Below are 68,350 nucleotides of genomic sequence, written 5' to 3'. Positions count from 1 at the left end.
ACAGAATATTTGTACTAGTTATGTGCCTTGTAGAAGCGTCCACGCAGACACAGTAACCCAAACATTAATAGCTTTGAACAAACAAGACATGGGCCTATATGCGGCAATATGCCTAATCTCAGAGCCTAATTTATATTAGGGACTTTGGATGGGCCTACTAGCTTAATTATGCCTGCTAGCTCGACAACAGCCTGCGAGCGGGCTATCATTAATGTTCTTTTTGTTTACCTTTTAATATCACAAAAAAGCACAGCTTAAAATTACCTTTATGATCACAAATCCATTGTACATTGATACTATGGTACCTCATTCTATTCACGAAGTCCCATTCGTTTTGGGATGAAGCAATTATATTATTATATTATTGAGTTTGAGGAAACCGTATAACGTTGTTTACTCTTCGACACAAAGCCAGAGTGACTGGACGAATAATACGGCTAACCGTGGACTTATCTAATCCGGCAACTGAATCTCCTGTCACCTGTTGGAAACTTCCCGATGCCAGGAATCTCAATGTAATTAACACCTGTCGATTTGCTGAGACGGCATAATTTCGGTTTGTCATGGGAGCTATGTCGTTTTCCAAAAGACGTGTTATATACTCAATGGTTCGTCTACCAAAACGATATCGTTGTCGTAGCTCGTGATCATTGTAATAATGCAAAATATTATCTATTTCACGCCTAAAATTTCTCTCAGCGTGTATATTAACTCGTGGAAGAACATAAAAAGGGATGCCAGGTACTCTGTACATCGCTATTTTGTAAAAAAAAGTAAGAATATAGAGAATTTATCCGCCGTATAGCAACTTAAACGGTCTCGAGAGACCGTTTAAGTTTATACAGTGGATAGGCAAAATTTAATCGCTGGATAGCGCTAAATGGGCTACGAACAACGGGATTTTTCAAGCGTTTAAATTTTATACGATGGATAGCGAGTTAAACGGTGGTTAGCAACTTAAACGCCGTACGAACAACCGGCCCTTTGAGCTAAACACCACCGTCTGATTTTATGACAGGTACATCCATCAAACGATTTACGTGAGCCGAAGCGATTTGATAATTTTGACCATACCTCTTCTTTAATAGCCGTGTTGCTTCGACGTATCCTTGACTGGGTTCCATGGAAAGACAGCTCTTCCTAATTCTTGTTCGTGACCTGCCATATATTGTACAAGATAGTACAGCCGCGCACTTGGATTCTTGGTCTTTGCCTCCACTAGATGCTCGAAGGCACGAACGAAATCACTGCAGCTAGTCGGGTCGCCATCACGATCTGCAACGTGGGTAATGTTAATGCAATAACACCTTGTTGTTGCTGCTCAATCAATTGCCGCAGCACGGTATTTTGACGATCTTGTGTTTCCACCAGGATTTGAAATTCGTAATATTCCTGCAAACACTCCTTTCGCGATTCTTGGATGCACACAAATACACAAATGCCTATAATGCAGCTAAACTATAGTTGCTAGAATGGACCAAGGACAAGGCTTGATAGACCGCTTTGTGCTATATAGCTGTATATACCGAATGCTCTTGTTGATCAACAAAGAAGGATACGACGACGCGATCGAACAACTGAAGCCTCATTTGGGTTCAACGATTTCAATTCGGGTTGCGAAGAGCTCGCAGACTACTCAAGTATTCTTGAAAAAAAACTCTGCCGATTCTGTTCCTGGTCCTATTCTTTGCTCTGCGAATTCCCCATTTACGAAGAGAAATATAATATGCCGATCCATAAATCGATCACAAACCGTATTAAAGACTTCCTACTGGTGCAACAATTCATCACGCCAGAACAATATAGTAGATAAACATCTATGCAATTCATTTACAAATTTAAACTCACGCATAAGACTAGGGATAGGGCCTATAGAACATCACACATATACACGTTATGATCAGGGTTAAGCCTTTTATTAAGTTTAAGCTAAACTTGCTTCGAACAAGCGGCCCCTGATCTTTATTGCATGCATTGTAACAGTCATACAACGTATTATTTTTCATCGTAACCCTATTTTCTAAAATTTCAATCATATCAAATAGTTTAAGTAGTATTAAAGTATTTTAGCCAATATTTTCCCACCTGTGTTTTTAATTGATAATGACGATACAATCTTCTTAAAAACACGCTTATTGACTATGTTTCGTTTTCAAAACACAATTATAGTTAGGGTTTGGTTTATGGGTTCGAACTACACAATTTATAAAGGGATTACACAGATTATGACATGCCGCAAACCAACATAAACATAAATCTATACATAAATAACAGCTGATGATACTAATCAACACAACAGGATAAAAAACGACTTACTTTGGTTAGCGCACACCAACTTGAATAGAATAAATTACTGCAGTTTGTTTAGCGTCCTCGCTCTGTCCGATCTAATAATATACTGACACCCGAAACCCCTAACTAAAGTCCTTATTAATGCATGCATTACGTCACCATGGCAATAGCACCATGTCCATATCTAACTACGTGTTTCAAACCTACACCTAAGTCAACTGACAGAGAAAAATTGTGAGTTCGCATGGATAGGAAAATGGCAAGAGTCGTTTGAAAATCTGAAGCAATCGCTGACTACAACGCCAATATTGTTTTGTCCTAACATATTGATTGGTTACAGATGCACCTGACTGTGCGATTGGCGCCGTCGTGTCACAGAACCGAGATAGAGAAGGAAAAGTGAAAACCTATCCAGCTAAACATTGAGTCGATCGAAGAGGAATTACTGCGCATCAAGTAGGAGTTGCAGAATTGCAGAAGAAGGTAACAGGTACATCCTCATTGCTATGCATGTACTTTACCAAATGGCCGGAGGCCTACTCATTTCCGAACATGGAGGCGGAAACAGTGGAAAAAGTATTGTTGTCAATTGGTATCTCGATTTGGAGTGGCGAGTTGCATTCCGTTCAGGGAAGAGACCTAGAGTCGCGGGTATTTTCTGAGATGTGGCAGCTCCTGGGAATAAAGAAAACCAGAACAACACCTTTTCACGCCTAGTCGGACGGAATGGTGGACGGAATGTTACAATCGTGCATTAGAACCACAGAGAAGAGATTTACAGAGAATGAAATGATCATTTAAACCCAACAAAACAAACAATTTACCGTTAATCTCCAAAACTTTAGTCCAAAAATGAAGATAATCCGGCCCAGTTAAGATAATCCAGCTCGTGGACACTCGTTTCAAAATTAAATCGCCTCATCAAGTCAAGCCTCTGTCCATATCTCTTCTGTGTTACAACATTGGCTGGCAATTTTTGTTGATGAAAACCGGAGAGTCGTTTGCAAACGTGGGATTTGCTATATTAAAATATTTTTATCGCTTCCCTTCATATCTAAAAGATACCTTGTCATGACGAGCTCTGTTTTCTGTGTTCTAGATCTCGTACAAAAACAACTCAGACACAGAGGTTGAATAATTTTGGCAATGTGCGTAATTGTCTAACGCACATGCCGATTTATTAATTTTTACTTAACAACAAATTAATTATTAATCAACAAACAATAAATTCAATTACTAAACAATTTGCACAGAAAAGGTGGGGCTAATTTAAACGCCCTACCGAATATACTAATATACCTTTACATTAAGCTCGCGTGAGAAAACGGGGAGGAGGGCGGGTTCAAATTTGATCTGTAATGACCTTGTCGAAGCGAGGAGCAGAATGAATTGGCAGCACATTCTGCTCTTTATCTATACTGACCCTCATCTCCGCTTTCCCACACGTTACCTATATGTCATCAGAATTCCAGGGAAATTACCTGCGCATCAAACTAAAGTATTTAATCTACTTTATTAAAAAGTCTCAAGTGCAGGAAGCAATAAATTCTTTATTGGTATGCCAATAATTCCTTTATCGCTTCCCTTCATATCTAAAAGATACCTTGTCATGACGAGCTCTGTTTTCTGTGTTCTAGATCTCGTACAAAAACAACTCAGACACAGAGTTGGAATAATTTTGGCAATGTGCGTAATTGTCTAACGCACATGCCGATTTATTAATTTTTACTTAACAACAAATTAATTATTAATCAACAAACAATAAATTCAATTACTAAACAATTTGCACAGAAAAGGTGGGGCTAATTTAAACGCCACAAGGCTCCTTGGGTAAAGGAGACAAACCCCACCCCGTCATGACAAGTATCCACAGACAGACTTGTAAAATCAGCAAAACAAATAATATATAAAACATGCATATAAGAAACCCACATATAAGAATCGCAGCAAGGAAAAGGTACAGATCTCCAACCAGTCGTGCCCCTGCATTGACCGGCCGAGTATCTGCAACCTGAGTCGCCAATATGAAAATAGTGATATGAGGTAGAGGAGCGCTAGCTTTACCCCTGTATCAGCATTGCGCCCGATTACCAATGAGTCTCATCGTAGTTATCGTAGTTGCAACTAATATGGGATATAACGAAATAAGTACGAACTAAGAAGTGTGCAGCCAAGGTCAACCCCCGCCAGGCACGGCAATAAATGACTCATGTCGACATATGATGCGAAATAGGTCGCGAAGATAAGTTTGGACTACGAATGTACTTGCGGAATGCGTCGGATTTCCACCTACCCATTACTCTGATTTGAGCGTCAGAAAAACCGCATTCCGCAGCGAAAGTAGCTGCACCAATTCGAAAACTGTGCCCCTTATACTTAGTAGGGTCAAGACCACATGCACGAAAAATCAAAGCCAAATGCTCAGTAAATAGTCTGCGTGTTACTGCGCGCCCATCGAGAGTGCGAAAAAGTGGGCCATCGGATAAACCGCGACGCGCAAAATAGTCGAGTAATGTCTGCACAGGGCAAATATCGGAACGGCGGTGAAGTGTAAGAGAAACACGAGGTTGATTGTAGGAATGTTTAAAGTTCGCAAAATTGATTTTCAAACCGGAAATATTGCCCAAATTATCAACAAGCTGAACCACTTGAGATAATTGAAGCACGCCGGGAGACCGTGGGCAAGTCGTTATTTCACCAACCCGCAAAAAGGCAAAAAAGGCTGTCGTACACATTGCCCTAAATAAAAGTGCGCGATATTCACTAGATGCAACGAGAGAAGTCTGTTGTAAAATTGTGCGGAGGACAGAAATAGTGATTGGAAGGCGTGCATCAACACCGGAGCCAAGCTTACCATATCCTTTCAACATTTCGAGAACCCAAAATACCTTTGTAGGGTCATGCACGCCGTTAAACGGTGACAATAACCTAATGCAGAAACATATGTATTCGCGGTCGAGGCTGCATAATTGCGCTGAAACATGAATGCGATAAATAAACCCAAGTCTGAAGGCGATATGGGCAGTTTGACTGAAGCAGATTGAAAAACTGCAGAAGAAAACTGATTGTAGAGTTTCCATGCCCTGCGATAGGTAGGGATTGACGAAGGCTGCAAACTAGATTGAATTAACCGCGAGGTAATAGCGGCCAATTGTGTGGGAGAAGGTGAGGCGGTATGACTGTCGGTGTTGGCCGAACGCCCACCGGAGCTAGCCGTTTGAACTTCGAAACCTGCAAGCGAGATAAGGAGTCAGCCAAAACATTTGTAACCCCCGCTACATGGCGAGCGCGAAAGAGAATATTAAATTGCAAACAAGCCAGCACCAGGCGTCGAACAAACACCATAACAGTCACATCACGAGAAGTAGCCTTATTTATAATATCAACCAATGCCGCATTATCGGTGAAAAAAGTTATACGCTGGTTACGCATCTGGTCTCCCCACAGAAGAACGCTTAATACGATTGGGTAGAATTCCAAAATCGTTATGTTAAAAGTTTTCCAATTGTCGGGCCAGGCACCGTAACACCACTCAAAACCAAAAAGCGCGCCATAGCCGAAGCTAGCCGCAGAATCAGTGTACAGGTTAAGGCTAGCAGAGTCATGCCACATGTCATTGAGAAAAAACGATCGGCCATTAAAATTGGCTAAAAACGACTGCCAAATTTCGAGATCAGCCTTTACCGATTTAGTTAGGCGAATGAAATGATGAGCACACCGTACGCCCTTAGTTAAATCAATAAGACGTCGGAGAAAGGCCCGCCCAGGGACAACGACTGAACAAGCAAAATTGAGCAAACCGGTTAAAGATTGTATCTCGCGTAATGTGACCTTTTTGCGACAAAGAAAAGCCGATATCAACTGCTTGCATTTGTCAGTTTTATCCAAAGGTAAGCGGGCTTCCATGCACAAAGTATCTAATTCAATGCCGGCAAAGGAAAGAACGTTGTGTGGGCCGATTGTTTTTTCTGGAGCGATTGGCACGCCTACGTGTTCACAGAGAGACAAAAAGCGAACAAGGTCAATGCGACATTGGTGATAAGTAGGTGCGGCCATTAGATAATCATCGAGAATGTGGATTAGATGCGCGATTGACAAGTGTGTCTTAGCAACCCATTCGATAGCAGTGCTAAACATCTCGAAAGTGCGACATGACGACGCACACCCCATAGGCATAACTCGATCATAATAATATTTGCCTTGCCAAAAAATACCCAAGAGATCGTAATCGGCAGGGCGTATGGGAATAATACGAAATGCGCTTTTGATATCTGTCTTCGCAAGAAAACAACCGCGCCCAAGCTGCTTGATCATAGAAACTGCATCATCGACACGAGCATAGTTCACAGAGGTATGCTCGGGAGCAATCCCATCGTTAACAGAAGCACCGTTCGGAAATGACAAATGGTGAATCAAACGGTACTCCCCTGGAGTTTTCTTAGGAACAACGCCTAGCGGAGAGACTCGAAAATTGGGAAAAGGGGGATTGTCAAAGGGCCCAGCAATGCGATTCGCCGCTAATTCTTTCGAAAGTTTAGCACTAACGATTTCCGGGTTCTGCAGGGCCGAAACAAGATTTGTTGCAAAAAACGATATACGAATGCCTTCAAAATGAAGGGGAAAACCAAATTGAAAACCATTATATAACATAGATGTCAATCGCACATCATATCCACATAGTAGAGGGGAGAGTTCATTAATTTGTACTGGTGTTGGCAGGACGGGACTTGGATGCTGCAGGGGTTGACTGCGAATTTGAGCGTGAGGGACGAAAATTACATCGGAGTGCGGAGTGGACTACACCACATTTAAAGCATTGATGTTTAAAATTACAGCCCGGACAATCGCCGCCCCGATGGAACTTGCGACAAAATCCCCTGGGAACAAATAGGGCAGGAACTGACGCTGGTGAATTAGACCCATGATTACGCGTAGGTAGCTGGGTTTTAGTGAAGCGTGAATGATTGAAATTTTGCGCCCTTATCCACAGTTCCCAGTGAGTGTCGCTCCACGGTGCATCGGCTGGGTTAGTTTGACGCAAAAGACGAAATTGAGCGTCGTAAAAACGCCAGTCACCCCCGCGAGCAGCCAAATCGCGAACAACTTCGCCGTATTTCATCAAAGCGGGGGCCTCCATGGGGAATTTAGTTGTGTACACCCCGACAAAAATTTGAAACGCTGAAGTCCATGGCTCGATATTAGGGATGGACTTCACTCTGTGTGTTGGTTCCAAAGATAAAAGCGGAACATTGGAGCCTTCTTGAGGCCCCACCGACAGCTGATAACGAGTATCACAAGCCCCAGAACCAAGCAATAGGCTGAAATCTAAAAATTCATTGGCCCAAATTTTCGACTTCAATTTGGCACTAACGTTTGCTCCGATAGGCAAACTGATGGAATTAAATTTGGAGCTTGGCGTTGGGGACCGCGATACCGGCACTAAATAAGGCTCACCTGATATATTGAGTAAAGCAGACGCCACCGGCCCCTGCATCGTGGCGTCTGCCGTACCCAACACACCCGAAGCAACCACTGGCAATTCACGCGTCTCCGTCGAGAACTCGGGCGGTGTAGATGGGATGGTGTGTGACTGGAGGTTGGCCATGACCGCCTGCGTTGTTTCCGAAATTATTCGGGCAAGAGTAGTTTCTGAGAGGGTAAAATGGTTGGTAGACCCCGCAGAGGTGTTGTCTGTTGTTGGTGCAGTAGTTGGCGCGGACAATGGCTGCGGCAAGGTATTCACCGATGTACTGGGAGCCGTGAGTGGACCGGAGCGGGACGATCGTCGCGGTCGGCCGGGTCGGGTTGGTTGCGTTCGCCTCTTCACTCGTTTACTCGCTCTGGTAGTGGTAGCAGGCATAATTCCGTATAGCAAGAACTAAGGAATAAACAAAGAGCAGAGCAAGAGAATAATCATGGCATACAACGAGGGTAGCCGCATTTGATTATCCCGTGATGCTGCAAATACTGAAAATTATCGGGCAATCTGAAAACAACATGCCGCACCATCCCACAATATATTGACTTCAACTGTGGGCATCCGGAAACGTAAAACGCCCTACCCACTAAGACATGCATTTTTTCCTACACAGAACGAACGAGCGATATATGCATAAAACTACATCAGCACGACAAACATCACAAACCACACAACGCATATATAACAAGTAAAATCATGAACTCGTCCTGCGCAGCAAAAAACCCATTGTTGAAATCTCAACGTGGGCATCTGTAAACAGTCATGTTGCTCTAGCCCATATTGAGTGAATCAAACGTATGATAAACGACAAATAAAAATGCGGAGTATGCGTAGTAAGAGATATACAGAAAAACATATACACACATATATAATATAATATATGCATAATATATACACGATAAATGAACTACAACAGTGCCAGAGCTTTCAAAATAGCCCCGCGATAGCTCCTATACAAACAATATTGCCCTTGTGTGTTACAATGAACGCCGTCCGTGGATAACAGAACACGGGCGGGATTGAAAAATTCCCGATGTTCCCATAGAAAAATACCCTGCTCCTCTGCAAGAACCACGGACAAATACTGGCGCAAAAGAGCGGCCTTGGTGTTAAAAACACTATCAGATTCCGCGTTTTGGCGATGTTGCGGTCAATCACCTGGCACACCCCAATGACGCGAACGTGAAATTCGTCGCGAAGTTGGCGAGCGAGCTCTTCAAGCCTCGATCCTACTACCTCAGGGGCATGTGTAGTTAGATCATTTGTGCCCAACTCGAGAATTATAATGTCAGGTTTGGCAGATCGGACAGAAGAAAGATCGAATTGAATCACTTTTTCAACTGTCCGGCCACCTGTACCCAGCATAGTGACATAACCCGATTCGGGAATATGGAAATTTTGGGATGCACGGGAATCGAAATTAGCCTTTAAATCATCCCGTAAGCGACGGACAAAAGAATGACCCAAAATTAAAATATTGGGAAAGCCAAAAGACATTCTAAATTATTTCAACAAATGTATGACACCTCTTTGAATTTATCCGTCAATTTCGTAAAAATTATTTTGATTGGGAAAGTATTTATTTTTAAAGGTAATCTGTTTACTGAGAAGGGGTAAATATTTCAATCTTACAAAATGTTGGCCATTTCATATGACCGGAAAATCAAGCACCGGAAATAAAAAAACGGATGTGAAATGGTAGCCACATTAGAGCTATACAAACTCCTTTACATGTCCTAGACTGACAACATTCTGCTTCATTATGTGATTTAAATTAATTATAATTTTTCATGCTTTAAAACATTAACAAATGCAGCTAAATATAAAATTACAGAAGTCATTACAATTACAAACAATTACAATTAGTTGACAACTAGCAATGCAATCATTATTTAAGAATTAAAAAACGAGTCGCGTGCCTTTATGGTGTAATAATGCACGATGGGGGAATGTTGGGAGAATACGAGAGAAGCTTGTAAAACACGAGGCGTAGCCGAGTGTTTTACAAGCTTCTCGAGTATTCTTCCAACATTTCCCCGAGTGCATTATTACACCATAAAGGCACGCGACGAGCTTTTTTAATTCTTTTATTATATAAGAAGAAATTATAGGGCAACAACAAAATTTATTTATTTGATCAATAATGGAATTCTCTTTACATGTTATTTAAGATGTTGCTTAGCAACAAAAACTTCAAAAGCCAGAAGCGTGCATTATGGCCTCACAATGCACGCGCGGTAGCCAATCAAATTGCTCGTTATATCATACTTATATTATAAAAGTTATTAATAGACCTTTCTTATAATGACGTCAAACGCGGTCTGATGATACACGGAATTTGATTGGCTCCACATAACTATCGAGCTAATCAAACTTCGTGTAAGATCAGACTTTCCGCGTTTAACGTCATTATGAAAAAGGTCTATTGCTGGTTTATGATCAAGTTTTGCACATGCTACCCTTTCTAAATAGTTCGCTTCAATATTTCATATTGAGCTTCCTGACTTCTTCTCACAATTGACCTTGAATTAGCTTGAATTATATCATTACAATAATTCAGAACTAACACTGTATTATACATTATAAGAGTCATAATATTAAATTGTTACTTGGAGCTTTATGATATTGCGTTCCCAAGCGATTAAGATGTTACAAGTCTATGCAATATTTGCATGCAAGTCTTTGGCGCCCCTATATTGATTCTATCGCTGATACCAGTTTATTTGTTATACAGAGGAATTCGGCGAAAATTTTGTAATGTTTTTGTGACATTCGCATGCATGTAGAAATCTGCTGCAATTTTTTGGCGGTCGCATATAAACTTTAGTTGATTCCTATCGATCATTATTCAATCTCATAAACGTTAATTGTTTTTCGTCAATCCTTAGTTTTTATTCGAAAAGTGCTATCATGCATGTGGTAAATTATTAAGCCTGCACAAGAACTACAAGCAGGTTTAAAATTGAAACAATCTGGGCACCGAGGAAAAACATCAGATTATCAAACAAAGTCGAAAAATCTCGCAATGTGCTTTTCTCGAAAAGTTGTCATGGAAACAAATTTAGCGCATGCAATGTTGTGCGAATGCGCTTTAGGTATCGCTTCTTGTTTTGCGCTAATCTTCATTCTTTTTCCTTTTGCGAGTTGATTACAAATTTAATTTTAAATTAGACTGTCAATACGAAATGTGTACAAGCGCAGCTGGCTGCAATATATATATGTACATTTTTCATTTAACTAAGAACTAAGAACGCTAAACTCTAAAAAGGTTCTAAATCATTTGCCTAAAGCTCTAGCACAAGTATTCGTCCACGACGGGAACGCTGTGAACGAAAGGACGTTTCTACAGTTGATCATGAATAATATCAATTTTGTACAAGTTTGGCTAAACAAAGAACATATGTAAAAAGTCTGGTTTATAAAACTCTTCCCTTGACATAGCTCAACGTTAATCTTCTAATAATTCATCAAAACTTTTGTTAATCTGTATCTGGGATTCTGTTAGTCTTCATTGACGAAACAGTCTCTCAGCGCTTCGTCAGCATAAGGTCTTTTATCAATCTTGTGATTAATCAGCCACGACACAAACTTTCGAGCTTTACGATCACCAAGTTTCTTCAAATTCACAGACTTTCCTTTCAAAATATTTTTCATTCGATCTAACCTGCATCCGAAAGGGTGTTCACCTTTAGTTAAAACGTAGAAAGCAATCATACCCGCGACATGAACATCCGATTTCTTTTTGAAGGGACCTTTTTCTTTTTTCTCTCCTGCTTCTATTACTTCAGGTGGTATCCATCCTTCAGAACCTTTAGCATATGTTTCAACTGTTGTCTCGCCTTCCTTCAGAATGCGGCTTAGTCCAAAGTCTGCCAATTTCATGTGACCATCCATACCAACCAGGATGTTTGATGGTTTTAGATCTCTGTGCAATATTCCTTTATCATGAAGAAATTCAAGTCCGGATAGAATTTCTTTGATCAACCGTGGACCGTGGTCTTTTAGCTGCTCAATAGTCTCCGAATCAACAAATTCTCTCAAGGTTTCTTCACAAAGATCTACAATAAGATACATGAATGTCCCGTCGTTGTGAAAATGTCGATAGCTGACTATAAATGGAGAGTTTTCTGTTCTCATTAGACGCATGATTTCCTTTTCGTTTTCAGCTACTTTATAACACTTTTGCACCAGCATTGTCTTAACAGCAACTTCACTTCCATCCTTCATGATACCAACATAGACACATGAATAACCACCATCGCCAATTCTGAATTGCCCTTCGGCGACAAAAGCTTCTATCGGAATTTCAGTCTATGGAAGAAAAAACATAGATTCTTATAGATTCACATCGGCGGATCAAACACCACAATCGCACATACACACACACACATACATACATAAACAATTTATCTAATGATGCATTTCTCATCACCACTAAATTGATGTTCTTCCTGAGAAGCGTCAAAGGGATAAAACATATTTACAAAAAAACTTTGAATAGAAGGTTTCTTGGAAGGTCTCTGATAATATGTATTGATGAAACTAAGCTTCAAGATGCCTTTTAAAAGCACTTAAAGTAGTTTATAGCTTTGCATCTGTAGAGAGCGAATTCCATGTTACAGCTCCACTATATACTTAAAAGTTTTTTTAAGATATTCGCTCTTAGGTTTAGGGATTATCAAATCAGTTTTCCTATTTCATAATTGATAGTTGTTTTGAATATCATTCATTCGAATAAAGGACGCCCTTAGGTTGGGAGCATTGTGGTTATTTAATACTTTAAACATTAGAATAGATTTAGTTTTCTTATGTCTTTCTTCAATATTTTTCCAAGACAGAGCCTGGATTATATCAGAGGAACGAGTTTCATAAGATGCCTGAAACAACTCTTGCAGCTCTGTTTTAAAGCTTTTGGAGTTTATCTCTCAACACATTGCCACATTTATCCCACAGTGGAGTGCAATAATCAAAATACGGATGGTTTATCTCTCCTCATTACTCCGATTCCGGATCCAATCTTGGCACAAATGTGCTCAATATGTTTTTCCCAATTTAGCTTCTCGTCAAGTTGAACCCCCAAACACCCAAAGGAGGAGAAGCGAGTAATAGGTATATTATTAATCATCACTTGTGCATCATCAATTTTGTTTTTAAGATTATAATTTGAGCCGATAAACATTAATTTCGTTTTCCTGGGGTGGAGTTGTAATTTATCTTTAGAGAGCCATTTTCATATGTTCACAAGATCCTGATTAAGTTTCTAGTTCGTTAAAGTTTCCCGACGATGCATATATTTGGGTATCGTCAGCATATAAACCGGGTGTAGTAGCCTTAAGACAGTCAGGCAACATCGGTTATTATCATCACTTGTGTTACTATCGGTTTTCAAAATGGCGGATTCGCCAATAAAAATTCATGTTATACATAATATACACTAATAATGTGTTACGGTGTGCTAAAACCGCTGTTTCTTTTTTTGAGACACGATGTAAAACACGTGATGACTGACATTCTATATTTTTATAATAAATTTATACTGATATAAAATAGACGGAGAAGTGACCCATTTTATCCAAAGCGATTTTTACTATTTCCAGACTAATATGTATTTAAGCCTTGATCGCTATATCGGTTAATAAACAGTGTTACTAATCATATTCATTCAAAGAACCTCATATACCGTATGTTTAAATCAAATTTCAAGTATTACCTTCTCTAACTGGTTGGAATTCGTTGTAACAAGCACCTGAATTTTCTCACGATGTTTTGTCGACCTTTTAAGAATACTTGCAATTTCATCATGACCAAGGTGGATGCTCAATTCAAGAGGGCTTAAATTTTTTCCATTACCTTTCCATAAAGTGACGTTCTTTTTTAACAGAAGAGTGACCAAATCAACTGAATTCTTCACAATTGCTATCTCCAAAATACTAGAGCCAAGAGTAGTATTTTTGAGAGTTGAATCAGCAACCCGTTCCACACAATACGTTATCATTTCTATTCCATCAGTCTCGAGAGCAGCGCGTAAAATTGTTCCTTCGCTACTACTTACATCAGCACCATTTTCAACAAGATATTTTACTATTTCCAGGCTATCTTCAATAACAGCAAAATGCAGCACAGTCATCCCGTTCGTTTTTTTCCTATTCACATCAGCGCCCTTTTCCACAAGATATTTTACTATTTCCAGACTATCTTCAGAAAAAGCAAAGTGCAGCACAGTCTCCCCGTCAGTATCCTTGCCATTTACATCAGCCCCCTTTTCCACAAGATATTTTACTATTTCCAGCCTACCTCCAGTGACAGCAGAGTGCAGCACAGTCCTCCCGTTTGTTTTTTTCCCATTTACATCAGCGTCCTTTTGGACGAGATATTTTACTATTTCCAGCCTATCTTCAGTAACAGCAGAGTGCAGCACAGTCCACCCGTCAGTGTCCTTTCCATTTACATCAGCGCCCTTTTCAACAAGATATTTTACTATTTCCAGACTATCTTCAGAAACAGCAAAGTGCAGCACAGTCCCCCCGTCAGTATTCTTGCCATTTACATCAGCCCCCTTTTCAACAAGATATTTTAGTATTTCCAGCCTATCTTCAGTAACAGCAAAGTGCAGCACAGTCCACCCGTCAATATCCTTGCTATTTACATCAGCCCCCTTTTCAATAAGATATTTTACTAATTCCAGCCTTTTTTCGATTACAGCAGAGTGCAGCACAGTCCACCCGTTTTTCTTTTTCCCATTCACATCAGCGCCCTTTTCCACAAGATATTTTACTATTTCCAGCCTACTTCCAAAGACAGCAGAGTGCAGCACAGTACTCCCGTTTGTTTTTTTCCCATTGACATCAGCGCCCTTTTCTACAAGATATTTTACTATTTTCGGACTATCTTTAGAAACAGCTAATTTCAGCACAGTCCACCCGTCAATATCCTTGCCATTTACATCAGCCCCCTTTTCCACAAGATATTTTACTATTTCCAGCCTACCTTCAGTGACGGCAGAGTGCAGCACAGTCCTCCCGTTTGTTTTTTTCCTATTTGCATCAGCGCCCTTTTGGACAAGATATTTTACTATCTCCAGCCTATCTTCAGTAACAGCAGAGTGGAGCACAGTCCACTCATTAGTGTTCTTGCCATGAATATCAGCGCCCTTTTCAACAAGATATTTCACCATATCAGGAGAACCTTCAGTAACTACTGTTCCTTGATATTCCTGTCTTAGTCCATCCTGAAATTGAAGTTTCTTTTCCTCTTTACGCACGTTTGTACTTTCACTTAGGTCTTTCTTCGCATCAGTGCCTATACAGGGTATATAACAAAATACTTCTGTTATGTGCATTCTGATTGGGGAGCCGTTAGATCGTACCGGCCTACTCAAACAGCAAAACGTACAAGCGATCTAAATATGAAGCAAAAACGCTTTGTTAATAACTTTTAATTTACTGCTATATTCTCTGCGAAATAATCACAATATTAGTTCAGAATGATCCTAAACATTTATGGCTTCACACCTTCAGAAACATGCAAAACTTAAGTTATTTTCAAATCAGCGGGCCCTGCATTGTAATGATCCAATTGAAATCGATAGTAAAATCAGCTGAGAGGAACAGCTATTGTACACTAGCGGTCAAAAAGAACTATTTAGATGCAAATTCAAAAAAAAGAAGCGAATATGGGAGAGGGCTTCATAGGCATTTTTTATAATTATTTTATTCCAAGCAATATTTTAATAATGTAATGCAACCTGCCACACTTCCAAGATAATCAAACAATAATTTCAGGAAGAGGGAGCGACAGAAATGGATTGGCCTGCACAGTCAAAAGACCTTTATTCTATTCAAAATCTGTGGGACAATGCCAAGGGGATAGTGCAAGAAAGGAATTCATTCATAAAGCGTCCATGATTTATGCGTTGCTGTAAAGACTGTCCATAGGATGAATTTCTTTTGACCGCTCAAGATTACCACCTTAACGGAAAGTATGCCACGCCGGTGTAAGGCCGTCATCAATCATAAGGCCAAAGGAGGATGAACAAAATATTTTAATATTTCATATTGCTTAGCATGTAAGCTAGTCTATATTTACTCGTATACATTGTTAGAGGGACAGTTACGTTCAATTGAGAGGATTGTAACTTGTTCTGAGCAGTTCTTTTTGACGGTAAATTTTCCGTTTTTCAGGATATTTTGCAGAATTTGGCAAATTTTCGTGTTCCGAGGGATGGCTAAAACTTGTCTGGTATACCTAGGGTAAGTTTGTTTTTTCATTAACAAAATTATGTTACCGTGGGCCGGGGTGGTTCCTATCCACACATATTGAAAGAGCTTACGCGCCAAAAAGTTATTATTCATTAAATGTTATTATTACTTTTTCATATTTCGAACTCCGTGTTTTAGTTATCCACCTAAAAGCTTAAATACATTTCGTTAATACCCCAGGGATATGAATATGGTATTGTTTGTACTGAAATTTGTGCATGCACGCATCTTTCCCCCCGCTTTTAAAATAAACTGCCTCGATAGCAATGGAGACAGCCCAGTTTACACCCCCAAAAAGAGCTTTTTTAGTAACTGAACACCATCGTATAACAACGGCAATATAAAAGCAGTTCTTCAAGTGTTTCGGGAGCAATTTCCGGATGTTCGCTGCCCATCGAGCAGAACCGTTTTGAGAAATGTGCAAAAGTACAATCAACACGGCCCGAGTCATAACCTGAACAAAGGCAGATCTGGACGTCAACGAGCAGCCAGGACTGAAGAAAACATCCAGGCCGCTCGAGATCTCTTAAATGACAACCAGCCATCCAGCCTGACGGGAAAATAATACGTGCACGTCGCAATGGTCTTGGTTTGTCTTCTGCGACATTCAACAGAATAACGCGATTGGATTTACACTTTCATCCATATCAGATGATCAGGCGGCATCCGCTACCGGCTGGCGATTACCAGCGCAGGCGACAGTTTTGTAACTGCCTTCCGGCCCAAAACGGACATTTTCTGGAAAACGTTATTATTGGGTGACGAGGCTGGATTTTCCCTTAATGTGATGATTAACACACACAATGTGAAACATTACGCTCCTCGCGGTCAACCACCATTGGACTTTCAGTTTGAGCGTAACGAAGATCGGCATAAGATAACTGTTTGGGTGGGTTTGATGGGTTACGTTTGCATCATCGGTCCCTTCTTTTTCGAAGCGAACGTCGACGGTGATGGTTTGGCCCAAACCGTAACGGGCGATTCCAAAGGCTTTGGTGGGTACAGGAAGGCGCTCCACCACACAGAAGACAACTTGTCTCGGATCGGACCATACAAAAAGTCTCTTTTGTCAACCCGAAGCGTAATTCGTAATGCTGCCGAACTTAGTAAATATGTATGGTCGCTAAAAGACTCTGATGTACAACACTCAATTAATCCAATGGAAAATTTAAAACGATGTAAACCGTATTCTAGTATAACTAAGCGATGTAATTTATGCTTGTATGAGAAGTTTATAACTATTTGTTATCCTGAGCTTTGTACACTTAACAGAAAGAACGAACTAGTATCAAACTGTAGACACAGAAAAAGACACTTATTGTATAGCAAATGACGGCAATCCGATACGTTACCGACCGCACAACGAATTATCACAACAGGCCTGAATTAAGCATATAATATTTCATAGCGCTCATAAACGCGATCAGTTGTTACCTGACGAGTGTGGTAAGCTTTGCTTGCCATACGAAACAAATTTGTCGTAATAAAGTTTTAATGAAATAAACCAGTTGGTCATTCTTGTTTTATATATATATATATATATATATATATATATATATATATATATATATATATATATATATATATATATATATAACAAGAATGACCAACTGGTTTATTTCATTAAAACTTTATTACGACAAATTTGTTTCGTATGGCAAGCAAAGCTTACCACACTCGTCAGGTAACAACTGATCGCGTTTATGAGCGCTATGAAATATTATATGCTTAATATATATATATATATATATATATATATATATATTATATATATATATATATATATATATATATATATATATGTATATGTATATATATATATATATATATATATATATATATATATATATATATATATATATATATATACATATATAGATATATATATATTTATATTTAATCTTAAAATATTTTCATCGCTTAAAATATTTAATCTTAATCTATATATCATATATATATATATATATATATATATATATATATATATATATATATATATATATATATATATATATCCAAATAATTGACTGTAACAAAAAGATCACAGAACTTGACAATGGTTGGAGAGCGCTCAATACCATTACTGGCAGAGCGATAATATATATTTATTGAAAGACTAGCTTAGCTACTCGGAGTTTCACGCTATAAAGCGATCATCAGGCTAATGGCAGGTCTGGTTGCTATTCTCTATATTTACATCGTGATATAAGGTGTCGAATTACGTGTCTATACATTTCGTAAAGAGTTCAGAGCGTTTGTTCAGCAGTGTTCTAGTTTTGTCTTTCATGATATGGAGTTTCTCCTCAAGGCAGAGGTTGCATCTTCTTGAACCGGCTTTGTAGGCTGGGACAGTTTTCAGTAGGGACCATGAAATCGAAAAATCTTTCTTAGCTTCCTTCAGCTTCCATATGTGTTTCGACAGTTCCGTCTCCTTGGCATACTTCTTATTCGCGAAAGATTTTGCGTGATTTCGGTAGCGTGTTTTGAAAACGTCCGCAGTGACTCCGATGTACCTGGCTGGTGGATCGTTGTTGCGCGTGGACACTTCGGCTTGGTAGACTACGTTTGATGTGAGGCATTTACCTTCAGCTGGGCATTTTTCCGGTAGTCTGCAGTTGCATTGTCGTTGTTTGCTTGTGTCGTTTGTGTTTGCGTTTGTCTGTTTTGTGTGTTTGTTCAGTATTTTCTTGTTGTGTTTGTTTATGAATGAGCGCATGTTGTCAAGACAGCCGTAGCTGATTCGTACGTTATGTCGATTGAAAATTTTATGGAGTTGATTGGAAGGTGGGAAGTGTTTGTCTAACAGATGTAGGAATTGTTGTCCGATGTTCGTTTTTACGTTTTTCGAATAAGGGGGGTTATACCAGATTATATGGCGATGCCGTTTACGTTTTTGCGTTGTGTTGCTGCTGTCGATGTCTACGTTGTTGGTTGGTTGCTCGTACGTAAGTGTTGCGTCGTAGTTGCTTTGTCTCAGTGCGTTGTTGTACAATTGAGACGCAGCGTCAAAAGTTGTTTTGTCGCATGATAATTTGTTGATTCGCTTGTTGATGGATGATGGAAGTTGTCGTGTGATAGCGGGTGGGTGATTGGAAAGGCGGTTGATGTATAGTGGGTCGTCGTTGGGTTTTCTGTAGGGTTTGTATGTTCCGTTAGCCAAGTCAAGTGTGACGTCAAGAAAATTTACCCGCTTCAAGTTGGCCTGGCGGTGATTTTCAGCCCGAAATTCGAGAAAGTTTTAGTCAACTGTTTTCTGGCTTTGTCACATAATCTGCCTGATGTAGTGCGTATAACGGCGAGGCCGTCATCGCGGTACAGTCCGACGTTCTCCAGTTGCCCTTCAAGTTTATTCAAGATGAATAGACCGACGAGTTCGCAGATTTCGGCCCCATCAAAACTTCCCATCGTGACATCAAAAGCGTTTGCGGCATTCGACTTTGTCCACGTTTGGTTGTTGTTGAATAATAGTGATTGTCTGGCGTGCTTGATTATTTTGATATCCTGATCGCTAATTTTGGAAAACTGTTTAGCCCATTCAATTGCTTTGTCGAGTAGTTGCTCAGTAATTGATGGGTAGAATTCACATATGTCAAAGTTCAGGAAAGTGTGTTTGTCCTTGTTTTTGATATCCTTGAACCACAGACTACCGGAAAAATGCCCAGCTGAAGGTAAATGCCTCACATCAAACGTAGTCTACCAAGCCGAAGTGTCCACGCGCAACAACGACCCACCAGCCAGGTAGTCACTGCGGACGTTTTCAAAACACGCTACCGAAATCACGCAAAATCTTTCGCGAATAAGAAGTATGCCAAGGAGACGGAACTGTCGAAACACATATGGAAGCTGAAGGAAGCTAAGAAAGATTTTTCGATTTCATGGTCCCTACTGAAAACTGTCCCAGCCTACAAAGCCGGTTCAAGAAGATGCAACCTCTGCCTTGAGGAGAAACTCCATATCATGAAAGACAAAACTAGAACACTGCTGAACAAACGCTCTGAACTCTTTACGAAATGTAGACACGTAATTCGACACCTTATATCACGATGTAAATATAGAGAATAGCAACCAGACCTGCCATTAGCCTGATGATCGCTTTATAGCGTGAAACTCCGAGTAGCTAAGCTAGTCTTTCAATAAATATATATATATATATATATATATATATATATATATATATATATATATATATATATATATATATATATATACACCCATTTGCAAAAACGTTGGCCGCAGATAGATAGATAGATAGATACTCGAAGTCTAATTAGAATTGCATATGAATACATTTGCACGGGATTTCAATCATATTACACAACATATGCAATTTTAATTAAATTTTCCAGCTTTGTACCGGTCATTTTCAAGAAATGTCCCCACAATGACCAGTACAAAGCTGGAAAATTTAATCGTGCGCGCGTGCAGCAAGATCAAGTGAAAATCACGAAATCAAGCAAGAGATTTAAACGGACATAATCGCCTGATGATCGATCGTTAAAGATCGTGAAACTCTGAGTAGCGAAAAATCATTGTAATTTTAAGATTTTAAATAATAATAATAATAATATATATATATATATATATATATATATATATATATATATATATATATATATATATATATATATATATATATATATATATATATATATATATATGTATATATATATATCTAAATCTCTTGTTCTATGATTTAAAGAAGCTAAGAAATGTAAAATAAGGAAGAAGGAAAATGTTCAAGAAACATTGAGTCGTTATTCGGCATCGACACTTAAAAAAACACCTGCTAAAATATAATCCGTCGCAGCCCAAGGTTTACAAGCTTCGAAAGAGCTTTTTCTTTGTTAAGAACCATTGAAAACCTTGTTATATGTCGCTGTGGTGTTTTTTCACTCCTTAGAAGTTTAGGACATCATTTCTAACCATGTTTCAGAAAGTTAACGAAGCCCTTGATGATGATTAACTTTAATTAACTAAGTTTTAAATAAAGTTTATCATCATCGTCATCAGCTATGATTAAAAAGTAATTAAGAGTTTTAACGAAATATTCAATAATTCCTACCACAATCATCTTCTTCCTGTTTGGCGTTTTTTCCTTGGTGTTCCTCTCCAAGTTTGAGCCCTTTTTGTTTATCAAGGACAGACATGGGTTGTATATTTTCCATTGTAGCAATGAGGACTGTGTGGCAAACAAACGTACACTGTAAATGTGACATAACATGCGAGTGTGTAGGATGCAACCATAAATAATACACACACACAAACACCGCAGAAATTGTTGTTTAGGAAGTTTGAAAACGAAAACCTAATAACTGCATGGTTCGCAATTGTGGAATTCTATATCGCTATGAAAGAGAAAGCTATTGAATAACTTTGAAAAGTTCATTCTTTTCCGAGAATGCATTATGCAATCGTTTGACAGCTCATCATACACATCTGGCAACTGTCAAATGGCCATTTTGAGGCTTAAAGTCAGGGCCGCAACTCGAACGACAATTGGGGGGGGGGGGTGTTTATTCATATATTCAGTTCTGCCCGACGGATTTCTTTTGTAAGTGCAATAGCTCACAATGGAAATCCGTTAGGCAGAACTGAATATAAAGAAATCATTTTTCAATCGTATTGACAAGTTCGAAAAACTCCCCGCTGTCGCATCCACAAAAGACCTTCTCTTCTTAAGGGGCTCCCTACAGTATATTGCGTAACCTTTGCAGTCAACTCGATTCAAAGCGAACATAAAAAAAACAATGGGATTAATTTCAGGATATTTTAGAAGCTTTCGCATAACGTCATTATGAAAATGGCCAATTATTTTGCTCGATCAATCATCAAATAATTTCCAGTCGCTTCCGAATCCTGCTGTGACGTGGCATATCACTGTGATTAAGCAATTTTTATTATCTATCTTTAAAGGTTTAAACCGTACAATATCTTTTGAATTTAAGATACCTTTTTCTAATATGGTTTACATTACAGGTAATGCCGAAACTGCAGGCGATATTTTGAAATGTATATTTACAAAAGCCTTTTCACAAACCATAATATTAAAAACAATCGCTTTCAAAAGAAATCAGTCGAGCACGCAAGACAAATAAACGAATATGCTGTCTCTCCAATTTTGCATCTAGTTTCAGTCCTGATCACGAATTAACTATTCTAGGTCAGATCTAGAAGAAGTATTTTAAGTCTCTAAACGGTCTAGCACTGCTTAATTCACGGATAAAAAGTTTGCTTGCTATGGTCATCACTGATAGTTGTGTCAATTAAATCAATATAAAATTATTATAAACTCAACCACACACGAATAATGCATTATTAAATATATCGCTGGATATAATATTTAGTTTATGCCCTGTTTCTAGTCGATTCTGAGTTCTGTCTTGACGGGGCAAGCTTCAAGGTTATTTATCAATATCCTACCTTTCAATGTTTATATCCTATACATCGTAAAGAGCTACGATACAGCGTCCGAAAACACAGTATCTAAAAAATACCAATTTTAAATAAAGATCTTTGTAACTTTCGTTCTCAACAACCTGTGATCTTCGATGACGTAATCAAGTATCAGCAGCAGTATTTTTTTATCAACTAATAATTTTTAGCACAGCGTGATAAACATAAGATAAATTGGAATATGAGATTGATATTTAGATTAATGGAATGCTCCCTTAAGAAAAGCGAAATTGTTCCGAAACATTATTTGACTTTTCCTCCACTCGGAGTGGGGTACAATACCATCAGGGGTTCCTCAAGGCACAAAATTTAGGCCGTGGCTTTTCGTCATTATGATTAATTATCTTGTCTCCACGGGTATATATATGTTGACGATTCAAACATTAGTGAAACCATCCTGAATAACATGCAGATGCAGTGTACGACATAACTATTCTAGGTCAGTTCTAGATGAGGTATTTTAAGTCTCCAAACGGTCTAGCACTGCCTAATTCACGGATAAAAAGTTTGTTTGCTATGGTAATCACTAATACCTGCGTCAATTAAATCAACTTTAAAATTAATATAAACTCGACCAAACACGAATAATGCATCACTAAAAATATTGCTGGATACAAGGTTTAGTTTATGCAAAGTTTCTAGTCGATTCTTAATTCTGCCTTGCTGCTGCAGCAAGCTTCAAGGTTATTTATCGATATCCTACCTTTCAATGTTCATATCCTACATCGTAAATAGTGACGATACAGCGTCGACTATACAGCATCTAAAACAATACCGATTTTAAATAAAGATCTTTGCAACTTTCGTTTTCCACAACCTGTGATCTTCAATGACATAATCAAGTATTATCAGCAGTATTTTTTATCAGCTAATAATCTTTTAGCATAGCGTGATGCAATCATAAGATAAATGGGAATATGAGATTTATGGTATTTAGATTATTGTTATTTGACTTGTCGTCAGCACAGAGTTAAACTTGGCCAGCGGTGTTACTCGGAGTGGGGTGCAATTGCAATACCATCAGGGGTACCTCAAGGCACAAAGGGTCAAACACATGACCTTGTTTCCCGGGTATATATATTTCGACGATTCAAACATTAGTGAGACCATCATGAATAAAAGATGGCGTGGACGAACTTGCCTACCAGGCCAGGGCAGATAAAATCCAACTTAATGAATCTAATTGCAAGGAAATGCGGATCTGCTTTTCCAAAGTGAAGAAATGCATGGAACATATCACAATAAATGATAAAGTTCTGGAAATTGTATACCATGTTAAGATGTCTGAGGTCTGAGTGTATCAAATAATTTATACCGTGGAACGAATATGTTTTATTTCTGTCTTAATTTTCTGCGGGTTCGATCTACCTTAGATGCAAATTGTGCAATTAAACATGCATACAACATTCGCTGAAGCGCACGCCTTTAATTTGAACCAGGAACAATAACTTAAAACAGGAAAAATATTCATGCATGGTGATAAAATTGATCGCAAACAGGTGTTCTCTTCCTAATGCGCTTCAGAAAGATTCTCTCAACTCCGGGTTTCCGAATCGGCAATGTTCTACTCTCCTCTACGGAGGTTTTTATAACTAAATATTAAATAGAGTAATACATAAATGGATGCGCGAAAATATGGAACTATAATTTCGAGTGTTCAAAACGATATGGAACGAGTGAGCGCAGCGCAGGTTGTTTTTATTATATAATAAAAAATTGTTTTCACTCCTAGGGCGCGTATGTACCTGCTTCCGGATTGGTGGATAAAAAATGATAATCGCACATTTGTTATTCTGGCTTTTCACAATGGCGAAATGTCCAATAAAACACTGCATATTATAAAATAATAAGAGTTAAAGGCAAATGATGGAGTACGCTTGTTTAACCAAATTTTAGAAATGAAGCGTATTATATGTGTAGATGTGCTAATTTTACATGGGTATGACTATCAGAATGTCTTCAGGTATAAGTTATTTGCTATCCGTGATAAACGTCTGCATACCGGATCCATATTCTGTTGTAACTTTGGCGTAGTCTTTTTAATCTTGAGCGGGTTGTTTTCGAAAAGGTTTACCTATTGAGTTGAAATCTATCACATGAATTTATATAATTATTATGTATTCAACTTACTAGTTGCATCTAAATGTAAATGGTTACATCAAATGCATAGTGTCATTTGGCTCCAGAATAATCATTATACGGCTGGGCTTTTTAAACTTCATGTCTTAACCTGCGCCTGCCCGATCACCGCCAACCACTGTGGAGGAGAGTTGCATTATTTGTTCCACATCTCATATCCTGGAGCATATTGTATAAAGATCCAAAAGGGCCGGAGCGATTTGGAGAAACGTGTCAACGAAGGCTTTCCATATCAAAAGAATGGTGGTGTTATAGGGATGAATATAAAACGCCTAAGATTACAAAATTTTTGTTTGATATGAAATTATGGGCGATAACTCCTTATAATCTTTGTTTCATCTCCGTTGGGAAATTCATTTTGTATTTTAATTTTTAGTCTCCTCGGCGCCCCGTGAGCATAAAGTTTGTCAACAATCTTGCATGTGACAAATCAGCCACCACACTAAATTCCGAGATTCACGATTATCAAGTTTCCCCATACTTAAGGTGGCTCCTTACAGTTTTTTGAAATTTTTAAATGTACTTTTTAAACAGGAATATTCAGCGTTTAAACGTTTGCCCAGAAGGCTAAAATTTTACATACCTCTCTGTAAACATACCTAGAGACGAATTCAATTCAGATCTTGTGCTGCATGGGCAGCCGTTGCTCTAGACCGTTGCTAAAAACCAATTCTAGACTATTGCGTGAACGCCCTTAAACAAAACGTACACGAGAGCTGGACTGAGCTTCTATCGCCAACCTGTCGTATAGTGAAAATTATATTTAGGAATGACAGACACGTGAACAGTGCATGCATATAATTAAGATAAGGCTTTAGAAAATAATATTATTATTGTATGCGAAGACTAGAGATATGAAATGAACCTTTAATGGAAAATATATCGATATCAATCATTGAATTACGTCATTTGGCGACGAGAAAAGAATCCACTATTACAGGCGATTCAGCAAGCAATGGACGACTTGCGCCTTAAACGAATTTCTTACCTCGGCTTTAAAAAGGACATTTTCTGAAAGAGCATACTAAAATTAGTAAAAATGCCAAGTTTGGCTGGAAATTGTTGTAAATTACGGAAAATATAGCCACGCGAAGTTGTCGATTTTTGTATACTTTTGTATTACGACCGGAAGTGTGTAACTAAATTAGTTACACATTTCCGCACGTAATACAAAAGTATACAAAATTTGCCAACTTCGCATGGCTGTATTTTCCATATTTTACAAGATTTCGCAGCCAAACTTTGCATTTGCACTAATTTAAGTACGCTCTTTTTAGCTGTGGTGATTTATTTTCTTCTTATTACTTCGATCAAAAGTTAGTCTAAAGCGCAAGTGGTCCATTGGCTCGTTGAACACTCGGCAGCCCCTCGAAGCAGCTTACCATCTTTTACACCTTATGACTCCCACAAAGACCGCTCTACGCTGAGAAAAGTGGATCAAACGATTTGAAAACCTACTTTTCAGTTGACGCGAATTCGATTCGAAAGTAAAACGCGGTTTACTTCTCGTTTATGTCGGAGAAACAAGAAATGATATTTTCGACACACTGCCTGAAAGCGGAGACGATTACGAAACCGCCGCGTGTCCAAATTGACCAAGTATTAGCAACAAAGACATGGCTATCTTTGAGTTTCACGAAATGAAGCAAGAACAAGGAGAGACCCTGAATGCCGTTTATCGTCGATTAAGAGAAAAAGCAAATTCTGTGAGTTTCATGACGAAGATCGCAAATTTTTCATGAAACAACTGATTCAAGATTACGTCGTAAAGCTCTACGCGTAACTATGACACTTCAGGCTCTTTTAAGACCACGAAGTCGGAGTATTTGGTGTAGAGTGTAGGGTTTCGGACTATTCTTTGGTCTGAACTGATAAAATTGGCGTGTGAACGATTTCGTGTATTGCTTCTGAATGGTCCATTGATTGACCAGCCAAATATCGTTCTCACTGCATACAGTCCCGTTTTCCTTGGCAATTCTTGACTTGCTGCGGCTCTAATTCTCTAGGTGCATCGTTCCGAATAACGACACCAATTTCAGCATTAAAGTTAGAGAAGGTTATTCCCTTGAGATGAGCCCATCTATCGACATCTTCTTGCAGTGGAATACTAGCTTTGCTGTCTGGTAATCGAACAGTAAAGAATACAAAATCAATAGTGACGCGTTCGATCGAATTATCCTCGTTTTGCAGAGTTGTTAGTGATAACGTTGTCTTCTTTCCTTTGCCCTCAAGTTGTTTCATAAATTCTTCTGAACAAAACGTAGTGTTGGAACCTGGGTCTAAAAAAGCATAGGTCGTAACTGTTCGTGAGGATCCAGCAAAGCTGACCTTGACTGGCGCGATTGGCAATCCAGTTGTATACGCGTTGATGTACTTGTGGGGTCGATTTTTTCCACTGTAAAGTTAAAGAAGTGAAACGGCAGCAAATTTTGTCTGGTTTTAGTCAAAAGTGCCTGCATGCAGAAAGTCGGGATCCAAGCACAATCTGATCGAAGAAGAAAATGAGGGCGTGGGTTATGGAGTTTGGATGGAGATTTTTGCTCTCGAGAATTTTGTCAATTTTGTTTTATTCTTACCAAGCACAGCAAATGTTTCAGATGCAGCCATCTCGTGATGAACAGTTTCAGCAATTGATAACCCGTTGCCTGATGTTAAAGTCCCTACGTTCAATGGTGACCCAATAGATTACTGTTACTTCGTACGATCCTTTGTAAATTTGATCAAAACTAAAACAAAGACTGCTAATGTCGATGCACAAAGTGGATGTGTAAAAGCAACAAAGATATAAGCTCTGATGTCACCGGGGCCGGCGTGATTACTTATGTATGCACGTATGTGCGTATATATTTCAATGGAGAAAAATAATTAGAAAAATGATAATAACGTTCAATTTTGGCTGTGTATAATTATATTATAGCAAATGCTGCCACCGATAAATCAAATTATCTAATCTGCGATGTTTTCGCGACGTAGCTATGTAGGACGCGTTGTCAAGTATAGATTACAAATATCTTTACCACGCATGTATTCAAACGAGGATTATCATATTTTGCTGCCGTAAAGCTGGCATCAGCTGGTTTTGCAATATTAGCAAGCTGCTAAATGTAAATTTAAATCATTCAAAGCGGGACTCAGTTGAGTTAGGTGCTTCAGTTAACGCTTCAGTTACATCATGGTTCATGGTTGTAGCTTGCTGTTGGGTCAAGTCGTTATCGCTTGTTTGTGTTTGATTACAGGCTTCTTTCATCGCTGGGAAACCGATCGGGTTTCAGAACACATCAGCCAGGAGTGGAGGGTAGGAGCAAACAAGTGGGAGGAAAAATCAAAAGGCAAAATTTTAGCACGCGATATCTTAAGACAAAAACAACGCTTCACCTTGTTACCCTTTGACTCAATACTTCAAACAAGGAAACACAATCGGATCAAACGGGACATTAGAGCAACATCAAGAGGTAAAGATGGTTCCATCCAATGCGCGAGTTCTATCTTTACAATAAAATAAGAATATGCGTACGAAGTATTTAACGACTTTTCCATCACGTCGAAAATCGACGGTCTAGATATTTGTAAATCGTCAAGTACTCTTGTTCAACAAAAATGGCAGAATTTGGTTACCATGGGGATGGAACAGCTGGCCTCCAAACATTGCAATGTATCCGTGGATAGATTTCACATGCGAGATTACTTGGTATATAAAAATCTAACTGTTTTCGTCAGACCTGCTCGGCAGAGTTTCATAAGGCAAAGTTACGGAGTGATTTTTGGACATTTTGCAATTTGTTCAGCGAAGCTAAGTTTAGCTTGCAATGACTATTTGGTTAAAGTAAACTACGGTGGACAATATCATGTCCTTTCAGATTTGAGGCTACTTTACAACTCCACGATTTATTTTTATGACGAATATCGATTTAATGACGATAGTTTTGAAGTGTGTGTTTCTAAAAATTCAAGAATTCAGGCTGTTTAGAGATCTCGAAATTCGTGAGAAAAGTATAAAAACCTGTATAAATGCCAAGATGATGATAATATTTATCAGTTATGTTGTAAATAAACAGTTCACAATCTTTTCAAAATTGAACGGTCAATATTTCTCGAGAAATGACTATGGGGTAACAGACGGTGAACCACACGTGTGTAAAGAAAAATTAGAGCCAGAATTAGAAACATACTCTGAGGATGTTATTTTAACATGCAACGAATCAATCTTCAGTATAAAATACGATGATGAATACAAAGTGTGGAATAACTTTTCAATACTCTATAAGAACAAGATGTATGATTATACTGAGTATCGAGTTCTGAATGATACTATAAAGATTTGTAACTCCACTGATGACTACGTACGGAATATGTGGAAAATACGCAATGCCTTAGTAAAGAAAAAAGTGCATCGTGGAAATTGTGGGAAAATTAGCCTTATTAGTGGACAACATAATTATTTCGTGACCACGCAGTTTCATGTCTTCTGGGAGAAAGCTGATCAATACTTCACTAGAAATGACTATGGGGTGAGAAACGGTGCATTAGTTTTATGCTCAGAGTCGTTTACTAATAGCAGAATAGGAGTAAGAGGGTATACCAAGAAAGATCTATTAACATGCAACGATTCAAGCATCAATATAAAATACGATGATGACTACAAAGTTTGGAATAACTTTTCAATACCCTATAAGAACAAGGTGTATGATTATACTGAGTATCGAATTCTGAACGATACAATAAAGATTTGTAACTCCACTGATAACTACGTAAGAATGATTTGGAAAATGCGTAATTCTTGTGTAAAAAATATAATTCATTTTAAGGCTTGTCGAAATCCTGACTTTACTTGGTCATACGTATATGCTGTAAGCAAGCAGTTCCATGTCTACTAGGCAACAACTGGTCAATATTTCTCAAGAAATGCCTATGGGAAATCTCATGTTTGCAAAGAAAAGTTACGTGTATCCACAAAGTATACCAAGGAAGATGTATTAACATGCAACGATTCAAGAATCAATACTAAATACGATTATGAATGCAAAGTCTGGAATAACTTTTCAATACTCTACAAGAACAAGGTTTATGATTACAATAAGTATCGATCTCGGAATGATGGCATAAAAATTTGTAACTCCACTCATAAATTCGTATGCATGAGATTGTTGGACTTTAGGTAATTATTTCGCAACAAGGATAAGAGGTTTTCGTTGTGATGTAAATATAATCTGAGATATTTATGTTGTGACCAAGGATTTACATGTCTACTGGGCGCCAGCTACACATTTTTTCTCCAGAAATAAATATTGGGTGTTTGGGGTTAACCTTTTCGTATGCCGGAAGAACTTACGCTCATTATCAACGGATTACACCAAGGAAGATCTATTAACATGCAACGATTCAATTATCAATTTAAAATGCGATGATGAATACAGAGTTTGGAATAACTTCTCAGTACTCTATAAGAACAAGGTGTATGATTATACTGGGTATCGAGTTTTGAACGTCAGCATAAAGATTTGTAACTCCACTGATGACTACGTACGGAATATTTGGAAAACGCGCAATTATTGGGTGAAAAAGTTCATATATTTTGAAAGATATCGATGTAATAGAACTTTTATTAAAGAGGTACGCAAGCGTGGAAATTTTCCTTTACTGAAGGAGGTGAAGTTACAGGAAACAACAGCAAAGTATATAATTGACAATACAAGTTTTGTCGACTTTCCAAGGCACTATATTCCCTGTTTTGGTTGTTTTCACAGCCGTTCAATGTTACGATGAGTTCTTCGATGAGAGTTGCAAGAAAGTACAGTTACGGCGTGTTGGAAGGTAAATTTATTGTATGTTCTGATAAACACGTGAGACTCGATATATCAGACATCAGATTCTCTTTCGTAGCACCGATTTGTGCTTTAGCTCTCTCGATGATTTGTTTATTAATGATAGCTGTTGATCGTTTATGACATGCTTCCAGAGCTGCGCACTCTTCCTGGTTGGAATTTGACGAGTTTATATCCTTTTTAATCGCATTGGCTAATTATGTAGTATATTTGTCGCGGTATCTGCGTGTAGGTAGAGTTGGACTTTCCATGTGCCAGACTAGAAATAACAAGTAGATTCATTACATATAGCACACTCATGAATGCTGCAGTAAATATGTATCATCTAAGAAAGACCTTTTGTAGCAATACAGTATGTGCAACGAGATCTGATGTAAAAAAGTTGAAAACTTTCTTGAAGTGCAGACTCTTTAGTTGGGGTGTTCCCGTCTCTATAACTCTTCTCAACATTGTTCTTGAAGATTAAAGTGTTAAGATTTTATAAGCATATATCTCAAGGATTGGTTTATTGTGCCAATGGTCATAATAATCCTAATTGGTTGATTGCCGGAAAAAAATATTGTTTTCGTGGCTGTGTTTTTTTCTACATCGTTGCATTTGGTTGCAAAGTTCATTTTTACCGCCCATCGAATTCGCCAATCGCTCAAAGAAAGCAACAGCATTGTACAAAAATGGAATATTGTTAAGAATCGGAGAAGCTTTGTTTCATTATTAAAGCTGTCAACCACTACAGCGATTACTTGCACCCCTCTCATATTTGAAGGCTTAGTTTTCAAGTCTGACGTAATGATAGCTTTACTGCATAACCATAGCGTGGCTTACGGGTGTTTATGTTGGAATCGCGTTTGTTTTTACACTAAAAAATTACCACCTTCTAAGAAAGAAACATTTTACCAAGTAAACTATATACCAATGAAATTGGTTTTGTTTTGTTCTATTAAGAAATTATAATCCATTATTTCATACAGTAAAATTTCATTACCCAATGTAGACGTTCCAAAATTATAACTATACCAACCCAGAGCCCAGAGGTAAGTTTAGAGATCTGACCATGTTCCGAAGTCGAACAGTCGGGGTTTGATGAAATAAAACTCGTAAACAAAAACATAAACTCGTAAGCAGTTTCCATTTTTCTTCATCGCGCGCTATGGTACGGTGTCATACAATTATACAGTATATCCGTACAATTATAGCAAGTGTATATGCACGTTTATATTGACTGTAGCAGGCACAATAAAATGAATCAATAAAGTCATGGCCAAAAAAATTGATGGGTCCCTTTATTATGAAATAAGTTTCATGTCGAGGTTCGATAGGGTTTCTTTTGAATGAATGTGCTGTGCAGGGGCGGATCTAGGATTTCTCGTAGCTAAAATCAAAAAAAAAAACGGGGGCAGGAAAGTTGAGAAAATGACCTAAGAAAGTTCTAAGAAAATCTGTCCTAAATGAAATACACACAAACTTCTTTACAGGTTTGAGACTAACTACATGCTGGTTCATTATGTGATGTAAATTAATTACAGTCTCTCATGCTTTAAAACATTAACAAATACAACCAAATATAAAATTACAGAAACCATTAAAATTACAAATAAGACAACTAATTAGTCTAATAATACAATTATTAATATACAAGGAAATGTTTCTCGACCCTGATTGGTTGATTTCAGTACAGTGCAAACATATGGGAAATTATATCTGATTTGTTGAAAAAGATGAAATCAGTAAATCAATTATTGCTCCATGTTTAATAATAGCAATGGACAGACGAACTGTTAAAATTTGAATTTTGAATAGTTTTCATTACTTGCATAAATTGTTTAAGCTAATTAAATTCGAAATAAAATGTTCAAGGGCATATAATGGATGAGGTCAGTAATTTATTGTCTCGAAGATTTCCTTGCATATCATTAATACCTAATAGTATAATTTCTCGTGTAATTACGGATAAATATGCACTCGTGAGTATTTAAAGACTGCAAATACCACTCGTTCTTCGGACTCGCGCTATTTTGTAGCCTTATTTTAAAAACTCACTCGTGCTTGTTAATCCGTAATTGCGCTTGAAATTATACTATTGCCTATACAAATAAATGTAAGTCATTATTTAATTGCTGGTTTATGTTCAATAATTGCATATACTAGAAGGGCTACTTCTAAAAAGTTCGCTTCAATAATTCATATTAAGTTTCTTGTCTTTTTCTTTTGATTGACCAACTGTTAATTTGAATCTTAAAATTACAATAATCCAGAACCTGCACTACATAAACTATAAGAGTAATAATATTGAAATTTTACCTGGTGCTTTATAATATTGCGTTCCCAAGCGATTAAGATGCTACAAGTCTGTGTAATACTTGCATGCATTTGTAAATCTATGTAATACGTGACTATAATGCTACAAGTTTGTTTACATAGCTTTCTTGCCTTTAAAATAGGGACGCTGAAGTTGTTATTTTGACAGCAATTCGAGAAAAGCAAAGTAATTTGTTTAAGAAATTTTTGAATTATTTGAATTCTTACCTAAGTTTAGAGATTGATTCGATTTGATTGTATTGCAATAAATCACCATTTGATAACAAATTCTTTACAATAATTCTTAAATTTGGTTTCCACACTTATTCTGACTTTTCAATGTCTGATGAATAATTATCGATGCAAACGCTTGTTAATAGTACATGTTTGTGGACTTTCACGTCCAAGGGAGGTTTGAAGGAGTCGGTGCTTATCAATAAGTCTCAGAAATGTTTGCGAACTTTAGTTTTAAGATTTTCCTTCATTTGATGATATTGTTTAAAGTTCTGTATATCTGGGATTGATCGCTGCTTGATATGTAAATTAATACCTGCAGGACCCCACTGAAAAACACTATAAGGTGATGTGGGTATCCTGGTTAAATATAATAATAATAATAATAATCACTGCAGTTTAGAGCCTCTCTATAAACATGGGCGGTTGATTCCAACGCGCGAAGGTTTGCGGGCAGCGAATGCATAGGTTGTGGCAACTGACCAATTCATGGAATATCCATAAGGTGTAATGATTGATTCTGGACCTCTTCTTTGAACATGCGGGCTTCAAAATGTCTTTCTCTCTCTTCTCACCCTTTTTTTCGGTTGTTTACTTTGCATGATTCCTGAACCAACAAACGTGTTACCGAGTTTGCATACTAGCGTGGTAGTAGAGTCAAAGTGGGTATCACGAGCACAATTTTTTGGAGCAAAACTTCCCAACAGCGGCGATGCCAAACGTCAGAACCATTGCTCGTTTTCATCCAAGGAATTTTCCACTCAGAAAAGCTTTTTGTAATCGTGGTCTAATTCTGTAAGATTTTATCTTCATCATCCGTTATGGGTTGTAATTGTCTCAGCCCATTATATTACTTTTTAAAGAGGTTTTTGATGTATGACCTTTTTTGAGAGTTTGAGGCTTTGACGGTATGTGAGTTCATCCATCGGTGATGCTATAACTACGTTGATGAAATCGTTATTAATACCACCTGAAATAACATCGTTTTCCTTGCCGAGTTCTGTTTCTATACTTGGTTGAATAAAACTGGAATCTTGGACTTCACTATAACGTGTGAGTTTATTGGCGCCACTATGTTGATTCCATCGCTAATAGCAAGTTTATTTGTTACACAAAGGAATTCTTCGTTAATATTATCTGTTACGTCATCGTCCAAGATTTTGTAAAGTTTTTGTTACATTTGCATGTAGAGATTTGCTGTATTTTTTTGCCGTTCGCACAAACTTTAGTTGATTCATCTCGATTATTAAATAGAAGCCCATAAACATTGTTCTTCGTCCTTAGTTTTTATCGCAAAAATGCTATGAAATGGGAAATTATAAGGCTTGCACAAGCCTACAAGCAGGTTTGAAAGTGCAGCAATCTCGGTACAGAGGAAAAACAACCAATTGTATATCAATGAAAGTTGAAAAATCTCGTAATGTGCCTTTCTCGAAGAGTTGTCACGAAAAAAAATTTAGCGCATGCAATGCTGTGCGAAGATGTTTTAGGTCACACTTGTTATTTTGCGTTAATCGTGATTTTTTTCCTTTCCCGAGTTGAGTACGAATTTAATTTTAACTTAGACTGTCAATACGAAATGTGTAAAAGCGCAGCTGACTGCAATATACATTTTTCATTTGTAAAAACCCTAAAAGGTTCGAAATCATTTAGAGGTGACCTAAAGCTTTCGCACAAGTATTCGTCCACTGCGGAAACGCTGTGAAAGAAAGAACGTTTTACATTTGATCGTAAATGATCTCGGTTTTGTATAAATTGGGCTAAAATATAGAACGTATTATGTAAAAGCTCAAGTCTAAAAATGTTTCACTTGACGTAGCTTCACGTAAATATTCCAATAATTAATCAAAACCTTTGTTAATCTGCGTCTGAATTCTGTTAGTCTTCATTGACGAAAGAATCTCTCAGCGCTTCGTCAGCATAAGGTCTTTTATCAATCTTGTGATTAATCAGCCAGGACACGAACTTTCGAGCTTTACGATCACGAAGTTTTTTCAAGTTGACAGGGTTTTTTTTTAAAATGTTTATCTTTCGAACTAACGAAGAACCAAAAGGGTGTTCACTTTTACTTAAAACGTAGAAAGCAATCATACCCGCAACATAAACATCAGATTTCTTTTTGAACGGACCTTTTTCTTGTTTCTCTCCTGCCTCAATCACTTCTGGCGGTATCCATCCTTCAGTGCCTTTAGCATCTGTTGCAACTGCCGTTTCGTCGCCCTTTAGAATTCGGCTTATTCCAAAATCTGCCAATTTCATACTGCCTTCGATATCAACAAGGATGTTTGATGGTTTGAGATCTCTGTGTAATATTCCTTTACCATGAAGAAATTCCAGTCCTGACAGAATTTCTTTGATCATTCTTGGACCTTGCTCTTGCAGTTGCTCAATAGTGTGAGAGTCTACAAGTTCAGTCAGGGTTTCCTCACAAAGATCAACAATTAGATGTATGAAATTCCCGTCGTTATGAAAATGACGATAGCTCACAATAAATGGAGAATTTTCTGTTTTTAGAAGACTCATAATTTCCTTTTCGTTTTCAGCTACTTTATCACACTTTTGCGACATCATTCTCTTGACAGCAACTTCACTTCCATCCTTCATGAGACCAACAAAAACACACGAGTAACCACCATCACCAATTCTGAATTGCCTGTCGGCGACAAAAGCCTGTATCGGAATTTCAGTCTATGGAAGAAAAAAGAAATGGCATAGAAATTCCATTAATGAGTTAAAAATAAGACGTAATGTACGGGTGCCCCGATACAAAAAGGACTCCAGTTTGATTAAAAATTAAATAGCTTCTTGATCAAGTAAAGCTATTGAAATAAAACACCTTTCATTAGTTTCAGGAAAGACTAACTTAGATTTTGATATATTATGGTAGTTTTTTAGAAAAAAATTCATGGAGATATTATAACAAAATGCGTACAGTGTTTCGAGATGTCTCAAAAATATAAAAAATACGCTGTATAAAAATACTAGAAATACATTCATTCAACAACCCCTCGCTATTTCAAACCAGTTAGCTACACAATTTCCTCAGCTAAACTGACCAGATTGAAGCACATTAATTAGCATGATATTCACACAGCATTGTGACGGACACTTTTTTAAATAACTTAAACGCTATTTTAATATGATAGAAGTTTATATGATGGCCGTAGTAAAGCACACAAATTATTTCTAGCTTTTTTACTCACATGCCAGACATTAAAGCTTGCTGCGCTAAACTTGCTGTTTCAAACTTAAAACAGGTATTTCAATTACGTAATGATGGCGAATCTCCCAATGATCTTAGGAATCTTGAAACTGATTTAATATTACCATGCACAACCAAAGAAATAATTATTTTGAATAAGGTTTAGATACAATGGAGCCATCCATTGGAATAACCTGCCACTGATGTAAAAAGCGCTGATTCTGTTAATTTATTTAAACAGCGAGATGTAGCTGATCTTTCCTCGATGATACCAATTCGTTTTTTTATGTGTTTATCGTTTTTCTATATATATATATATATATATATATATATATATATATATATATATATATATATATATATATATACACACCCATTTGCAAAAACGTTGGCCGCAGATAGATAGATAGATACTCGAAATCTAATTAGAATTGCATATGTTGTGTAATATTATAGAAATCCCATGCAAATGTAAGCATATGCAATTCTAATTAGAGTTCGAGTATCTATCAATCTATCTATCTGCGGCCAACGTTTTTGCAATATATATATATATATATATATAATATATATATATATATATATATATATATATACACACATCTATTAAGATAGGCTATATTAACTTTCATCGGGAATATCTTTATCTTCGTATATTTTTGGGTAAAATATAACTATAATATACCAAAATCTAAGCTAACTATCCTTCCATCTAATAAAATTTATTTCAGTTTAATAGCTTGTGTGATTAAAAAGTTACTAGAAATACATGCGTGCAAAATTCCCTCGCCTGAAGCAATAACCATATATTTCCATCACTGAAATTCTATAATACTTGTTTCTGCTGAATGATCGAAGTTGTATAAGTAAAATCCTATATCAAGTATAATTGTGCTAACAGTTTTAAATACTGTACTACAATTTTTAGCGAAATTTCAATTCCTTTTTAAAAAGATTCACATTTAAAAATAAATGCTTTCCCAATCAAAATAATTCAGTTCACGAAATTGACGAATAAATTCAAAGAGGTGTCGTAAGTTTGTTGATAAATCCACAAGTTAAATGTACAAAATGCTTGCATGCTTTAAAATACAAAATCTATTCATTTTATACCTGTTCTATCCGAAAACATCTTTACTTTATATTTTAATCAATTTTACGAGTGAATTTTTCGTACATTTTCGAAACCATCGAGATGAAAAATATTTTTAAAAAGTTTTATAAATTATAATTCAAAATATCAGGTATGTTGACGTGAGCCAAAATTTTAATTTAGCCAATCGCACGCTTGCAAACGTTTGCTAGTTGCCAGTTTTGACACGTTATAAACTCACGCATGCGCATAACTTACAAAATTCCCAACGTCCATGCCATAATGGCGGACAACTTTGATTTCGCATTTGCTTTCCCGGGCGTAATGAAAATCCCCGGGGGGAACTAGTACCCTCGCCCGGTGCTTCGCACCGGCTCGGGGATTATCAATCAAACAGAAGTTCTTTTTTTCGGAAACCCGCCATATATCCTTTGTTTTATACGGTATAATTTTAGTCTACTAATTACAGAAGGCTATCTAAAATACGGGGAGAAATTAAAACAGACATTTAAGGTCCTGTTGCACGGTGCAATTTTTCTTGGAACTCGCAATGCATTCTACTTCTAAGAGATGTAAATTAGTAAAGAGTATTGCAGAAAAAAGTGCATGAAGTGTAATAAACACAAAAGTTTCGTTGCTCCCAAATATACATCTCACAAACGTAGAATTGCATTGACAGTTGCAAGAAAAATCGCACTGTGTTACAGAGCCTTTAGGCCGCATATATTCAATTTAACATTTGTGCAGTATGAGGATATGTAGTTTCAATTCATATCAGGAAGTAATAATCAAATGTTTTTAAAATTGAAATAAGCGATCGAAATAAAACGTGCTCGATTGGTGGCAAAAAGGACAAAATTGAAATTTGGTAGGAGCTTCATGGCGCATACACCAATGAAATTATCTGTTTAATTCCCAGTGTTGAAAGAATGTGATTTTCGACCGGCAATTTTTGACAAGCATCTCCATTCCAGCGATTTATGTTTGTCAGGATGATTTTTTGAGCATGCGTACCATAGCTAGTACTGCGTTTTCATCAGTCGTATGCGAATGCGTAATGCTTCATATTCGCACTCGTGAAAGAATTGTCATCAGGATAGCAACGATATAATATTGTATACGTTTATCATAATACAAACAAGATCAAGTTTTTTGACAAGCAATATTAATTGCCCTTACCATCCTGAAGACTACACAAGAGATGACTGGGAAAAGATAAAGACACAACGTGTATTCACTCGCTCCATTTCACTCAAAATTTGTAATTCTAGTCTTCAGCTCTTTCTTGGCATGAGAAAATCAAATTAAATTGGACTTATTATTTTCAATATTATTATAATATAAGTATGATATAACGAGCAATTTGATTAGCTACCGCGCGTGCATTGTGAGGCCATAATGCACGCTTCTGGCTTTGAAGTTTTTGTTGCTAAGCATCTTAAATAACAAGTTTCATTATTGATCAAATAAATAAATTTTGTTGTTGCCCCATAATTTCTTCTTATATTATAAAAGAATTAAAAAAGCTCGTCGCGTGCCTTTATGGTGTGATAATGCACTCAGGGAAATGTTGGAAGAATACTCGAGAAGCTTGTAAAACACTCGGCTACGCTTCGTGTTTTACAAGCTTCTCTCGTATTCTCCCAACATTCCCCCATCGTGCATTATTACACCATAAAGGCACGCGACTCGTTTTTTAATTCTTAAATATTGCATTACGATGTGTTAAAACGGTGCTTTCTTTCTTTGAGACACGCTTTGGAACCCGTAATGAGTGACAGTCTATATTTGTCGTTAATTTATACTAAGACACAATTCACTGAGAAGTGACCGATTTTTTGAGGGCTCGTTTTTTTCGCCTTTGTTCAACCTACGTTTTTCCTTTTCCGCAAATTTGGTGACAGGTTTTTACAGAAAAGACTGGGTAGCTCCAGAGTGTTCAAAACTAATATTTAGTTTCCTCATGAATAAATTTGTTAATGATCAGTGTTACTAACAAATGATGTAAAAAAACCTCATATATGTTTAAAATATATTTCAAATATTACCTTTTCTAATTGGTTGCAATTCGTTGTACCAAGCACCCGAATTTTCTCACGATGTTTTACGGACCTTTTAAGAATAGTTGCAATTTCGTCATGACCAAGGTGAATACTCATTTCAAGAAGACTCAAATTTCTTCCATCAACGAGAAATGTCCCACCTCTCCATAAGTTGACGTTCTTTTTTAACAGAAGACTGACCAAATTAACCGAATTTTTCACAATTGCTATCTTCAAAATATCAATGCCAAGAGTATAATTGTGGACTTCAGCGCCCTTTTCAACAAGATATTTTACTATCTCAAGCTTACCCTTTTTAACAGCATGGTGCAGCACAGTCCTCCCGTAAGTATCATTGCCATTTACATCAGCGCCCTTTTCAACAAGATATTTCACTATTTCAACGTTAGATTTAGCAACAGTAGAGTGGAGCACAGTCCACCCTTCAGTATTGCTACCATTTACTTCAGCCCCCTTTTCAACAAGATATTTTACTATTACAAGAGCACCTTTAGTAACAGCATAGTGGAGCACAGTCCACCCGCTTGTTATTTTGCCATTTACATCAGCGCCATTTTCAACAAGATATTTTACTATCTCAAGCGTACCCTCTGTAACAGCAGAGTGCAACACAGTCCACCCGTCAGTATCGTTGCCATTTACATCAGCGCCCTTTTCAACAAGATATTTTACTATTTCAAGAGCACCTTCAATGACAGCAGAGTGCAGCACAGTCCACCCATCGGTATAGCTGCTTTTCACATCAGCGCCCTTTTCAACAAGATATTTTAGTGTCTCAAGTGTACCCTCTTTAACAGCAACGTGCAGCAAAATACTTCCGTCAGTATCCTTGCCATTTACATCACCACCATGCATGTTCAACAAGATATTTTACTATTTCAAGTTTACCTTTAGAAACAGCAGAGTGCAGCACAGTCCACCCGTTTGTTTTTTTGCCATTTACATCAGCGCCCTTTTCAACAAGATATTTTACTATCTCAAGCGTACCCTCTGTAACAGCAGAGTGCAGCACAGTCCACTCATTTGTTTTGCTGCCATTTAAATCAGCGCCCTTTTCAACAAGATATTTTACTATCTCAAGCGTACCCTCTGTAACAGCAAAGTGCAGAACAGTCCACCCCTCAGTATCCTTGTTATTTACATCAGCGCCCTTTTCAACAAGATATTTTACTATTTCAAGCATACCTTCAGCAACAGCGGAGTGCAGCACAGTCCGTCCGTTTTTTTTTTTGCCATTTAAATCAGCGCCCTTTTCAACAAGATATTTTAATATCTCATGCTTACCCTCTGTAACAGCAGTGTGCAGCACAGTCCTCCCGTCAGTGGCCTTAGCATTTACATCAGCGCCCTTTACAACAAGATATTTTACTATTTCAAGTGTATCTTCAGCAACAGCAGAGTGCAACACAGTCCACCCGTCAATATCCTTGCCATTTACCTTAGCGCCCTTTTCAACAAGATATTTTACTATCTCAAGCGTACCACATTTAACAGCAATGTGCAGCACAGTACTCCCGTCAGTATCCTTGCCATTTACATCACCACCATGTTCAACAAGATATTTTACTATATCAAGCTCACCATTATTAACAGCAAAGCGCAGCACACTCCATACGTTCCTATACATGTCATTCACATAAGCGCCTTTTGCAACAAGATATTTTACTAGCTCAAGCGTACCCTCAATAACAGCAGAGTGCAGCACCGTCCACCCGTTTGTTCTTTTGCCATTTAAATCAGCGCCTTTTTCAACAAGATATTTTACTATCTCAAGCCTACCCTCTCTAACAACAGAGTGCAGCACAGTCCACCCGTCAGTATCGTTGCCATTTACATCAGCGCCCTTTTCAACAAGATATTTTACTATCTCAAGCGTACCTTCTGTAACAGCAGAGTGCAGCACAGTCCATCCGTCAGTATCCTTGCCATTTACATCAGTGCCCTTTTTAATAAGATATTTTACTATCTCAAGCGTACCCTGTGTAACAGCAGAGTGCAGCACAGTCCACCCATTTGTTTTCTTGCCATTTACATCAGCGCCCTTTTCAACAAGATATTTTACTATCTCAAGCCTACCCTGTGTAACAACAGAGTGCAGCACAGTCCACCCGTTTGTTTTTTTTCCATTTAAATCAGCGCCCTTTTCAACAAGATATTTTACTATTTCAAGCGTACCTTCTGTAACAGCAAAGTGCAACACAGTCCACCCGTCAGTATCCTTGCCATTTACATCAGCTCCCTTTTCAACAAGATATTTTACTATATCAAGCGTACCCTCTGTAACAGCAGAGTGCAGCAAAGTCCGCCCATTTGTTTTCCTGCCATTTACATCAGCGCCCTTTTCAACAAGATATTTTACTATCTCAAGCCTACCCTGTGTAACAACAGAGTGCAGCACAGTCCACCCGTTTGTTTTTTTTCCATTTAAATCAGCGCCCTTTTCAACAAGATTTTTTACTATTTCAAGCGTACCTTCTGTAACAGCAAAGTGCAACACAGTCCACCCGTCAGTATCCTTGCCATTTACATCAGCTCCCTTTTCAACAAGATATTTTACTATATCAAGCGTACCCTCTGTAACAGCAGAGTGCAGCACAGTCCACCCATTTATTTTCCTGCCATTTACATCAGCGCCCTTTTCAACAAGATATTTTACTATTTCAAGCGTACCCTCTGTAACAGCAGAGTGCAGCACAGTCCTCCCGTAAGTATCATTGCCATTTACATCAGCTCCCTTTTCAACAAGATATTTTACTATATCAAGCGTACCCTCTGTAACAGCAGGGTGCAGCACAGTCCACCCATTTATTTTCCTGCCATTTACATCAGCGCCCTTTTCAACAAGATATTTTACTATTTCAAGCGTACCCTCTGTAACAGCAGAGTGCAGCACAGTCCTCCCGTAAGTATCATTGCCATTTACATCAGCGCCCTTTTCAACAAGATATTTCACTATTTCAACGTTAGATTTAGCAACAGTAGAGTGGAGCACAGTCCACCCTTCAGTATTGCTACCATTTACTTCAGCCCCCTTTTCAACAAGATATTTTACTATTACAAGAGCACCTTTGGTAACAGCATAGTGGAGCACAGTCCACCCGCTTGTTATTTTGCCATTTACATCAGCGCCATTTTCAACAAGATACTTTACTATCTCAAGCGTACCCACTGTAACAGCAGAGTGCAACACAGTCCACCCGTCAGTATCGTTGCCATTTACATCAGCGCCCTTTTCAACAAGATAATTTACTATCTCAAGCGTACCTTCTGTAACGGCACAGTGCAGCACAGTCAACCCGTCAGTATCCTTGCCATTTACATCAGCGCCCTTGTCAACAAGATATTTTACTATCTCAAGCCTACCCTCTGTAACAACAGAGTGCAGCACAGTCCACCCGTTTGTTTTTTTTCCATTTACATCAGCGCCATTTTCAACAAGATATTTTACTATCTCAAGCGTACCTTCTGTAACAGCAGAGTGCAACACAGTCCACCCGTCAGTATCGTTGCCATTTACATCAGTGCCCTTTTCAACAAGATATTTTACTATTTCAAGCGTACCCTTTTTAACAACATAGTGCAGCACAGTCCACCCATTTGTTTTCTTGCCATTTAAATCAACGCCCTTTTCAACAAGATATTTTACTATTTCAAGCGTACCTTCTGTAACAGCAGAGTGCAACACAGTCCACCCGTCAGTATTCTCGCCATTTACATCAGCCCCCTTTTCAACAAGATATTTTACTATTTCAAGAGTACCTTCAGTAACAGCAGAGTGCAGCACAGTCCACCCATCGGTATAGCTGCCATTTACGTCAGCGCCCTTTTCAACAAGATATTTTACTATTCCAAGCGTACATTCAGTAACAGCAGAGTGCAGCACAGTGCAGCAGTCGGTATCCTTACTTTTTACATCAGTAGCTGTTCGTTCAAATTCCTGTCTTGGTTCAACCCGAAATTGCATTTTTGTTTCTTCTTCACCTACGCTCATCCTTCCTCTCGACTTTTGCTTTTTATATGTGCCTATACAGGATATATAGAAAAATCGCGTCATGCGAAAAATTTCAATTTCTGAAGGAAATTTTGGAATACCTCCTGCATTATTTGATTGACAAGTTTCAAAGAATGCAGAACAGGCCTTGAAGGGTCATAAAACCCAGCCACTACTTTCCATGCGGCCGATTAGGCGCATGCTCAGTGACTGTCCCAAACGAGGCTTATTTTGTGTACATGTGAGAATAAAATTAAAGTCTACTTGCAAGCCGTACGTGCGATTTCGCGTACTATGTGAAAGTGGAGGCCGGCCTTGACGAGTAAATCTTATGAAATAAATGAAGCGATATATTGAATGAATTAGGGATGAAGGCGAAAAAGACAATTCTCATGTACAAAGAAATAAATAATTGCGTAAATCAAGCTGCATAACCAGTTTCATAATCAGAAGGAGCAGCATTAATTTTCAAATTCCGAAGCCTAAAAGTATTTTGAATGAGAGAATAAGTTATTCATATAACATGAAAGAGAGCATAAGTTATTCCGGAGCAAAAACCGCGACCAGCCGATTCAATATTTGAATCAAACAAGACACAGATTGAAACTGTAAGTTTTCGACTTTATTCTAAAACTATCGTTGATTCGGTCTGATGGCTTTGAAATAAGATCGAAAAATTACGGTTGCAACTTGTGTCTTGTTTGATTCAAATATTGATTCTCGAGATGTCTAGTCTATTCGGAATTTTTTTTACTTTATACTGGAGCAATGCTGTGGAATATAATTTGCCAAATGTTGTGAAACTGAATGACTAACTATTGGTCGCGTCAGTTAAAAAATGTTCTCAATAGCACTAGTTATTTTCGAATACAATTAACGTTATTTTTTCCATGATTTTAAGTCCGTTTTCCAATGGGCGAATATGTTTGGAAGGTTATGCAACGTGATTGGTTCTGTAAATATTTTCTAATTTTTCTCAATTTTTTTCGCTCAACATTCACGATGTCAAATTTCGCGCGTCGCGAGAAGTAATTGGAATTTCTTTAAGAATTATTTCTTTTGTCTCAAAACACTTCCAACAATAGTGGTATTCTATTTTACTAGTATTTTAGGGACCTCAGCACCACCCTTCCTTTCTTGGCGCTCCTACAAGAAAAACATATCAATTCCAAAGCTTAGAATATACTAGTTAACCAAAACATGCAAACGATTTAAAGATTAAATACAAACGCTTTGTTAATGATTTTGAATTAACTGCTATATTCTACGCGTATCTTGTTGTGATAAGACCTTCATTAAACCTTTTGGTTCACCTGCAAGTCCACAAACAATTTAGAAGACAGCCATATTTTGATTATACTTAAATTTAATGTTGACCGGAGAACAGAGGCAGAAACATAGGAATTTTAATACCTAACCAGGAACGTAGCGAAAAATGCAACTTTGGATCGAACCTACTCCTCTGCGATTCCGCATGCATAATAGAGATGTCCAAAGCAGAATTGAACAATTGACTAAAGCAGTTTTACACGGCCGCCAGGCAGAAAGACGGCTAATAAAGTGAATAGTTATGACACAGATCTGCACGTCTCGTGAGCTATCAGCACATGTACGACTCGAGTTTGCAGAATAACTGGCAATTATATACATGTCGCTTACAATACGTTTTAAAGTTTTTTAATATATTTTACTATTTCCAGCGTACTTTTTGTAACAGCAGAGTGTAGTACTGTCCAACCGTCCGTCGTCTTGTCATTTACATCAGCGCCTTTCTCCACAAGATATTTTACTATTTCCAGAGTACTTTTGGCAACAGCAGAGTGCAGCACAGACTGCCCATAAGTATCTTTGGAATTCACATCAGCACCATGTTCAACAAGATATTTTACTATTTCGAGCGAACCTTGAGTAACTGTTCGTTCAAATTGCTTTCCTAGTTCGTCCCAATGCACACTCATACTTCCACTTTGCTGTTGCTTTTTATCCGAGCCTATACAGGATTTATAAAAAAGCTTAGATAGATAGATAAAATTACCTTGCAACCCTAACGCTGAATTGCGTAATATTTACAAAATTTAAAATTACCTATACAACATTTTTAACTTTAGTGTAACTATTTAAATATAATTACGTTTTAGCTGCCATCTTAAATATAAAAGAATTCTTGGTACGATCAGTATAAATGTGTCATGGGTATTAAATTTACGTTCATTTCTAAGGTCAAGATAGGATTGATAAACGATGCGAGCAAATTATGAAGTTTATGCTCCGGATCTTTGACTATATTCTTGAACAACTTCTCGCATAAAAAGTTATGATATTCTTCCATTGGTCTTCACACAAGTTTCACAAGCTGAACCATAATCCACTCCTGGCTTTACAATTGTCATCGCCCTTTTTTCCAAAGGTACAAGGTCAATCTTTAAATATTTCGGTTGATCCAACACACGATGTAAAATAATATCAAATCTGCAGTTAGTACCTCAGCCCTCCATAACTGAACCAAAGAGTATAATCTCTTATTGGCCTTCTTGATGACTCCTTCGATATGAGCATTCGATGTAAATTTGTTACTTAGTGTAACCCCAAGTAATTTGACATTCTCAACAGTTTTGATTTCTTTTCTATTAACATTTAATGGTTCTAGTGTTACCGGGTTTTGCGAGAATGTAATTCCAAGTTTCTTACATTTATCAGGATGAAGTTGAAATCTATTTTCCTCTGACCACTGCGCCACACCATCCATTATACTCTGGACATCACTAACACCACCCTTTGGGAGGACCTCTGATGCTGTAGTATCATCTACAAATTTCCATAGGTATGGTGAATTAATATCAAGGTCGTTGATCATTAAAACAAATAACCAGGGGCCCAGCTTTGTACCCTGTGGAACGCCAGAAGGAACAGAACCCCATTCAGAATAACAGCGTTCGGGCAATTTCACTCTCTGCGTTCTATTAGACAGAAAGTCAATTATCGAGTTGATTATGCTCCGATGTAGATCCAAACTACTCACTTTCCTGACAAGGATGCCATGAGCAATTAAATCAAACGCTTTTCGGTAATTGAATACAATTGTTCTTACGGTCGCACCATTCTCATCAGTTTCTAAATACCAATGATGTAACATGCTTATTAACGTCATGGCGGTCTACTTTAGTTGGAATTGCACTGTACTGACCCTGATCTATCACGTTTAAAACGGCTGGTTTTACATAATCTTTTACGATGAACTCCTCTGCTACTTTAGACACACGTGAGGGACATTGGTCTTTTTCAATGATTATTACTGATTTCTTCTTTGGTATTATGGAGATACATCTGCCATCTTCCAGTTATAGGTATCAGTTGTTCACTGTAAGGTGAATTAAGAATTTCCGTGATGGGAAAAGCAACAATAAATGAATATTCCTTCAAGAGCCAGTTAGGCATTTGGTTAGGTGAATCCTCTAATGGCAGGCATTCAAGGGGAGTGGAAGATTTGTGTGGTTGCTTTAACGAACTGTTATTCTTGGAATTCTTTTTTCATATGTATTTTGGGTATATTTCAAGAAGTGCTTCTAATTTGTACTCGACTTTGGCAAACGTTAATCGTTAGTAGATTTCCTATAAATCTGAGATGAAAATGGGTTCCTGTGGATTTTATTGTTTATATTATGCGCGTCTACAGGACCTATAAGCTGGGAGAACTATCTTCATTATCACCGAATTTTCAAACTGCGCCATAGCTCATCATAACAGCAACAAGATCCCATTTTGCCAAGCGTAAAAGTAACGCTGATTTTATGAATGTCAGTGTTTTTATTTCTGTAACTATAAGTTTACTGTATAATGCCTCGATGCGTCCGTTATAGCTCATTGACCGAAATAGTTGGCGATGTATTCTTTTTTTTCCAGTGTACCTTCAGCAACAGCAGAGTGCAGAACAGTCTACTTGTTGGCCATTTTGCCATGTATATCAGCGCCCTTTTAATCAAAATATCTTACTTTTTCAAGCTTACCTTCAGTAACAGCAGAGTGCAGCACAGTCCATCCATTGGCGTTCTTGCCATTTACATCAGCGCCTTTCTCCACCAGATATTTTACTTTCTCAAGCCTACCTACTGTAACAGCAGAGTGCAGCACTGTCCACCCGTCATAATCCTTGTTATTTACATCAGCGCCGTTATCAACAATATATTTTACTCTATCCAAAGTACTTTTAGTAACAGCAGAGTATAGCACAGTTCTCCCGTGTGCATCCTTGAAAGTTAAATCAGCGCCTTCTTGAACAAGATATTTTACTACTTCGAGCGAACCTTGAGTTCGCTCAAATTGCTCTTTTAGTTCAAACAAAAGTTGTAGTTTTCTTTCTTCTCCACGCACACTCAAACTCACACTTTGCTCTTGCTTTTTATCAGTTCCTATATAAAGAAGTTCTCACAAGTTAAAGTCAGCGCAAGTATGAAGACAGTGCAATTATTATGCAACTTGCATGGCAAGGCATTGCACCGCAGGGAGGTAGAAATATGTCGAGGATTTGGGGTTTCCGCTCACGAGGTGTCACATGCATTGTTCCTGCGGGACGACCACTCTAAGAAAAATGGCCATTTGAGAAAACAGGTACATGTGTTTCTTCAACATATACTTGTTACACGTTAGAACTTTAAAATATTTTCTTTTATATTATTGGGGGCACTGACTTCTTTTTGCAACGCTAGATGCAATTTGCCGCAACAAGTCAAGTCTCAGGAAAAAGTGCGCCGTGTATGTAAAGCCCGTTTTCCATCAGGTGAATTTGTTCGCGAGAAGTAGCTACAAATTCTATAACGTGATTGGCTAGTATAAATGCCTTTTAGACCGACTTTTTCAACGACAAATCACGATGCCAAATTTCATCGCGAGAAAAGTTTCGAGCGCAGAGCTTAGTCGGCTCATGCGGTCGTGACAAGCTTGAAAAACAAAGGCGAAGCACAAGTGGATGATTGAAGCACAATGGAAAATCGCCATAAAGGTCCACATACACTGAGGGCGATTCACCAAGGCGAATTTATAGTTAAAATTAAATAAATTTAATTCTGGAAGGAAATTTTAAGGGTTATGTGCCCGAGACATGTCAAAACGTGTTATCCTTCAATAATTATCAAGAATATTATAGTAAATTATGATCAAATTTAATTGCTTTTGAAGACTGGAAAATTCGTTTAAATCGCGGGTAATAATGCTATTCTACTACCATTACCACTGTGCACTACAGTCTGTTTTATCCGTATACGAATCTTTAGGTGGTAGAACAAAATGATGCGGCTGAAGTAGTTTTGGTCGAAACGTAGGTGGTCAAACAATGCCCTATGATTTGTTTCGCATGACGTAATTGGCGTGAAACATTCTTTTGTGATTACATGTGAAAACTACTTTTGTTTAACAAACAAGCCCTATCTTTTTCTTCTAAGCATAAATAACTTATTTTTTATCCTCCCGTACGAAACTGCGCGTTTTACAATTGACAATATGTTGTTTTTCAATTGCCAAATATATTTCGAAAGTTCAGTGTCATTTGGGTACTTTTTGTGTCTAAAAGATTTAATATGATTCCTATATCGCTCTTTAAATGTGTTTGCCGTCATGACGATTTACAGTGTTTTGTATTGTTTGCATTGCCAGTGGTGACAGTTTCCTTGTGTACTATGTTCTTGGTCATGCACTGGTTTCTTAGGGGGTTCTTAGTGGTCCAGTTGCAATTGTCTGTGGTTATGGTGTGTGATTGATTGTTCCTAATTACACCTGCATTGTGTTTGGTAACTACGGACTACACGTTGCCCATACAAATGTAGCTTACCTTAACTGTGTTCCTATTGAAGATCTTATGCAGCTTGTGTCAAGCTAGGTGGAGAGTGTTTGTTTAGAAGGTTTAGGAAGCTGCAGCCAACATTGGTTCTGGCACTTTTACTGAAAGGAGGTTTGATTACCTGATTCAGCAAAGCAACAATAACACAATTTCGATTCGATTATTCACTAAAAATATCCCTATACCATCTCAGGATGCTTGTTTGAGACGTTTGATCGAAGAAGTAAAACGCATGCGACGAGAAGACCCATTTCGTAGCTAAAAGGTGTAAAAGACTCAACCAAAAAACCTTTAAATTCGGGCTTCCTTCCAGCAAATCACCTCCAACTGTTTAGAAATTAACCTTTCGAACTTGAAAGAAGTAATAAAACTTGCCGAAAATACATGAAACCTCGCTCTACACATACAATAAACTCATGCATGAAAACATCACCAAGCAAGACATAAACACGAATCAGAAGACAGCATTCATTTGATTGATAATGAATTAAAATTCAAAACGCATTTCGAATAAATTAGCAGTAGGCGACCGCATCGAAATATTAAAAAATGCGAAGGATTAATTTCTTTTAAAGACCATAACTGAAGATTGCCCAACGTCCTATCAAAACATCCTCCAATGTGTGCGCTTAGTCAATCAAACGCCATTTCTCTTTAAATTAGCCCTTAAATAAGCTTTTGAACACTTTTCCCTCACACCTTTGTTTCGCCTTCGCGTCTCCCCGCATATTTTAAGGAAATGTAATTTATGTTTGAAAGAAAAGCTTTGTAATTAAAAAAATCAGAATTAGTTTCCGCATAAAATCACAAGAGTTAATGTTTCAGGCCAATTACGTCAAACGAGAAAGATCTTGGGAATGCATTCATTGTTTGAACGCCCACCCAACCACGTTTCGACTAAAACTACTTAAAGGCCAGCCTCGACTTGCACGTACTTGCTTTGCTAAATACATTGAAAAAAGCGTGCTGAAAATTACGAGTTTTACGTAGAACATTTTTAATTTAGCGAACTTTCTGCACACTTTAAGATAGACGCAAAGACAAAGTTTATCAGCAGATTGGCGTTTGCCTAAAACGTCAAGCTAAGTGTCTCTAGAAACGTAGAAACGTCAAGTTAAGTGTTTCTAGAAATGATAAATTAACTGGTTTTAGCCAATAGAAACCGTCTATATGAACGATTGGGAACCGTGCTCTCGTTCAGTTAATGAGGCTACTCGTTCGCTCTTGTTCTAGGATGCAGTTAACTATATATATATATATATATATATACATATATTGATTTTGCCGAACGTGAACTGCCATTGCGATGTTTTCGATTTGATTATTGTGCTGTCGTTCTCAGCAGTTCATAACATTCCGTTCGGAAACAAACGGCAACCGATCGTATTTTTTTCCCTTGCGGTCGTCTCCGGTTTCTATCGGTCGATCGCAACCGAACCGAGCCGCAGTGTTATAGTTATTTCTGGACAGTCCTGTATATAATTAGGGGACAGACATTTTGGAACGCTTGATGCAATTTGCCGCAACGAGTCAAGTCGTACGAAAACGTTCGCGGTGGAAACCTGTTTTCCACTTGCTGAATTTGTTCTTCAACGTGATAAGCTGACGTAAATACTTTTGCCACGATTTTTTTTCGCTTCGCGTCATGCGAAAAAATTCGTGTAATGGAAAACTGGCCTAAACAGGTCCAGACCCCACGTCTATACACTTCCAAAAAAAGCGTTATTCTATTCCTTTAGTATTTTAGGACCTCAGCACCCCCTGCCACACTGGCGTTGCTACACGCGTTTAAAACATATCGGAACAATCAGAAAGAGACCACAACTATCAATACGACCACAACTACCATTAGAGAGGTTAAGATACCCCGATTACGCTGTCCCGTACAGGTAACCTTATTTTGTTCAACGAATTTCCATCAGTGTTTTCTAGTAGACTTTAGCCTCTTAAGGCAAGCATGTTTTGTTTCATGAAATGTGAAAACGACAAGAAAGTCTAACAACAAAATATGCCTACAGGAATATGCGCAGACATCGTTAACAGTACGCTTTTTTTTGTTGGGACCTTTTTAAAAGTAGGTACGAAGCACGTTCTTAATTTTAAAAAAATAAGAGTAAACCACAAAATATAACTAAACATGAAGCTACAAACAAGACAAGATAAATCATACGACCTACTACTGGGATAGAACCTTTTCGTCATCATATGTATAAATTCCAGTATTCTTACCATTATCACATTCTTCATTTTGTATGTTTTTTCCTTCCACTTCTTCTTCAATTTCTTTCTGTTTATAAACAGTATTCTTGGATTGTTTATTTTCCGACATATCTCTGTTTCCCAATCTTTCTGCTAAGCCTGGAGTTATGATGCTCTCGTCATGCTGGGGCATAATAACATCATCATCTTTCTTGGATTCAGCCATTGAGTAAAATGACTACGTTGTAAAACAATTTAAACTTGCTCCAAAATGCCACCAGCGCTCCCTTAAAAAGCAAAATATAATCTAGTTTTTGTGACCAATAATATAGTTTTCAATAACAAAAGTTTGAAACTTAATTCATTCAAACTTTATAATAGAATTCCTTGTTACGGGTGCTATGGCCCAGCAAGATCTCGCAGAGGGTTCGACATGTCCAAACCTTTTAGCAAAAACTTGCAATCTTAGACTAGTTAGATCAGTGTATTCAAATAGATGTTAAACTATGCTATGAAAGTTTACATTGAAACTGAAAATTTCATCAACTGCAACTGCTTGACTGCCCTGTGTTTATAAGCCATATTAAAGTGTCTCTTATAATATATTCATAATGCATTCATAGATTATGTTAATATTTAGTATAAAAGACACCACATTGTGTCACAGAGGAAATAATAGATACAGAGATCTAACTAGTGTACCCACTTTTTCACTGCGCATGCTCGGCAAGTGCCTGAGATGGAAAGTATAAACACTTGCCGAGCATGCGCAGTTGTCGAGCATTTTAGTTGCAATGCACTTGCCGAGCATGCGCAGTTGCTTACTTTTAGCTCACGCGCACAAAAAAGGTGGGTACATAAAAAAGTCACTTTTAATTACTGTGCGCAAGCTAGTTAGATCTCTGTATCTATTACTTACTCTGTGATTGTGTAATAGAAAACACTTGTATGCAATTCTTCGAACGAGACTTACTCTTAAATACGTAAGAATGACATGGTGTCAAGTATGACTAGTAATTAAAAAAGAAAAAAAAATGGCCATAAAATCGCTAGGAATAGCTGAACTTGACATCGAAAATGGCAGTTTAGCAGAAAATTGGAAGCGATGGAAGAAGACAATGGAGTTAACGCTTCAAGGACCATTAGCTGAGAAAGAAGAAAAGCAACAATGCCGTTATTTTCTGCTCTACATTGGTCAAAAAGGCAGAGATATCTACAATACTTGGGCGTTAAAGAGTGGCGATATAGATAAGATCGAAGCGTTATTTGAAAGGTTCGAAGCCTATTGTAATCCTAAGCAGAATGTCACGGTGCTACGTTACAAATTTAATACGAGAGATCAACGAAGTGACGAGAACATAGATCAATATGTAACAGAACTTAGGCGACTAGCGAATGACTGTTCGTATGGAGAACTATTAGAAGAAATGATTCGAGATCGGATTGTTTGCGGTACGAACAATCCGCAGATTAAAGAAATACTTTTACAGGCAGAAATGCTCGATTTATCGAAGGCTATAGACATTGCTAGGGGAATTGAAATAGCTACACACCAATTGAAAGACTTTTCTGAGGAAAGCGACAAGGCGGTGCACGAGATGTATAAAAGTGGGCGTAAGTCAAGTAAAGATAAAGGACAAGACGATCAAGAACAACAAAAGGGTACAAAACCGGAAACTAGAAAACCGTGTAGCTGCTGTGGTCGTAAACATGTGGGTAAGCAAACTTGCCCAGCAAAAGGTAAAGTTTGCTAGAAATGTAAAAAGTGTAATCACTACTCACGAATGTGTAGAAGTAGGACGGTGCATGAAGTTGAAATTCCCACTAACTCAAGTTATGAAGAGAGTGATTTTTTTATCGGGGTAGTTAATGAACCTAATGAGACAAACGATTAAATATCCGTAAACTTGCTGGTTGATGAAAGTGACTCGATTAAAGTAAAATTAGATACGGGAGCCCAAGTTAATGCTATGCCGATACAAGTTTACAATTCGCTAAAGACTAAGTCAAAAGTGTTGCAGCCAACTAAAGTAAATTTAACTGCGTATGGGGGAAACAGAATTCCAGTTCTTGGTCGATGCCAACTGAAATGCAAATATAAGAACCAAATGCATAACCTTGAATTTTACGTTGTTAATGCGACAGCTACCACTGCCTTGAGTTTAAAAACATGCCAAAGCCTATCATTAATTAAAGTTATAATGACGGTGAATAATCAAAGCGAAAACAGTAACGGTGATCAGTTAATTAAAGAGTTTAGTGATGTTTTTAGAGGACAAGGATGCTTATCGCATGAATATCACATTCAACTAAAGCCTGAGGTTAAACCCGTTGTGCATGCTGCAAGAAAAATACCCGTGAGCTTGAGAGATAAAGTCAAGCATGAATTAGAACGGATGAGAAAGTTAAATATTATACCACGCGTTGATGAGCCTACAGAATGGGTCAACTCTATGGTTGTTGTCCCAAAGCCCAATGGGGAAATAAGAATTTGCTTAGATCCGAGGGATTTGAATTCTGCAGTAAAACGCGAACACTATAAAATGCCCACACTAGATGAAACCACCAGTCAGTTGGCCGGTGCGAAATACTTTACTGTTTTAGATGCAACAGCTGGCTATTGGAACGTTCCGCTGTCCAAGGAATCCTCTATATTGACAACGTTTCAAACACCATTTGGTAGATTTTGTTATTTACGAATGCCATTTGGTATATGTTCCGCACAAGAAGTCTTTCAGAAGAGAATGGATCGCGTATTCGGAGAATTGCCAGGTGTCCACGTGATCGTTGATGACATACTTGTAGCTGGATCAACAAGAGAGGAACACGACAACAGGCTACGTGCGACGTTGACAGCCGCGAGACAGCATGGGGTAAAGTTTAATCCAAAGAAAATGCAGAAGTGTGCAAGTGAAATTAAATTCTTTGGTGAAATGATAACGAGAGATGGTCTGAAGCCCCATCCCTCCAAAGTGGCAGCAGTGAAAAATATGACGTCACCGCGAACCAAGAAAAAGTTGGAGAGTCAGCTATGTATGTTCACTTACTTGTCTCAGTATTCATCACATCTGTCGGAAAAAACTGCGATCCTAAGAGAGCTGGTCAAGAGAGATACCATGTGGAATTGGTGTCCTGAACACGAAGCCGCGTTTAATGAAATGAAGAATATTATAACGCAAGTTCCAGGTCCAGTTCTAAAGTTCTATGATCCCGGTAAACCGGTCACAGTACAAGTCCATGCTTCCCAGTCACGGCTAGGAGCTGTGCTTCTACAAGATGGGAAACCTGTGGCATATGCTTCGAAAGCCTTGACTCCAACCCAACAGGCATACGCTCAAATTGAAAAAGAAGCATTAGCGTTGGTTTTTGGATGTGAAAAATTTCATCATTACCTCTATGGTCGAGACTTCGATGCAGAAACAGATCACAAACCCTTAGAAATTATCATGACAAAACCCCTTCAAGCTACGCCATTGAGAGTTCAGAGGATGAGAATCCGTCTACAGAGATATAACGTACGTGACCGTTAAGTACAAGCCTGGAAAGGATATTCCTGTTGCGGACACACTATCGCGAAGTGGTGCCTGTAGTGAAGATCCATCAGAAGATCTAGATTTGGAATCTTACGTTGAAAGTATCGTGAAAGAAATGCCAGTATCTGAGGGCAAGATAAAAGAAATACGAGATGCTACGAAGCGTGATGAGGAGCTTCAACGATGTGTGAAACAAGGGTGACCCGAATTCTTAAAAGAAACGCCAATGGTGCAGTGCTATTGGAACTGCCTTTTCTGAGTGGATAACGATTGGAAACCTTGGTATGTGTTGATTTTAATGTTTTCTCACTCCTCAAAAGCTCAAGGCGCCATTTTTAACTACGAGTTGGAAAGTTAACGATGCCCTTGAGGATGATTAACTTTAACTACGATTAACGCTAACTACGTTTTTATACAACTGGCTTAACCACGTGATTAAAGTTAACGACGTTTTAACCACAAAAAAGTGATTAAAAAGTGATTAAGAATTTTATACAACCGGCCCAGGTATCAAAGTCCAAAAATTTTGAATTCTCTTCCTGAAGATATCAAAAATATAGAGTTTTACAATTGCTTCAGCAGTAGAATGTTAAAACATCTACTGCAGTCTTAATTCTACAAAAAATATTGATATCATTCGGGTTTGAAATTTCGGGAATTTAAAATGCCGGTCATAAAATTTCAAGCAGGGAGAAATCAATTCAGGGCTATCGGTAGTCCGTTGTCAAAATCATAAACTCCCTATTGAGGGCTATCTTTTAAAGGGGAGAATCGGGGAGTTGGAATAACTGAAATAACCGAAATCAGTGACCTGGCCGCCATCTTGGAATAACATTTTATCTTATTAGGTGTGATTTTGCATTTGATGACGCTACAATTAAGTCCGATTAACCATATAAAACTACTTTTAGATAACTATGTCATTTAGGTCATTAGATGTTTTGTTAAATGAAGTAAACTAAATTTTCATTGCCAATACTTTTAAAAACCAAGAAGTTTAATTTAGATTCAAATAATGAGCCCCATTCCCAACCCCCCCCCCCCGTATTAAATATAGCTCCCCATAGTATTGAGTGTAGTGTAAACAGGGCTTATATTGTTGATCCAGTAGTTGCCTCGATATATTGCCGGTTTTGATTTTCTTGATCGAACATTGGTCTCAAAACATCTTATCAAAGTTGCTGTTTGTCTTACGCGCTGCCTAACTGCATAGGAAATAAAGAAATTTAAAGAGTAGAATTTTGACTTTCAACAGATTTAAGAGAGCTCCCAAGCCTAAAATCATTCAAAGCTAACATAAGGAAAACTGAAAATCATTCAAAGCTAACATAAGGAAAACTAAATGTAGATTTAAGAGAGCTCCCAAGCCTAAAATCATTCAAAGCTAACATAAGGAAAACTAAATGTAGATTTAAGAGAGCTCCCAGGCCTAAAATCATTCAAAGCTAACATAAGGAAAACTGACCTGGCTAGTCAAATGCAGAACAATATAAACTGCTGTACTCTATGCAGTTCATAAATTATGAACAACTATTTTATCTAATTCTAGTAATTTTACAACTACATATGTGTGTAAATGTGTAGTATATTCATCCGCATTCTAGCTGTATATACAGTTCTATTTTAAAACTATAGTTTAGATAGTATCCCCGATTAGTTTACTTGTAGCTAAATACATAGACACTTGAGTAAAGTTATTATTATTATTATTATTATTTATAACAGCCTTTAACTTCCTGTTTCAGAAAATACACAACAATACAGTGTGTCTGGCAGGCATCAAGTGAGAAACTTTCGATGGAACAAATTTGGTATAAAACAAGAACATTTGGACAAATAAATTTTGTTAAAAAATGCTAAAATATCACATATTTTGACTAATGAACAACTCAATGTAACGCTAATAGTATGCGTGAAGTCCACGAGTAAACTAACAATCGGCAGAATATATTCAATGTAATGCTAAACAATGCACGGCAAATTACTACCGCATTTTCTCTCTGGAAATTAAAACTACTCATCTGATAATGATCTACTGTGGTATCAAGCCTGTGTGGAAATCAATCATACGCCGGATTGATTTGTGCTACGGCCAAACACAATTAATGCTTCGCAATAAATATGCTGCTCCATAAAACATATCATTTATAGTCGCATGAGAGTTCTCTCGCGCTGCAGCAGATTATTGTGATTAATTGGGGCTATTTATCAGCTTCATACCTTCAACTCTTCATGGCATATATCATCGTAAAGAGCCACGATACTGCGTCGCACATAAACAAATAAGTTCGATAAATTTGAGTAATCTTCTACAAACCTAATCACGAGACTCAGCGCCGGAAACGTGAATTCCCCCCCGTCGTCGTTGGAATTCCCCCAATCCCCCTGAGCCCGCGCCTCAAACATGTATGATGGTCAAACATCGTGGGAAAGCAGCATTTCTGGGAACGAGTCTGAAGGGAAGTGCCTTACTAGTGTTGGCAAATTTGTCTCACGACCGTGGACAACGTTTTGGAGCCCTCTTTACAGCCTTAGCTAGTCGCTTTGGTACGTCACATCACACGGAGATATCTAAAGTGAAGTTTAAGAATCGGTTCAGGCAGCGCTATCAAGAACTACCCGCTTTGGCTGAAGATATCGAGAGGCTTGCTCGCTCGGCTTATCCTGACGCACCTCCAACACAGCCTCGTTCCCAGGCGGCCATATTTAAATAAAGTAAATATAAGACCACTACAGGCTTTTACATAAGTGGCAAGCCTGTTCCTATATTTATTACTCCGCCTGCGTATGCGCAGCGGAGTCTTAAAATGCCATGGTCTTTTTTCCTTTTAGTAGTTTTGGGCGACAGAAGTTGGTATTTCTGCAGGTAACCCAAAACAACTTCATTTTTGACCGAGAAGCCCTGGGTTACATGGTCCACTGATGAATTATGTACATCAGTTGGCATGCAGGCGGAGTGAACGCCTTGAGCAGGCGTCTTGTTTTATTTAAAGCGCCTAGGAACGAGACAGCCACTAACACTTTTTGACACTTTAGCTCGTAATCAATTTGTCTACTCTTTACCGGATGATGACATGCGTCTACGTCACCGTTAAGAACGACCACCTAACTGGCACTTGAGTTAGCCCCGGTTTACACTATCAAATTTTCTGTGATCACAGTTGGAATTTTAAAACAACAATTCAAATCCTAAGTTTTAAAAGATTTGTTAAAAATACTGCAGGGAACTGTAACACTCATTTGTTAAGAGTAAGTTATTTCATCCTAATATTCAGTACAAAATGTTTAAAACTTTCAGTTTAAGAATGCAAAATTGCAACTGTGATCACAGAAACCGATTGACAGTGTAAACCGGGCCATAGTTTCATCTTGCTAATCAACAATTAGTCGCCGAAGGCGAGATGATTACAACTCTTAATTTTTTTCTTCCGGTCCGAATTCATATTTTAGCGTTTCCTGCAATCTGATTGGCTATATACATATATATTCACTGAGCCGAATGCGAAGTGAATATAGGCTTGTAATCACCGAGCCTTTCGCAACTAATTAGTATAGATTTAGAGGTGTTCTACCTTGTTCTGTACGAATGCAGCCTAACGAGAGCTGTGCATCTGGAAGTTCTACGATCTCCAGAGTTGTACGAGCTCTTACCATCTCTGAAACGGTTTAATGGTCGCCGCTGAAGGCTGAGAGTTATATATATTCGCATAATGATGCAACATTTAAGTCAGCAGAAAAATTGCTAAAGAGTGTTCAACGGGACGAACAATTGAACTACTTCCTTTCTGAACGTGTAATCGAATGGATATTCAATGTATAAGACATTGTATTATAAGACATGCGTTGCTCAAACGTGCGTTTTATGACCAGGTTTCTCAACATGAGATTTGTTCGCATTTGATCGCATATAAAGTGGAGTTACATGCTTCCTATTGCTCTTCAACCACTTATACTTGATGCAACACATTTATATTTCGAGTGGTTTAGATAACGGATAAACAGTAATATCGAAGAAAAACATTTTAATAAAAGCTTAACATATATATTCCACACATTACTGTTTAAGCTGGGTTAGAAGTTAATCTACAAAGAATTCTTTTAATCTAGAATTCAGTCTTGTTTTCTTGGTATGTTTCTGTTCTATAAGACGAGAAAAAAAAGAAGTATAGGGACAATAAAAATAGCTGCATAAGATATTCACTGATTTAATTCAAAAAACCTAAATCTGAATTTCATTCAAAACAATCTAATCCAGAATAAAATTCTATGTAATGTCAATCAGGGGGTGTACCTGGAATTAAATATTGGCGCGCTAAAATAGCAAATTTCAAATTTTGTACAAGCATGTTTGTAATACGTATCTACCTTATTTGTTGCAATGTGGGACTTCTGGTGCTCTAACGCAGTCTGATTGTTTGCCACATTCAGGTTCAGCGCAACAACTGTAGCCATTGGGACTGGACTGCACAGAAGAATAACTTCCGTCTTTCTCACATTGAGGGATATATCCGCCAATAAATCGACAATATTTGTTTCTTGTCAAGCCGACTGCTCGTTTAAATTGACAGTTAGAGAAATCTAATTTGAGGGAAAAGAGTAATAATTGATAGTAAATATAAGCTATCGATGAATAATTAAGACATCAAAATCAGCCAAACTTACTATAAAAGTTTACCTCCCTATTCATTTTAAGGGAGATTCAATATATTGCGAAGTTTATAACTATTTAAATATAATCATTACCTTTTAAAAAACCGATAATTTCGCCCTCTTCGATATCTATTTTTCATTTTCAAAACTATGATCAACTTATCATGTTATTGCGTGCTATTTATGTCCCATGTTTATTGGGGACTGATAATGAAATTTAATAAATTTGCTACGATAAGTTACCTAAATTTCTGAAAAATTCTGTGGTATTTCTTTAATTATGTGAATATATTAGGTCAATTTATTTTCAAGTTTCAAATCGGGAGGCACTGCCCCCCCCCCACCAGGCCCACCCTCAGCTACGGACCTTGCTTACAATCAAGTAACAAGAAGGAAATAAATCACCACAGCTAAAAAGAGCATACCAAAAATTAATTAGTATAATTGCCGAGTTTTGCATGTTTTTTTACCACAGGCAGAAGCGTGTAACTAAATTAGTGAAAGGGTAAAAAAAGTATACAAAATTGCCAACTTCATTGCCAACTAATTTTCCTTACTTTATTTTTACAATATTGCAGGCTGCTATTGGCCACGCGGTAGGTTAATCCGGCCGTGATTGCAGCCAAACTTGGCAATTTTACTAAGTTTAGTACGCACTTTTTGGAAATTGTCCCCTAAGTCAAAAGTTGGTCTATATTATGCAAAAGATCTATTATATCATGAAAATATGTGTACAAAGGCCACCCTGTTATGTAGAGGTTTGTTTAGGTTGAATATATATCATGGTGTGTCCATTCAAATTACCCTCTTGTGATCGCCCAATGAGTTCGTAAGAGCGAACTTGAGACAAGCCTTTGATGCCGCTTTAAATTAACCGTATTTTAAGTCATTTTGATGGGGAAAATAAACGTGATTCTTTCATTTTTCTTAATTTCCAAATTATATACTTCACATCCTAATTTCAATTAAGCTTTAGACGTAGTTTAGATAAAGTGACTTTTTTATTTCTTGTACATGGTACTTTAGCAAAGAAAGTCACTTTATCTAAACTAATAAAATACATTTTCCCTCTGTTCAGACAAAACCATAACTTTATACTGTGATAGCCTTAATATCTTTGGATAGAGAATGCTCTAGCTGATGCAGGAAGGAACGTATAAAAGCTGTGATTAAATACCTTTTACACACTGGGGTTTCTGTGGTGACTTAACACATCCTGATAGACTGCCAGTGGATGGGTCAGCACAGCAACAGTGACCAGAAGGCTTGCACTGTATCAGAGAATAACGTCCGTCTTTGTTACACTGAGGGACATACACGCCCATCATTCCACAACGTGTCTTTACCAAGTTCACTGCTCGTTCCTTTTCGCATTTAAAATACGCTGATTTTGATGATAAAATATAAAACATTTATAAAATTAATATTAATTACAATTATACAATATATCTTTAAGTTCTGTAAGTGCAATATAGTTTATAGAATACCCTGATTTTGGTTAACCAAACATAAAGCATTGATAGAATTAATGATAATTACAATTTAATACTTTCAGGAAGAAGAAAAATAAATGATGCAGAGAAGCCTGCAGAGTGAGAGACAAAAAAATTCTTTCACGCACCAAACATATATATAATACTCCTGGCGAGTAATGTCACCAGGGCTGTAACCTGGGGGTATTGGAGTGTGTTCAACCTCAACCCTCAATACTGGTAGCCTGGGGGTATATTGGAGTGTGGTCAACCTCAACCCTGAATACTTGTAGCCTTGGGGTAAATTGAAGTGTGGTCAACCTCAACCCTCAATACTGGTAGCCTGGGGTATATTGGAGTGTGATCAACCTCAACCCTCAATACTGGTAGCCTGGGGGTATATTGGAGTGTGGTCAACCTCAACCCTCAATACTGGTAGCCTGGGGGGTATTGGAGTGTGGTCAACCTCAACCCTCAATACTGGTAGCCTGGGGTATATTAGAGTGTGGTCAACCTCAACCCTCAAAATTTAGTGAAATTAACGTATTTGGAAAACATTCTGTTAAACCAACTGTGTTGCTACAGCATACAGTGAATCAATTACCGTCAAACACTCTCGCCATCCAATATTAATGAACCAGATCTAGTTATTGTAACATTGGAAAGTGCTGCAGACGAGAGAGATGACAACAACATTAACTAATATAAACTAATGACTCTTTAAATATATACCACCAATCAGACCCGAAACTAGAACGATAATCGGGGACCGTTTATATAATTTATATCATGATACCAAGAAATAATTCCTATAAACGGAGCTTTAATTTAGTATAGTTGAGTGTAGGCCGTTCAGTCTTTGATGCACTGGATCAGACTTCATGAGGGAAACAATAAAAATGAATTGTCGACGTACTTTTGCAAGTTTGTGACTTCATCACGGGAATGACCAGAAGAACAACAGCAAGAGAAAAGAGTATTTTGTTAAACATTGCTTCAACGTTGGTATTCTTCTTCCTGTTGAGCTGGAGATCAGGAGATGATAATATCTAAATTAAATTGAAACATAAATATTTGGATTAAATAATCTGTGGATGTATGAAATGGTCTACATGTGATAGACAAGTATCCCAAATCATAGTCAGTGTTGTAAAAACGAAGAAAAAGGAACTCATGGTAAGATAAACCACGCATAATCGATCATTCTTCGTGACATAACAAGCTTGCTTGCACCAACGGTTTTCCAGAGGATCTTTACGATATAAATTTGCGATTATATAATATATATAGTGTTCATCGCGCTTACCATTTATTGAATTTGAATATTCTGGTACATTAAAACCCTTCCAATTCAAAATTCTGGCAAATATGGGCTTGTATTTATACCTACTCAGTCAGTCAATTATCATGTGATTGTTTGTGGTATGATTTCTTCCCAAAAATATTTTAGACTCTTAATTTAGAGAGCCCTTGAACTTGTGCGCATGCATGATGCATGCATCACTTGCCATGCAGTAAAAGGGAAAAATCGAATGGCTTTTCTGTCAATATCCACTATGAATAATGAGTTATGAACAATGAAACTCTGGCTGCAGTGTATGACTATCATAAAGTTGGCAAACCGAATAAGATTAACGGTTTTCAAAGTTCCCTAGTGGATAACCAAAGTTAGTGTACCAGTAGTTATTCAGCATGCAGAAAAATGCTCTGGGGTATATATCGACAATTGTTATATAGGTGCTTTGTATTTTAAATGTGATTGGTTCATTGGGAATCACATGACTTTAAATACATGCAATGTTTCCCGCCAGGGAAACATGTGAGAAATTGTTGCCCGCTTCTTGTCATAACAAAGTAAAGTGCATGGGTTTCTTTATTAAATGAAATTGTTGTGTAACATGTATGTTTTCGTTCTTATATGAGAAAGCACTTAAGGTACCTACCTCGAAAAATAGTGAGTTATATAATACTGATTTTTCTCTGAGGATAGACCAATCAGTAAGGGCTGTTTATTTTAATCTGTTTAGTAGAGATTCAACTACGCGCTAAATGACTTTGGGGATTGAAATTAATATATGAACATGAACCTCACAGTGGTGTTGCCATCCCGATCACCGACAATAGCTCGTGGTTTGTTTTTGAGTCTCGGGTACCCAGGGGCGTGTAAACAGGCCCTAAAGTTGCATGGTGAAAGAAAAACTTCGTCATATTCCATGCTGATCATATAACCAGCTGTTTGACAGTAGCGAAGTTAGTAAATTTCGACTTCTAATCGAGTTTGGTTTCTTAATTGCGTTCGTGCGTGACTGCATCATCATCATAAATAATGAATTTTAACTAGAAATATCTACTTGAGAACAACTCAGCTTTTTTAACATGATATTTGTTCCGATATTAAGCTCGAGTTGGTTCCAATTGCCCTTCAACAACTTATGAATTGATACAGAACTTATTATGTACCAGCTATAATGATATCTAGAATCGAGTGGCTTAATAGTTTCCGGCGACCAAAACATGGCTGCCGTTTTAGGAGCGGAATAAATATCAAATCACTTAGTATCAAGATAATGACATGCATAGTGACAATTGTTGAACAAAATGGAGTTGTTAGTAGGAACAAGAACACTGCATTTTCTTTTTTTCTAACAAGCAGTGATGTTGACCTGGACAGCGCAGAGTAAGATTGTATGATTTAGGTATATTATGCATTCATTTAATATTAGACTAAATGTCATTAGAGATGTCATTTGCCTCAATGTCATGCATTCATGCCTCTCGAAAACTTCCGATACGTACAGAACAAAGTAAGTTGGTTTTTAGCACGAGAAAGAGACAGGCAAATAATTGCTTATGATTCAATTTTAGTGAAAGGGAAAACACCTTTTCAATTACAAATGAAAAATATTACAAATCCAATTCCCAATAAGAGTATCAATTCCGGTTCAGCAACTCACCTCGATATACAAAGCAACTTCTCGAAGTTTTTACTTAAGAGCTTTTGTCTACGAAGAATTAAAGAATGTAGCTAATAAAAGCTGTTGCTGTGGTGTTCCTGTTAGCGCAAACTACGGATATGAATATCGTCGTTAATATATACTATTTTATTTATACTTAATATACACATTTTATTTCATTTACCGTGCTTGCTATAGCACATAATAATTATGTACTGAAATCCCGGCTCAGTCTGCTGTTGATACGGAAAAGGGTTGATACCAAAAACGCCGTTATATCACATGATACTGGAGGAACCTTTTTGATTTAGAAATGGGGTTGAAAATATCAAAATAACTGTAGTTTAATTGTCAGAAGTTACATAAAGTGAGCGACAAATTAGTCTTGTCATTTAAATTTGGGAGTGAGGACGCATTCTCATAATCTCATTGAGGGAAAACTGTATAATCAACTCCGTCTTGTTGGATCCAAGGGAATTGTCTTATTCGATTAATACGTTTAAAATATATTCACAGACGACGGACCAATCAAGGGCTGTTTATTTTAACCTGCTTAGTAGAGATTCGACGACGCGCTAAATGACTTTGGGGTATCATCATCATAAAATTAATAATGAATTTTAACTAGAAATATCTACTTGGAAACAACTCAGCTTTCTTAACGTGATATTTGTTCCGATATTAAGTTCGAGTTGGTTGCCATTGCCCTTCAACCACTTATGAGTTGATGCAGAACTTATTATCACCTAGCTATATTGATATCTAAACTCGAGTGGCTTAATAGATTCCGGCGACCAAAAACTGGCCGCCGTACGTTTCAGCGGGAACATGTATAGCCGTTTTGTAGGAATAAGTATGCTGCATTTTCCTTTTTTCTAACAAGCAGTGATGTTGTCTGTTGACCTCCATGGACGACGCAGAGTAAGATTGTATGATCTATGTATATTATGCATTCATTTAATATTAGACTAATTGTCGTTAGAGATGTCATTTACCTCAATGTCATGCATCCATGCCTCTGGAAAACTTCCGACAGGTACAGAACAAAGTAAGTTGGTCTTTAGCACGAAAAAGAGACAGGCAAATAATTGGTTATGATTCAATTTTAGTGAAAGGGAAAACATCTTTTCAATTACAAATGCAAAGTATTACAAATCCAATTCCCAATGAGAGTATCAATTCCGGTTCAGCAACTCACCGCAATATACAAAGCAACTTCTCGACGTTCCTACTTAAGAGCTTTTGTCTACGAAGAATTAAAGAATGTAGGTAATAAAAGCTGTTGCTGTGGTGTTCCTGTCAGCGCAGACTATGGATATGAATATCGCTATTAAAATATATACTATTTTATTTATACTTAATATACATATTTTACTTCATTTACTGCATGTAGCTTGAATATAGGACATAATAATTAAGTACTGAAATCCCGGCTTAGTCTGCTGTTGATACGGAAAAGGGTTGATACCAAAATCGCCGTTATATCACATGATACTGGAGGAACCTTTTTGATTTAGAAATGGGGTTGAAAATATCAAACTAACTGTAGTTTAATTGTCAGAAGTTACATAAAGTGAGCGACAAATTACTCTTGTCACTTTAGTTTGGGAGTGAGGACGCATTCTCATAATCTCATTGAAAACTGTATAATCAACTCCATCTTGTTGGATCCAAGCAAGGGAATTGTCTTATTCGATTAATACGTTTAAAATATATTCACAGAGGACGGACCAATCAAGGGCTGTTTATTTTAACCTTTTTAGTATAGATTCGACGACGCGCTAAATGACTTTGGGGTATCATCATCATAGAATTAATCATGAATTTTAACTAGAAATATCTACTTGAAAACAACTCAGCTTTCTTAACATGATATTTGTTCCGATATTAAGTTCGAGTTGGTTGCCATTGCCCTTCAACCACTTATCAATTGATGCAGAACTTATTATCACCTAGCTATATTGATATCTAAACTCGAGTGGCTTAATAGATTTCGGCGACCAAACATTGGCCGCCGTTTTAGCGGGAACAAGTATAACCGTTTTGTAGGAACAAGTACACTGCATTTTCCTTTTTTCTAACAAGCAGTGATGTTGACCTGGACAACGCAGAGTAAGATTGTATGATTTATGTATATTATGCATTCATTTTATATAAGACTAAATGTCATTAGAGATGTCATTTGCCTCAATGTCATGCATCCATGCCTCTCGAAAACTTCCGATACGTACAGAACAAAGTTCGTTGCTTTTTAGCATGAGAAAGAGCTCTAGCAAAGCAAATAATTAGTTATGATTCAATTTTAGTGAAAGGAAAAACACCTTTTCAATTACAAATGCAAAGTATTACAAATTCAGTTCGGAATGAGAGTATCAATTCCGGTTCAGCAACTCACCGCAATATACAAAGCAACTTCTCGAAGTTCCTACTTAAGAGCTTTTGTCTACGAAGAACTAGAGAATGTAGCTAATGAAAGCTGTTGCTGTAGTGTTCCTGTCGGCGTAGACTATACGGATATGAATATCGCCGTTAATATATACTATTTTCAAACTTTATACATGAAAAAGATCCCTAAGCGCCATTATGTTTGCGTGTTCTCGCGTATTTGGCTTGCGTTAGATGGCGTCTCAAAAAATTTCGGACGCTAAATGCAAAGAGTATGGCTTCTGGTATAATGCCTATTCTCGGTAACAAAAGCGGGGTCTATTTTAGCTGATGGCGTAAGCAAACAACACGCGAGAATGACGAATCTTGTACTCGTAGACGTACACCTACGACGCACTTCTAAAGCACAATAATAAATACAGAACTGGAAATAGTGTACCGATATTTTAGTGCGCGTGCCTAGCAAATCCCTGAGATTGAAAGTATAAACACTTTTGCATTTATTCTTAAGTGCGTAAAATTCAATATAAATGTCGATACTGCATAGCTTTAATTAGCGAGTGTGAGTAGTTGGTCACTTTGAGCTCACGTGCACTAAAAAGATGGCATTCATGAATACAAAGAAACGCCATATTTAATCACTATGCGCCACCCAGCCACAGAATACCTAACAGAAGTAGAACTCCTGTACTTTTTTCGTAAGTGTGATTCGTCATGATTCGTCACTTAGCAAGTGCATTTTTTTTGAGGTAGTCACCCCCCTGCCAATGTCTAAAATCAGGCCATTTTTAGTATTGGCAGGGGGGTGACTGCCTCAAAAAAATGCACTTGCTAAGTGACGAATCATGACGAATCACACTTACGAAAAAATAGTATAGAGTTCTATTTCTGTTAGGTATTCTGTGACCCAGCGTTACCTATACAATCAGATGCAAAAATTAATGAGACAACCAAATGAATACCCCCTCCCCACAAAATTAATTTTGCGGGGATGTCAACATGGGAGGACTACCGGTCCAATCCGATCTATCTCGAGTGTGCATCACGCTATGCTAAAAGACTATTGGTTGATAAATGCTGCTAATGATGCTTGATTACGTCATTGAAGATCACAGGTTGGCTGAGAGGGAAAGTTACAACTTACAAAGATCTTTATTTAAATCTTTATTGTTTTAGATACTGTGTCGTCGACGCTGTATCGTCGCTCTTTACGATGTAGCTATGTACAATAAATAACTTTGTATAGTTAGTAATTTGCTCCACCGAGACAGAACTCAGAAACGACTAGAAATCTTGTATTGATCCAACAGTATTTTTACTGATGCATTATTATCGTGTATGGTCGAGTTTATAATTGCGGGGTTTTTTATTAAAAAAGCCAGAGTAGTACTTTCGCTTGCTCATTTCATGGGGGAATAGCCCAAATTTTTTTGCCGTAGCATCAACATTGTATCACGTTTTCATTCTATCTGTTGCTATGTTCAAACGGTTTCGAGCAAAGTGATGTGCAATGTTTATGCTGCACTCTAAAAAAGGTGTGTTCAAATAACACACTTTTTTTGTCCACAATATAACACAGGTTCTGGTGTGTTTTCCGAAACACACCTTAAGGTGTGTTTCTTGCTTGTCCAGAATTTGACACACCATAAGGTGTGTTTTGCAAAAGGTGTTTAGCTTATCCACGTGCGACAACTTGGAGGTTCTATTTCTATCAGGAGGTGGTCCCATTTATCAGGTCATACGGAATTCTCTTCCTATCATTAATTTTGTTGGTGCGAATCCTGTTGATTCATAGGTAGCTATATGATACGCCATGGGCAATAGAAGATTTGTGGTACATGCTGGTCCAATCCGGTTCTCTCGTTTCCATCAACAAAATTTGCCAGACGATATTCCGTCCACCATTCCGTCCGACTGGGCGTGAAAAGGTGTTGTTCTGGTTTTCTTTATTACCAGGAGCTTCCGCATCTCAGAAAATACCCGCGACTCTAGGTCTCTGCTTCCCT

The 68,350-nt window shown here is 37.7% G+C and overlaps 5 protein-coding genes across 5 annotated transcripts; all 5 read right to left on the bottom strand.

Moving 5' to 3' along the window:
- Positions 1 to 10,970: 10,970 nt before the first annotated feature.
- LOC114519382 (serine/threonine-protein kinase/endoribonuclease IRE1-like) lies at positions 10,971 to 13,898 on the bottom strand. Its single transcript, XM_028539507.1, has 2 exons — positions 13,482 to 13,898; positions 10,971 to 12,082 (listed from the first exon to the last, which is right to left on the bottom strand). Exons 1-2 carry the CDS (start codon positions 13,896 to 13,898, stop codon positions 11,273 to 11,275), a joined length of 1,227 nt encoding a protein of 408 aa, XP_028395308.1. The 3' UTR covers positions 10,971 to 11,272.
- Positions 13,899 to 33,364: 19,466 nt separating this feature from the next.
- Positions 33,365 to 40,233, bottom strand: LOC114519326 (2-5A-dependent ribonuclease-like). The gene is made up of 2 exons (XM_028539443.1): positions 39,316 to 40,233; positions 33,365 to 35,660 (listed from the first exon to the last, which is right to left on the bottom strand). Exons 1-2 carry the CDS (start codon positions 40,183 to 40,185, stop codon positions 34,851 to 34,853), a joined length of 1,680 nt encoding a protein of 559 aa, XP_028395244.1. The 5' UTR covers positions 40,186 to 40,233; the 3' UTR covers positions 33,365 to 34,850.
- LOC114519381 (putative ankyrin repeat protein RF_0381) lies at positions 40,215 to 41,556 on the bottom strand. The gene is made up of 3 exons (XM_028539506.1): positions 41,506 to 41,556; positions 40,275 to 41,308; positions 40,215 to 40,218 (listed from the first exon to the last, which is right to left on the bottom strand). Exons 1-3 carry the CDS (start codon positions 41,554 to 41,556, stop codon positions 40,215 to 40,217), a joined length of 1,089 nt encoding a protein of 362 aa, XP_028395307.1.
- Positions 41,557 to 42,135: 579 nt separating this feature from the next.
- Positions 42,136 to 57,205, bottom strand: LOC114519380 (putative ankyrin repeat protein RF_0381). Its single transcript, XM_028539504.1, has 6 exons — positions 57,104 to 57,205; positions 51,381 to 51,637; positions 47,326 to 47,727; positions 45,027 to 45,311; positions 42,199 to 43,353; positions 42,136 to 42,143 (listed from the first exon to the last, which is right to left on the bottom strand). The coding sequence occupies exons 2-6, from the start codon at positions 51,574 to 51,576 to the stop codon at positions 42,136 to 42,138; spliced, it is 2,046 nt and encodes a 681-aa protein (XP_028395305.1). The 5' UTR covers positions 51,577 to 51,637; positions 57,104 to 57,205.
- Positions 57,206 to 58,888: 1,683 nt separating this feature from the next.
- On the bottom strand, positions 58,889 to 66,368 carry LOC114519495 (equistatin-like). The gene is made up of 6 exons (XM_028539635.1): positions 66,355 to 66,368; positions 64,955 to 65,017; positions 61,922 to 62,054; positions 60,711 to 60,917; positions 59,249 to 59,461; positions 58,889 to 59,023 (listed from the first exon to the last, which is right to left on the bottom strand). Exons 2-5 carry the CDS (start codon positions 64,967 to 64,969, stop codon positions 59,250 to 59,252), a joined length of 567 nt encoding a protein of 188 aa, XP_028395436.1. The 5' UTR covers positions 64,970 to 65,017; positions 66,355 to 66,368; the 3' UTR covers positions 58,889 to 59,023; position 59,249.
- Positions 66,369 to 68,350: the final 1,982 nt, after the last annotated feature.

This window comes from Dendronephthya gigantea, unplaced genomic scaffold, assembly GCF_004324835.1.
Source record: "Dendronephthya gigantea isolate DGI-Jeju-01 unplaced genomic scaffold, DenGig_1.0 000013F, whole genome shotgun sequence".
NCBI lineage: Eukaryota > Metazoa > Cnidaria > Anthozoa > Malacalcyonacea > Nephtheidae > Dendronephthya > Dendronephthya gigantea.
This window is presented reverse-complemented; position numbering and strand designations above follow the sequence as displayed.

Bases quoted from the DNA above. Each gene is read 5' to 3' on its own strand.
- LOC114519382 (XM_028539507.1), bottom strand. From the start codon at position 13,898: ATGACTGTGCTGCATTTTGCTGTTATTGAAGATAGCCTGGAAATAGTA. The intron at 12,083-13,481 runs GTAATACTTGAA...TTTCTTCCATAG, and splicing joins ATTCCAACCAGTTAGAGAAG to ACTGAAATTCCGATAGAAGC.
- LOC114519326 (XM_028539443.1), bottom strand. From the start codon at position 40,185: ATGCATGGTGGTGATGTAAATGGCAAGGATACTGACGGAAGTATTTTG. The intron at 35,661-39,315 runs GTAATATTTGAA...TTTCTTCCATAG, and splicing joins ATTGCAACCAATTAGAAAAG to ACTGAAATTCCGATACAGGC.
- LOC114519381 (XM_028539506.1), bottom strand. From the start codon at position 41,556: ATGGCAAGGATACTGACGGGTGGACTGTGTTGCACTTTGCTGTTACAG. The intron at 41,309-41,505 runs GTACGCTTGAAA...GCTGTTACACAG, and splicing joins GCACTTTGCTGTTACAGAAG to GGTACGCTTGAGATAGTAAA.
- LOC114519380 (XM_028539504.1), bottom strand. From the start codon at position 51,576: ATGGCTGAATCCAAGAAAGATGATGATGTTATTATGCCCCAGCATGAC. The intron at 45,312-47,325 runs GTAAGCTTGAAA...AATCCTGTATAG, and splicing joins GCACTCTGCTGTTACTGAAG to GCTCGGATAAAAAGCAACAG. The intron at 43,354-45,026 runs GTACGCTGGAAA...TATCCTGTATAG, and splicing joins ACACTCTGCTGTTACAAAAA to GCACATATAAAAAGCAAAAG.
- LOC114519495 (XM_028539635.1), bottom strand. The intron at 60,918-61,921 runs GTACGTCGACAA...CATCAAAATCAG, and splicing joins GAAGTCACAAACTTGCAAAA to CGTATTTTAAATGCGAAAAG. The intron at 59,462-60,710 runs GTATTTAATCAC...CCCTCAAATTAG, and splicing joins GAAACCCCAGTGTGTAAAAG to ATTTCTCTAACTGTCAATTT.